The following is a 72,089-nucleotide window of genomic DNA, read 5'->3' on the forward strand; positions in this document are numbered from 1 at the left end:
GTGCTTGGATTTGGAAAATGAGTGTCATTGAGGTCAAATGACTTTCCCAGGATTAACGATTGAGGAAAGGAAATAAATGTTTGAGTCTTTCAATCAATCAACACACAATTATTAAATAACATATATCCTGGGTACTATACTAAGTATTAAGGATTAAAGGATAAAAGTATTTTTTCTTCAAGAACAGGCTTAAGATTTATATCCTAACATGGTGCCATCCTAACATATATGTATCATATACATATATGTTTATAACCACACAATCAATTTGTATGTAATATATATTATACATACATATATGTGTCTGGATATGATAAATACAAAATAGGTTTCAGGCAATTATTTTTGGGAAGGCACTAATAGTTGCGGAAACAGGGACCAGAAGATGCTAATTCTGATTTTATAATTCTGTGATCTTAAACAGTTTGTCTAACCGTTCTGTATCTCATTTTCCTCACTAATCAAATGAGATTATACATATAAGTCTGATCCCAGGCCAAAAATTTTGTTTTTAAAATTTTTAAAGGAAACCTTTTTTTTCCTTTAACTTAGAAAAAAAATTGTCCTAGTAATTGAAGTTACACAGAACAAGTCTAGTTTCTCCCCCCACCTAAAAAATCCATTGAATTTATGAAAACACTTCTCTTGTCTCCTGTAAAGTCTGCTGTCCTTAAATCTAAAAATCCTCAGATGTCCAACCAATATATTTAATACAGTATCACCAAACTATCATTCTAGTAGTTTTCCTCTGATCCATCTTTTCAATAGCCGCTATAGACCGGGACATTCAAAATGTAGACAACTAACCCCAGAAACAAAGATACAAATTGTAGATCTAAAACTGGAGAGAGTGGGAGACCTTAACCATCTTTCTTCAAAACACTCAGCCTCTATTAATGGAGCCTCAAAACATAATTTGTCATATTCATCTTCATGGGAGGCAAACAGATGAATGGGAAGATAGCTTTAATTTACATTTAGTCTTATATCATAATGTAAGATTCTGAAATGCTTACCTCTTTGCTATGCACAAAGTAAATTTCGTCATTACTGAGAATGTATTTACATAGAGATTCCTTCTCTGGTCCTCAGGGGTTTACAGGCAAAATAGTGGAGACTGAGTAACGCCATGTAACTGTAATTTTGCACAATGCTAACATACTATTGAAGAAAAATTTCCCAATTTCTCTGTGATGCTTCCATCTTTCAATAGTTAACAAATTAATCAATAACCACTTATTATGTGTGTACTATGTGCTTGATTACGTTCAAAGCTAGAGTTAGAATTAAAATGTGAAAACTGTCTATCTTCAAGGAATTTATCTTTTAATCCTGGAACTATGATGTCTATTAATGAGTATATAAAGGAAACATATCAAAAAGTTATAAGATGTGAAAGCCAAGAACTTTCTCTTCAAGAAACTTGTACTTGACCTCATTATTGAAAGCATCTAGGAATTTCAGGACATAGAAGTTCAAAAGCTTAGCATCCTACAGGCATGGTGTGGGCCAGGGGAGCCTATGTAAAGGCATAGAGATACTATTATTTATATATTTATTATGGCAAGGAGACCAAATGCTTAGTATTTACATGAAGGAATTATTCTTAATTATTCTGAAAAGATACACTAGAGACATGTGGTGAAGAGCGTCATTTTATCCTACAGACATTATGAAGGCAATGAAATTTCCTGAGGAGGGAAGTTCTAAGAATATCATTTTATTAATAGCCTGAAGAATGGACTAGAAAACGAAGAAAATAGATTCAGAGAAACCAGGTGGAGATATAAGTTAGAGTCCTATCAATAAGTAACTAGAAATGGAGTATGGTTAGTTTTGGTGTGTGGATGGAAAATGGAATGGATACAAGTGATGCTGAAAAGCAAAAATCTACAACCTTGGGCAACTGATTAGATCATGTGATGCGAGTGAGTGAAGAATTAAGGAATACTTTTGTGAGCCAAGATGACTGGAAAAAATGGTGACTGCTTTAGGAATAAATGGGGAACTGAGGAGGAGAGATGGGTTCAATGTAATAAAGATGATGAGTTTGAGATGCCTATGAAATTTCCAGGTGGAATTGTTTCAAAGACAGTTAGAGAAATTGGACTGGAAGTACAGGAGAGGAGTGGATAAATTTTAGAATTATTTGCATAAGTATACTAGTTGGGGCAAGAGATATTGATAAGATCCATCATAAAGTAAAACAAAAAAGCAAGGAGAGCATCTAGAAGAGAGCCCAGGCATATGAGGAATGATTTGGATAATAACCTCACAAATTAGATTGAGTAATATCGAGAAGAGAAACATTACAAAACAATGTCACAAAAAACTTGGGAATATTGTCAAAATAGTCAATATTGTTAAAATTTTCAGGGGATGCTTTTTTAACATAAGAATTAAAAATAAAGTAATTAAATTTAACACTAGAAATTATTGTCCCTTTTAGAGAGAGCTATTTTAGTTAAATGTTGATTTTGGACAATTGCTTATGAATAAGAGTTTTAAAGAGGGGAGGTAAAAGAAATCACAGATAGCTTTTTCAAGTATTTTAGCAATGAAAAGGAGGAAAGTGATTTGGGAAAATAGTTTGAGTGGCAGGTAAAATTAAAGGCAAGGAGAGATCTGGATTTATTTTGGAAGGCAGCCAAGAAAGAGCCAGAGGAAAAAGTGTGATTAACAGTTAGAGAAAGGCAGTAACAAAAATAGCACGCTACTTGATGAAATGGGAAGAGATATAATCAAAGATACAAATAGAAGGAATGCTATTTGAAAGGAGATTTACTTCTTTTCACAAGTCTGCAGCCAAAAAGATGATAGGGGATTCTGCTAAGGTTATTTATTGTTCATTTTAAATTTTGAGTTCCAAATTCTTTCCTTTTCTTTCACGCTTCCCAGAAACATCTAGAAAGCAATCAATATGATACTCATTATACATGAGGTCCTGCAAAACAGAGTTTCATATTTTCTGTGTTGCAAAAAATAAGCAAGAAAAATAAAATGAAAAATATGTTTTAATTTATAGTCAGAGTCCATCAATTCTTTTCTAAGAAGTGAATAGCATTTACATTTTTAATTAATTTTTTAATTATGAGCCCACTGGAATTGTGAACCTTTATAGCAATCAGATAGGTAAGTCTTTCACAGTTGATTATTGTTACAATGTTCTTACTCTGAACAACATTCTCCTGGTTCTGCTCACTTCACTTCACATGAATTCATAGGTCTTCCTACATTTTTATTACTCTAATCCCAGTGGTTCCCCAACTTTTTTGGTCTACCACCCCCTTTCCAGAAAAAAAAATATTACTTAATGCCCCTGGAAATTCATTTAAAATAATTTTAATAGCAATTAATAGAAAAGAAAAATGCACCTGTGGCCATCACCTCTATCCTGGATTGCTGCAGCACCCACCAGGGGGTGGTGGTGCCACTTTGGGAATCACTGCTCTATCCCTTTCTTATTTCTAATAGCATCACAATATTGCATAACAAATCTACACTACATCTTATCTAGTCATTCCCCAACTGATAAGTTTCCCCTTGTTTTCTAATTCTTTGCCACCACTAAAGAGCTTTTATTGATATTTTGGTAAATATAAGGTCTTTTCCATTTTCCTCTGATTTCTTCAGAATACAGACCTAGTAATAGTAATGCTGAATCAAAAGGTCTTCGCAGTTGTATCACATTTTGAGTATAATTCCAAATTGTTCTTCAAAATGATTGGACAAGTTCACCACTCCACCAACAATGCATCTGGATACCTATTTTTCCATTTCCCCTCCAACATCTCTTATTTTCTTTTTTATCATGTTAGTCAGTGTGATAGGCATAAAGTGGTGACTCAGAGATTTTCCATTTGTATTTCTCCATTTTTTAGTGAGTTAAGAACATTTAAATATAATTATTAATAACTTTGAGTGCTTCAGAAAACAGCTTCTTCAAATTTTTGACCATTTATCATTTGGGGAATGGCTTTCAGTTTTGTAAATTTTGTTCAGTTCACCATATATATTTAAAAAATGAGGCTTTTATCAGAGAAACTTCCTGAGAAAGTTTTACTTCCTCATTTTCTTTTAATGTTGGCTGCATTCTTTTGTACAACATCTTTTAATTTAATGTAATCAGAATAATTAACTTTACCTCTTAGGATCCTCTCTTTATCTTGTGTGGTGATGAACTTTTCCCTTATCCATCTGATAGTTAACTCTTTTTCCCCTTTACACTGATTTTCTCATGATATCAGTTTTTATCCACAAATCATATACCTATTTTGACTTTATCTTGAAATATAATATGATTGTTGGTCTAGGCCTTATTTCTACCAAAATTTTTTTCCAGTAGTTTTTGTCAAACACTTAGGTTTTACCCTGAAATTTGAATTTCTAGGTTCCTCAAACATTAGATTACTACAGTAATTTACTCTTGTATATCTTGTACTTGGTCTATTTCACTGGTCATGAAGCCTCAATTCTTATTCAAGTCTATATTGCTAAGATTAAAGTATAAAACTGAACATGAGAGAAATCATCAATATCATTACATAGCATATAAAGATGAATTGATACAGCATATAAATCCATGAATAAATATAATCTATACTGAGAAAAGATTTGTTTAATTTGAATAATTATATGAGACTTTAATGTTCCTCTCTCAGAGGAAAACAAACCTAATAGAAATATAAAGAAAAGGGAAGCAATAGAACATTACAAATTTAAAGTATTTATATCTGAAAAAATTACAGTTTCTTTTGAGTGTCAATATTATTGAATGATATGATTACAAAGTAGAACATGTGTCTGGTTAATGAAAGAAGGATAAATATGTGTAAAAAATCAGAAATATTAGACTCACTCTTTAATTTGAGATATTACTATCTTGACAGGATGACCTGCCATGAACATGGCCTTCGCTAACATTACTGTTATAAGCCACACGTATTTCTACCTTCTGGGCATTCCTGGCCTGGAGGATCAGCACATCTGGATCTCAATCCCTTTTTTTGCCTTCTATATTATTGCACTCCTTGGTAACAGCCTTCTCATTTTCATTGTTGTCACAGATCACAGCCTTCATGAACCCATGTATATTTTCTTATGCATGTTGGCTGTAGCTGACATTGGGCTTTCCACCACTGCAATTCCCAAAGCCTTGGCTATTTTTTGGTTTAATTCAGGAGGTATAACCCTAGATGGGTGTATTACTCAGTTATTCTTCATCCATGGCATCTTCATTGTTGAATCAGGAATTCTTCTGGCAATGGCATTTGACCGCTACATTGCAATTTGTTACCCACTGAGATACACAACAATCCTTAACTCCTCAGTGATTATAAAACTTGGTATTACTTCCTATATGAGAGGTGCTGTTACCATATTTCCCATAACATTCCTTGTAAAGAGGTTAACTTTCTGCAAAAATAACCTTCTCCCACACACATATTGTGAAAACATTGGTTTGGCCAAGTATGCTTGTGAAAGCATTCGAGTGAACATCTGGTATGGCATATTTGTCATTTTGATAACTGTGGTACTAGACATTTTTCTCATTGTGGCATCCTACTCTGTGATTCTCCGTGCCATTTTTCGCATGCCCTCTCAGGATGCTCGTCAGAAAGCACTCCAGACCTGTGGCTCCCACATCTGTGTCATCTTACTCTTCTACATCCCAGGAATCTTCACATTTTTGGTCCAAAGATTTGGCAAACAGATCCCACCTCATATCCATATCTTAATTGCTAATGTCTGCATGTTGGCTCCTCCCTTTATGAACCCCATCATATATGGGATCAAGACCAAACAGATAAAGAACAGTATATATAATTTGTTTTTTCAGAGGCAAAAATGAACTTGGTAGTGACAGCTGAGTGGACCTTTTCTTGAAGGCTTTAACCAGGAAAGACAATGGTTTTGGACAAAAGGAGTATAGAAGAGGCCATATATGAAAATGGAGAAAATGTTGGGTCATAATTGTTGATACATATATGAGATTTAGAGTCTGGTGAGCTAGGTATGAATTTTGCCTCTTCTTTTGTGTATACATGGGGACATGTGTCTTAACTTCTTTGTATTTCAGTATCTTCATGAGTTATCAGTCAAATGTGACCACCACCTCATTGAATCCTTTTATCATGAATCCCCTCAAATGCCATCTTCCACATGTATCCCGTCCTCTGATGCACCCAGTAATGCTACTCAACTGACTTTTATTTTAAGTATTTAAATCAATCTATATTTATTCTCATTTTGTTCCTTCTCTATATGTATTTATGGATTTTTTTTTGGTTTCCCTTTGGAATGTAAGGTCCTTGAGAGGAGAGATTGTTTTTTTTCCTAATTGTCTTCCCAGAGGATAATATCTGCCTCCTAATGGATACTTGTTGATTGTTTACTTCCTTGGTGGAACCAAGGTCTGTTCTAGTCATAAATTCTTTCATCTTTCTAGTTTTCCCAGAGTTATCATAGTGCATGAACTAGGAAGAAACTTGCAGAAGGAAAAAGAGGAAGTAATATGAGGCACTAGCACTGCTATATTCTATTCATGTGACCTTAGGCCATCCACTTCATTTCTCATATTCTTAAATTCCTAATATGTACAAGAAAGGGTTTAAAATATATGATCTTTTTAGATCATCTACTAAAGAAAGCGATGATGTTTTAAAGAAATTTTGATGGAAAGTATTCTAAGCATAATAAAAAATACTTATTTTATACATAAAAATAAGTCTCTCATATGTATCTTTAAATATATAACTTTAAACTTTATAAATATAATGATGGATTATTTATAGTACATTATAAATATTATATTGTCTATATTTTCTTTGTATGTATGTGTGTATATATGTGCATACACATATAGTTGTGCATATATGATTCTACATCTAGTTTATTTCTAGGTATCTATCTGCCTCTATCTATGTATCTATCTATTATCTATCTATGTATCTATCTATCTACTCTGTTAACACAATGCAAACTTTTGGATCACAATGGCTAACTTTTTTCCCCAAGCAAAAAAATTCTCAGGCACATATTGGAAATTCGGAATGCTTAAAATATTAACTAATATGGAATAATGTTTTGCATGATTGCACATGTAACATCAGCATCAGATACTTTATCATCTCAAGGACAGTAGAGGGTGGGGAGAGAAGGAGGGAGAGACTTTGAAACTCAGAATAAATAAAAATTAAAATTGTTTTTACACATAATTGGCAGGAAATAAAGTATTTTATTTAAAAGTGTTGGTTATGTCAATCAGGTCAAAAGTGGAGAAGAGACAGAGACATCATGACAGCTATTAGCAAGTATGTGAAAGTCTCATACATTAAGGAAGATTAGACTTTGCATTCAACAGAGAATAATTTTAGTATCTTAAGTGAATATTAGAGAAACAAATTTAGGTTTGATGTAAGGAGATCATTTCAAATTAGCACTTTCAAAAAGTGTAAAGGAATACTCAGGCAATAAGGATGTTAGTTATGATGGAAGGATTTATATGGATTTATTCACATTCTCCAATAATGTGCTATTAGTTATTAGGTGAAAATTCAAGAAGGGAGTTACACATTTAATCAAAGTTGATGGAGATAACATTTGCATGAATTTAGCATCCTCAGACTTCTAATCCATCACTTGTCACTTTTATTGAAATATGTGAAGATGAATAGGTACATAGAACTGGGAACTCTTTGTTTTACTTTTGATCTATTTCAGAGGCTATCTTGAGCACAACATTTCATCATTAAATGGTTAATCTTTCTTACATGAACCTTTCAATTTAATTATGATTTTCCTCAGACAGTTGAAACTTTCTGTTAGCAGTCTGTTCTTCCTTATCAATGCTTAAGATTTATTCATACAGCTTTCAAAAACAAAGGCTCTATAATATGATGAAGAATCAGTAGACTGTGGAAAATAATATCATGAGTAACTGGCTAAACTTCTAGTTGTTTCCCCTATTGATATTTTCATATAGTTTGAAGAAGTAACATTAAGATAACCCAATGAAGCAACAAAGTTTACCTATTATTAGTGGCATTGATAATAATACATTGTGGGAAACAGAATATTTACATCATATCATTAACATGAACATTCTGAATTCATTTTTCTTCAGTTGTATTTCTTTGCTATTATCAGATGAGTTTTTTAAACCCTCTACTGTAACACCCTTTTTTACCTTGGAAGGCTATCACATCTGTGAGAAATTTCATAAACCAAAATAAGTTTTTTTTCATAAATTACTCATGTCTTTAAAAAAACAAATATCTTTATTTTGTTGTAGCATGAATTACTTTAGAAAGTTATACTTTACTGTTTTGTGAATCTCTAGGATTTTCTTTTTCTGGAGAGCTTTGATAGTTAATAATACCTCTGTCACGAGTACCTACAATAAAAATAATAACAACATTCATGGAATTTTTATTTTTGGAAATAGGTTTCTATGATGGCGATTCAAAACAAAATGATTACTTCCAGATATCACAGAAGAATTACCCTTTAAAAAAAGTTTATTTTCAGTCCCAAGGTCTTTCCTTTACTCTTCTCTAATCCTTTGAAAAGTGAAAAAAAAAACAAAGCCCAGTTTAAATATGTATAATTATAGAAAAATTCCTGCATTAGACATGTTCATAAAGATAGAAAGAATGCAATGAAAAAATAAAATGATATATGCTTTGATCTTTACTTTGAGTCCATCATTTCATTATAGGAAGGCAACTAGTATGTTTTGCCATCAGTCTTTTTTTTTCTTCTAAAATTGCTTTCAGATTTTGAGTTTTATTCTCCTGACTAAAAATTTACAATGTGCCAGAGCGCATACCACAACTTTCTTCCACTCCTTCTTATGTAACCATTCCTCTTTGGAATATAAAATATTTAACATCAGGGACTATTTAATTTGCCTGTATTTGTATCCCTGAACTGAAAAAGTTCTGTTCACATAGTGCACATTTAATAAATATTTTGTCTGTCTTGAGTTCATAGATGCTGGATCTGGCTTAGTCTACTGTTTTTCATGGTGCTCTGGGTCTGAGATCTAATTACAATGTCCTTTTAGGCATTGCTGTCACAGCCAGATATATTGTCTTGATCCTGTTTACCTCTTTCTCTCCTATTCTCTCTTTGTCATACTCCCAGACATAAGACTGAATTTTCTAGGGATTTATATTCAAGGGAAAATTAGTGCACAAATCCATAATTTCTCAAGTAATGTAAGAAATTTAGAATCACAAAATAAAAACTATTTCCTGGCATGAGTTTGAGTAGTACTAATGGTTTTTTAAAAGCTTATCTTTATGAAATTGAGCATAGAATACTGAAAAATAAATTATTTTCAGACATGAGTTCTAACATTGGTAGAGTTGTATAACCATTGGCAAGTTGTTTGTTTTTCCTGTGTCTTAGCCCCCTCATTTACTAAATGAGAATAATAAATTGGTGAGAGGAATTGTTTTGGATACACTATAATTGCAATTAAAAAAAGGAATAATATCTCTATCTGAGAAACTGTTCATAACCCCTCCCCCAACTTAATGGCTTTTCTTCTAATCTTGGCTACAATTGTTTTATTTGTACCAAAACTTTTCAATTCAATGTATTCAAAATTATCCATTTTACATCAGACATTGTTTTCTATCTCCTGCTTTTCACAAATTCTTCTCCTATCCATAAATCTGATAGTAATGTGTTCCCTATTCTAAGTTGCTTATGAATACCTCTCTTTTTGACCAGGTCATGCATCCATTTTGATCTTATCTTGGTAAATGGTATAAGATATTGGTCTATATCTAGTTTCTGCCAAACTGCTTTCCAGTTTTCAAAACAATTTTTTGCCAATTAGTGAATTTATATTCCAAAAACTTTGATCTTTACTTTTGTCAAATGGGAGGTTACTATAATCTTTTACAACTGTATATTAACTGTCTGTTTTATTCCATTTATTTTTCTATTTTGTAACAACAACCAGATTGTTTTGATCATTACTATTTCATAATTTAAATCAAAAAGTGATATTACTAAACTTCCCATGTTTTCATTAATTATTTTAACATTTTCATTTTTTTTCCTCAAATTTGAATTTTGATATTTTTTGGTTCAATAAAATATTTTAGGTAAATTAAATAGGATGGCATCAAATAAGGAGAATAGTTTGGGTAGAAATTTCATTTTAGTTATATTTTCTCTGCTCACTTGGGAACAATGAATATTTCTTCAAGTATTTAAATTTGACTTTATTTATATGAAAAATGTTTTGTAATTATGTTCATGCAGTTTCTGGATTTGTTTTGACAGATGTACTCCTAAGTATTTTTATTTATTTCTGGATAGTGTTAATGGGTTATCTTTTACCGTATCTTTTTGCAGAATGTTATTAGTGATATATAGAAATGTTGATACTTTATATGTGTTTATTATATATCCTGCTACTTTGTTAAAATTATCAATAGTTTTGACTAAATTTTTAAAAATATTTTATTTTTTTAGAAAAATTTTCTATGGTTACATGATTCTTGTTTTTATTTTCTCCTTCACTTCCCTTCGTCCCCCCTCCCCCATCCAACGTGCATTTCCACTGGTTTTAATATGTGTGATCAATCAGGACTTATTTACATATTATTGATAGTTGCATTGGTGTGGTCTTTTAGTGTCTACATCCCCAACCATGCCCGCATCAACCCATGTGTTCAAACGATTGTTTTTCTTCTGTGTTTCCACTCCTGCAGTTCTTCCTCTGAATGTGGGTAGCGTTCTTTTCCATCAATCCCTCAGAATTGTCCTGGGACATTGCATTGCTGCCAGTACAGAAGTCCATTACATTCGATTTTACCACAGTATATCAGTCTCTGTGTACAATGTTTTTCTGGCTCTGCTACTTTCACTCTGCATCAGTTCCTGGAGGTCTTTCCAGTTCACATGGAATTCCTCCAGTTTATTATTCCTTTGAGCACAATAGTATTCCATCATCAGCATATACCACAATTTGTTTAGCCACTCCTTAATTGAAAGGCATACCCGCATTTTCCAGTTTTTTGCCACCACAAAAATAGCAGCTATAAATATTTTTGTACAATTCTGTTCATCTATGATCTTTGGGTTATAAACCCAGCAATGCTATGGCTGGATCAAAGGGCATGCAGTCTTTTAGAGCTCTTTGGGCATAGTTTCAAATTGCCATCCAAAATGGTTGGATCAGTTCACAACTCCACCAGCAATGCATTAATGTCCCAATTTTGCCACAACCCCTCCAACATTTGTTACTCTCCCCTTCTATCATTTTAGTCAATCTGCTAGGTGTGAGGTGGTACTTAAGAGTTGTTTTGATTTGCATTTCTCTAATTATTAGAGATTTAGAACACTTTCTCATGTGCTTATTGATAGTTTTGATTTCTTTATCTGAAAATTGCCTATTCATGTCCCTTGCCCATTTATCAATTGGGCAATGGCTTGATTTTTTATACAATTGATGTAACTGAATCTTAACCGAACCTTAAAATTTTTCTCAGTATATCATATCTTCTATGAAAAGAGATAGTTTTATAACCTCTTTGACCATTATGATTTCTTTAATTTATTTTTCTTTAATTTCTATTGCTAAAATTTCTAATAGAATATTAAACAATATTGGTCATAATGGACATCCTTTTTGTTAAACTTTTAACTTTGCAGGGAAGGCTTCTAATTTATTTCTATTACAAATAATTTTTGCTGAGGATTTTAAGTATAAACTTCTTATTATTCTTTGGAAAAATCAGTTTCTGCCTATACTTTCCACTCTTTTTAATAGGAATAAATGTTATATTTTTTCAAAAGCTTTTTCAAAAGTATTCCATCACCAGCATATACCACAGTTTGTTCAGCCATTCCCCAATTGAAGGACATACCCTCCTTTTCCAATTGTTTGCCACCACAAAAAGCGCAGCTATAAATATTTTCGTACAAGTCTATTTATGATCTCTTTGGGGTACAAACCCAACAATGGTATGGCTGGATCATCTATTCATATAATTATGTGATTTTGTTACTTTTTTCTCGATATAATCACTGATGTTGTAATTTCTTTATGTAGTTTTCCTGTATGCCTGGTAAAAATCCTGTTTCATATTGTGTGAGGAGGGTTCTCCCCTTCTGTATTACATAGTTGGAGTGTATCTCTGTGAGTCTGTATAAGTTTGCATCACTTAGTATGGGTCATGGGACTCTGGCCTATGTACTTGATCCCAGATATGATTCTAAAACTTGAAGTGGATGTGAAAGGAGAGGTTAAAAAGACTTTAAGGAGGAAGTGTGGACTCTCTACCTCTTGTGACAGTGCTGAGGTGGCCAGGCTGAGACCACCCATGTGACTAGCTGGAATAGGCTTTTTCTCTCTTTCTCTATGCCTTTAACTATCCAAGTGATACTAATAAAACTTTATGAAAAATAGGGACCAGAGTCCTAGATTTATTTCTTAGAGTATAATATATAATTTTTTATATTTTTTGTAATCTCCTGGATAATATTTTATTTAGGATTTTTGCATCTATATTCATTAATGAAACTGGCCTATAATTTTTTTTTCTCTCTTTTTGTTCTTCCTAGTTTAGGCATCAGCACCATATTTGTTTCAGAAATGGAATTTGGCAAAACTCCTTCTTTACTAGTTGTTCTGAATATTTTATTTAATATTTGCATTAGATGATCTAAACTGTTTGATAAAATTCATTTGTAAATCTCTCTGGTCCTGAGGCATTTTTCATAGGAATTTCCTTTATAACCTAGCCAATTTCTTTTTCTAAAGTAGGCTTATTTCAATATTTTATTTCCACTTCTGTTAGTCTAGGTAATTTATATTCTTGTAAGTATTTTTTCATTTGTAAGTGTTTTTTCCAACTTTTATAGACAGTTTCTTAGATAGAAGTCTTAAACATGATATATAGGGGGCTCTATTGACATATCCCCCCCCAAAATGATCAGATGATATTAACAGATAGTTTTGGTACAAAGTAATTAAAGCTACATATAACTACATAAAAATATTTCATGTCAATATTGATTAGATAAATGCAAATCATAACCACTCGGTGATATCTTGTGCCTGTAAGACTGGCTAAAATGATAAAAGGGCAAAATGGAAAATATTAGAGGTCTTGTGGAAAGATGAGGATACTAATTATTTTTGGATCTGTGGACTGATGCCACCATTTTTGAGAGCTATTTAGAATTATGCTTCAAGAATTATAAAACTGTCTATACCCTTTGACTCATAAATATTATTAAGTTTATTTTCTTATGTGATCAAGAAAAAAGGAGAACAACTTATTATGTTCAATAATATTTATGGTTGCTTTCTTTGTGGTGGCAAAGGAATAGAAATTGTGAGAATCTCTAATTTGGGAAGAACTAAACATGTTGTGACACATGATTGTGAAGGAATTCTATTGCTGCAAAGAAATGATAAAGCGGTAATTTGGAAAAAAATATGGAAAGATCTACATGAAATTATGAAGAATGACATGACAAGAACCAAGAGAACATTATATACAGTTACAGAAAATATTGTTTGAATAATGACTTGTGTATGCCTATCTTTAGGGCAAGTACTAATAAATAGAAATACATTAAACGTAGTTTTATATTTACACATAAATTTTTGTCAAGTGATACTTTCTCTGAGGACAGGGAAGGAGTCAAGGAGGGTTTTAATGCGTTTTTTAAAAGTATTAAATGAATATTTTTTTAAAGAAAGGAATGTATAAAGTTTAGAGACTTCAAACCTTATTTATCCTCACTTAGGCCAGAAGATGTTTGCCACTGAGTGCATTTTGAATTCTTTATAACTTTGATGATTATGTCACTTTCATTTGCAGAAGACATCCAATTCAATTTTTACATTTTACCACTTGGGATATCTGTATTAAGCATATACTTTGATATTTCTAATATTATACCCATATTTAAAAAATCATGAAACTTTCTGTTGGATGACGAGGCTATTGTCAAAAGCTCCACCAGTATTACTGTATAACACTTAACTTGCTGCTAACTCTTTTTCCAAGGAAAAACAAAGACAAACAAACAAACAAACAAAAAACAGAATTCCCATCATCCTCAAAATACAAGCCTAAACTGGACAAGTTGTGGCATATGATTATGATGGGATATTACTATTCCAGAAGAAAGGACAAATGGATTATTTTTTCTAAAATGGGAAGACTTATATGAAATTAAGAAAAGCAAAATGAGCAGAACCAAGAGACCATTATATACATCAATTAAAAATATTTTTGAAGAATAATTTGTGTATATCCACCTCCAGAGAATGAACTGATAATAGAAACAAGCAAGACATACTTTTATATATATATATGCATATATATAAATGTATATATATATTTATTAAATGATACTTTCTCTAGTATGAGAAGGGGAGAGGAAATTTATGATAATTTTAGTGTAATAACCAAAAAAAATTAAATATCTCTTTTCAACCTGGAATTCAGATCACTCCCAAGATTCTTAATGCTGAGAGCTGAGTCAAATGGCTTGAAGTACCCCATAAGGCATCACTTATCTATATTTGATGTATATGAATAAAAAAAAGGAATAAGGTTTGAGAGAGACAGAAGCACGCAGAAAAAAAAATAACATAGAAATGGCTTGCCAGTGACAAAGAGACAAAAGAGAGACAAAATGAGAAATACGGGGATAGGGGTAGTCAGAAATCTAAATTTATCCTCCCTTTTGGGAAATAACTGAGGTTCTAAAAACATAACCCCTTGGGATTTGTATAGAGAGAATAAACAACCTTGCTGCTCTTTTCCTCTTTACTTAAGTGTCACCACAGTTATTGAGCACTTTTTGGCTGGTGTAGTCACCACCCAAAGCTCGTAAGGAAACCTCCTGAAACAGGTAATTTAGTGACTCATTTACCTTGGATGGGAGACAGGACATGAGAAGAGGACATAGTAGGGATGGATGAGAGAAGAGGTTTTTCAGAAATGAGTAGCAAGGTATAAATATCAGGCTAGATCAGGAAATTTGGGGAATCCAGACTTTTTTTCCCATTTGGGTTATATCTTTGTACATTTTAGAGCTGGAAGAGAAAATTGGGGGCCAGTGAATAGAATCCCCTATTTTTATGAATGAGAGAAATAAAATTGGGTTCCCATTGTAAAGTAGGTTAGTCAAGAAAGCAGGATTTCAACCCAGTTCTAGTCCTGATTCCAAATCTAGTGTTGTTTCTACTATACCATTATGTCTTTTGTGTTCATAATAAATAAAGGAAACAAGAGACCAATGCACAGCAGTCTCCCAGAAGAAACTAAATATTTGTTCCTCAAGGTCACCGTAAGATATCTGCTTCTCTCTGGAATGCAATCAGAGAGAAAGGCATCCTTCTTTGCACCTAGTCATGGGAGCTTTCACCATCCAAGGAAAGAGAAGAGATTTCTTTCTTAACATGAGATGTGAGGCTACACACAACTTTCTCCCTCAATTATTTTTTTCCAGGACCCCTTTTAAGTGATCACCATATTTCAACAATTTTGACTGAAAATCTCCTTTCCTGCCATCTGAGACTTTATAGGACACAGACTGCATCAAGTGTGTATATTATACCAGCTCCAGGTGCCTCCCTTAGAAAGTATTTGGCACAGAAAACAGAATGTTCTTTGAAACCTGCTTCTTCTTTATGCCAGTCAGACTTTCTCCAAGTGCCCACCTTTTGAAAAAAAAAAGAATATTCTTGGATTTTTCCAGGGTTATTTTCAGATGCATGTACCTAGCATGACTAGATAAGCTCCTAGTTTATAGTTTTTCTGCCTCCATTCTATTATTGTCTTGATCCAGGCAATTAAGAGGCACAATTGAAATTGGAAACAGAAAGATTTGAATTAGAATCCTGCCATAAACATTTCCTCTGGACCAATCATTTAATCTTTCTGAGCCTCACTGTCTTCATATATAAAGTAGTGATGATAAAAACACATCTCTCAGGTAAAGTTTTATGGATCAAATTATGTTACAAATGTAAAGAGTTTTGAAAGCCTTAAATATAAATATACAAATGCTAGCTTCTACTATTACTGCCAGAAATCTAGTAATTCCCCTTCCATAGACTCATATCCAATAATAAACTTGCAGATATAAAGTATTTTAAGGTTTAGAAACCACTTTCCTAAAATTGCTTCATTTTATCTTCACTCTGTTGCAGTTATTTTCACTATTTTACACTTGAAGAAAATGAAATGACTCTCCCATGGTCACAGCTAGAAAGTATATTAGGCTGAATTTGAATTCAAGACTTGCTGATTCTAGGACCAATAGTCCATTCACTGCCATCTAATTATCTCTCTCTATAGTATTCATAAAGATCTTAAAGATTTACAAAATATATTCTATATTTTATTCATTTGATCCTCTCAACCATTCTGGGAGATAACACCCTATTTTATATATCAGCAAACTGAGCCTGGGAGTTTACTGATCTCAGTTTTATGTGTAGTTGTATGTAACCTCAAAGTCTCATTATTCATCTCAGTTCCCACAACTAGTGTGAGATATTATTTAACTCACGTCTTCCTGCTTTCAAGTTCATTGCTCTACACATTGCCCTAACCTGCTGCCTATGTAGAGTCATAAAACATCAGACCTGTAAAGGAACTTAATAATCATCTACTCAAACCTCATTTTTAAAAATTGATGAGAAGTTTTTTGGTAGCCTCTCAGCCAGCTCTGGCTCTTGATTAGTCTAAATCTCCTTTATTTCCTACTTTCTCAATAATTCTATTTTTCTACATTTTTTTAGTCGTTATTCCATAAGATCCTGAGGCAGTGTGGTATGTTGGCAAGAATGAGGGATATGCCATTTATAGACCAGGTTTCTGGGGATTTTTAGAGCATTGATTTAGAACTCAAATTGGGAACGTAATGAAGGCAATTCTGACCCTGCAAACTGATTGTTAAATTTTTGTTGCAAGGATTTTATACCTCAGAAATCAGCAATGTATAAATCAAGGTTTTGATTATTGTTTGAATAGTCTAGAATTGTGAATGGGTTTGTAATGAAGATAAACTCACATGTATGCATAATCACATATGCATATGCACATATACATGGATTTATACATATATATGTGAATCGATATATGTGTGTATTGTGGATAACCTGGCTGTTATACATTTGCCAGTGTTCTTCTGTATTAATATAAACATTACTTGATCTCTGCAGGAATGTACTAGAATCTACACAGAACAAATGAAATCATCATCACCAAATTGCAGATTCAATGATTTAGTATAATAATAATAATAATAATAATAATAATAATAATAATGGTGATGTTGATGATGCACCATTTTAGTTTTTCAGTGTGCTTTATATTCATAATTTCATTTGTGCATACCAACAATTTTGACTATAAGATACCTCACAAGGCCTGGCATTTACTGCCCAATTGTACTTGGGCAAATTTCTCAGCCTCTAAGTCTGGGAATGTGGGGGATCAAATCCTCCATTCATAAATGAAAAGGTTAGGATATAATAATACTAATAGTAAAATAATAAATAGCTTACATTCATGTAGCTTTAAGATTTGCAAGGTGCTTTACACAGATGGTCTCATTTGATCCTCCCAACATTTCAGTGAAATCTTTGCTGCTTAGATGTGGAATATGAGTTCCGTCGAGGTTAAATGATTTTCCCAGGATTAATGAGAAAAGGATATAAATTTTTGAGTCTATCAGTCATTCAGCACATAATGATTAAATATCTTATATATCCTGGGTACTATACTAAGTATTAAGGATTAAAAGTTAAAAGTATTTTTTTCTTCCAGAGCAGGTTTAAGATTTATATCTTAACATGTTCACATCATAACCTATGTATTATATAAATGTTTATATACACACAATGCATTTGTATGTAATATGCATTGCATATACATATATGTGTCTGTATATGATAACTCCAAAGTAGGATTAAGGCAATTATGTTTGGGAAGGCACTACTAATTGGGGAAAGTGGGACCAGAAGAGGCTAATTTTGATTTTATAATTCTGTGTACTTAAACAGTTTGTCTAACTGTTCTGGATCTCATTTCCCTCATGAATCAAATGAGATTATACATATAAGACTGATCCCAGGACAAAAATTTTGTTTTTAAAATTTTGAATGAAAATCTTTTTCTTCCTTTAACTTATAAAATAGTTGTCCTATCAACTGGGGTTACACAGAATAAGTCTAGTTTCTCCATCACCTAAAACTCCGTAGAATTTATGAAGATGCTTCTCATGTCTCCTATAAAACCTGCTCTCATTTAAGCTAAAAACCCTCAGATGTCCAGAAAATACATTTAATGTGGTATCACCAAACTATAATTCTAGTAGTTTTCCTCTGATTCATCTTTTCAATAGCCATTATAGATCATGACATTTAAAATGTAGACAGAAACAAAAGATACAAATTTTAGATGTAAAACTGGAGAGAGTAGAAGACCTTAACCATCTTTCTTCCTCAAAACACTCAGCCTCTATTAATGGAGCCTCAAAACATAATTCATCATATTCATCTGTGTGGGAGACAAACAGATGAATGTGAAGATGTTTTTAATTCAGATTTAGTCTTCTTATATCATAATGTAAGATTCTGAAATGTTTACCTCTTTGCTATGCACAAAGTAAATTTTGTCATTACTGAGAATGTATTTCCATGGAGATTCCTTCTATGGTCGTAAGGGCTTTACACACAAAATAGTAGAGATTGAGCAACACCATGTAACTGTAATTTTGTACAATGCTAACATACCATTGAAGAAAAATTTCCCAATTTCTCTGTGATGCTTCCATCTTTCAATAGTTAACAAACAAATTAATCAACGACCACTTATTATGTGTGTACTATGTGCTTGATTATGCTCAAAGCTAGAGTTAGAATTAAAATTTGAAAAGTGTCTATATTTGAGGAACTTAACGTTTAATCCAGGAGCTATCATGTCCATTAATGAGTATATAAAGGAAACATACCAAAAAGATATAAGATAATGTGAAAGCCAAGAAATTTCTCTACAAGAAGCTGGTACTTGACCTGATTATTGAAAGCATCTAGGAATTCCAGGACATAGAAGTTCAAATGCTTAGCATCCTACAGGTATGGTGTGGGTCTGGGAAGCCTATATAAAGACTTGGAGATCCTATTATTTATATATTCAGTATGGCAAGGAGACCAAATGATTAGAGTATATATGAAGGAATTACTCTTAAAAATAGACTAGAGACATATGGTGAAGTGACATTTTATCCTAGAGACAAAATGAAGACATTGAAATTTCCTGAGCAGAGAAGTTCTACATTTTATCAATTGTCTAAATGATGGTCTAGAAAAATAAGTAGATTCTGAGAAACCAGGTAGAGATATAAGTCAGAGTCCTGTCAATAGGTAATAGCACCGTTCAAATTCATGTAACCAGAATAATTCATTTTACCTCTTAGGATCATCTCTTTATCTTGTGTGGTGATGAACTCTTCCCTTATACATCTGAGAGGTAAATTTTTCCACCTTTACAGTAATTTTCTTATATCAGTTTTTATTTACAAATCATGCACCTATTTTGATTTTATCTGGAGATACTGTATGATTGTTGGTTTAGGCCTAGTTTCTGCTAAAGTTTTTTCCCAGTAGTTTTTGTCAAACACTTATGTTTTGCCCTGAAAGTTTGAATTTCAGGGTTGCTCAAACACTAGATTACTACAGTCATTACTCTTATGTATCTTGTGCTTCGTCTATTTCATTGGTCATGAGTTGATCTAATTATTATTCAAGTCCATATTGCTATGATTAAAGTATAAAACTGAACATGAGAGAAATCATCAATATCAATACATAACATATGAAGATGAATTGATACAGCATATAAATCCATGAATAAATATAATCTATACTGAGAAAAGATATGTTTAATTTGAATAATAATATGAGACTTTAATGTTTCTCTCTCAGAGGAAAACAAACCTAATAGAAAGATAAAGAAAAGGAAGCAATAGAATATTAAAAATTTGAAGTATTTTTATCTGAAAGAATTATGGGTTTTTTTGAGTGTCAATATAATCAAATGATAAGTTTACAATTTAGAATTTATGTCTGGTTAATGAAAGTAGAATATATATGTGTAAAAAATCAGATATATTAGACCCATCCTTTAATTTGAGATATTATTATCTTGACAGGGTGACCTGCCATGAACATGGCCATCGCTAACATTACTGTCGTAAGTCACACATATTTCTACCTTCTGGGCATTCCTGGCCTGGAGGACCAGCACATCTGGATCTCAATCCCATTTGTTGCCTTCTATATTATTGCACTCCTTGGTAACATCCTCCTCATCTTCGTTGTTGTCACAGATCACAGCCTTCATGAACCCATGTATATTTTCCTATGCATGTTGGCTGCAATTGACCTTGTGCTTTCCACCACTACAATTCCAAAAGCCATAACTATTTTTTGGTTTAATTCAGGAGGTATATCCCTGAATGGGTGTACTACTCAGTTATTCTTCATCCATGCCACTTTCGTTGCTGAATCAGGAATTCTTCTGGTAATGGCATTTGACCGCTACATTGCAATTTGTTACCCACTGAGATACACAATGATCCTTAACACTTCAGTGATTATAAAACTTGGTATTGCTGTCTATATGAGAGGTGCTGTTACCATATTTCCATTAATATTCCTTGTGAAGAGGTTAACTTTCTGCAAAAACAACCTTCTCCCACACACATATTGTGAACACATTGGTTTGGCCAAGTATGCTTGTGCCAGTATTCGAGTGAATATCTGGTATGGTATATTTGTCCTTTTGATAACTGTGGTACTAGACATTTTTCTCATTGTAGCATCCTACTCTATGATTCTCCATGCTATTTTTCGCATGCCCTCTCAGGATGCTCGTCACAAAGCACTCCAGACTTGTGGTTCCCACATCTGTGTCATCTTACTCTTTTACATCCCAGGAATCTTCACATTTTTGGTCCAAAGATTTGGCAAACAGATCCCACCTCATATCCATATCATAATTGCTAATATCTGCATGCTGGCTCCTCCCTTAATGAACCCCATCATATATGGGATCAAGACCAAACAGATAAAGAACAGTATATATAATTTGTTGTTTCAGAGACAAAAATGAATTTAGTAGTGACAACTAAGTGGATCTTTTCTTGAAGGCATTATCCAGGAATGACAATGGTTTTGGACAAAGGGAGTATATAAAAGACCATATATGAAAATGGAGAAAATGTTGGGTCATAATTGTTTGTTGAAAAATATATGAGATTTAGAGTCTGGTGAGCTAGGTATGAATTTTGCCTCTTCTTTTGTGTATACTTGGGGACATGTGTCTTAACTTCTTTGTATTTGAGTATCCTCATGAGTTCAAATGTGACCAGTCAAATTCATGGACTGTCTTAATTTTCCTACATTTATTGAAAGTCTACCATTCTTTTCACTGTTTTATCAATTTTTGAACATCCTCAATTCCTTTTTCTCTCTTCCCTCATATAGTTATCCATTTACCATATCTTGTCTCATGTTGAGAATACATATACTTCTTACCACCACCTCACTGTATCCTCTCTTCATGAATCCCCTCAAAGTCCATCTTCCACGTGTATCCCTTCCTCTAATGTACCCCTATAGTGCTACTGAACTGTCTTTTATTTAAATATTTTAAATTAATATATTTTATTCTCATTTTATTTCTCCTCTATATGTATTAATGGATTTTTGTTGGTTTCCCCTTAGAATGCAAGGTCCTTGAGAGGAGAGAGTGTTTTATTTCTTTCTAATTGTCTTCCCAGAGAATAATACCTGGAACCTCATGGATACTCTTTGATTGTTTGCTTCTTTGGTGGAACCAAGGTCCATTCTACACATAAATTCTTTCATCTCTTTGGTTTTCCCAGAGATATCATAGTGCATGAACTAGGAAGAACCTTGCATAGGGAAAAAGAGGAATTAGTTTGAGGTGCTAGCCCTGCTAAGATCACCTGTGTGATCTTAGGTGATCCACTTTATTTCTCATACTCTTAAATTCCTTATATGTACAATAAAGGGTTTAAAATAGATAATTTTAAAGATGATCTGCTAAAGAAAATTATGATGTTTTAAATAGAGTATGATGGAAAGTAATGTAAGCACAATAAAATACTTATTTTTTACATAAAAATATGTCTCTCATATGTATCTTTAAATATATAACTTTAAATTTTTATAAATATAATGATAGATTATTTGAAGTATATTACAAAATTGCCTTGTCTTTATTTTGTTTTTATGTATGTGTGTACATGTGTACACTCACATATAGTTGTGCATATATGATTCTATATCTAGTTTATATCTATCTATCTATCTATCTATCTATCTATCTATCTATCTATCTATCTATCTATCGGTCTATCTGTCTGTCTACCTACCTACCTACCTCTCTCTCTCTCTCTCTCTCTCTCTCTCTCTCTCTCTCTCTCTCTCTCTCTCTCTTTTTCTCTCTCTTTCTCTCTCTCTCTCTCTTCCCCCATTATCCTCTGATATTATGTAAACTTTTACAGCACAATGGCTAACTTTTTTGCCCAAGCACCTAACAAAGTCTTTGGCACATATTAGAAATTAGCAATGCTTAAAATATTAACTAATATAGAAAAATGTTTTGCATGATTGCATATGTAAAATCACTATCAGATATCTTATCATCTCAAGGATGATAAAGAGTGGGGAAAGAAGGAGGGAGAGACTTTGAAACAGAATGAATAAAAATTAAAATTGTTTTTACACATACTTGGGGGAAAATAAATCATTTTTTTAAAATGTTGGTCATGTCAATCAGGTCAAGGGTTGGAGAAGAGAGAGAGACATCATGACAGCTATTAGCAAATATGTGAAAGTCTATCATAAATTAAGGAAGATTAGGCTGTATTTTATAGGCAATAATATTAGTATCTTGAGTGAATATTACAGAGACAAATTTGGGTGTGATGTAAATAAATCATTTCAAATAATTAGTGCTTTCAAAAAGTGGAAGGGAATACTCAGGAAGATAGGCAGTAAGGATAGATTAATGTGTTAGTTAAGATGGAAGCATTTATATGGATTTAGTCATGTTCTCCAATAATGTGTTATTAGTTATTAGATGAAATTTCACAAGTGGAGTTACACGTTTAATCCTTGTGGTGGAGATAAGGATTGCATGAATTTAGCATCTTTAGATTTTCACTCTATCATTTGTCACTTTTATTCAAATATGTGAAGATGGATAGGTACACAGAACTGGGTACTCTTTGTTTTTCTTTTGGTCTACTTCAGAGGCTGTCTTGAGCACAATATTTCATCATTTAATGGTCAATATTTCCTACATGAGCCCTCCAATTTAGTTAGGATTTTCCTCAGACAGCTGAAACTTTCTGTTACCAGTCTGTGCGTCCTTATCAATACTTAAGATCTACTCTCATAACTTTTCAAAAACAAAGGCTTTATTACATGATGAAGAGTCAGTCGACAATGGAAAGCAATGTTATGAGTAGCTGGCTAAACTTCTAGTTGTTTCCCCTATTAATATTTGCACATAATTTGAAGAAGTAACATTAAGATAATCAAATCAATCAACAGAGGTTACCTATTATTAATGGCATTGATAATAACACATTGTGAGAAATAGAATATTTATACCATGTCATTAACATGAACAATCTGAATTCATTTTTCTTCAATTGTATTTCTTTGCTATTATAGAGATGAATTTTTAAAATCCTGTTCTACGACATCCTTTTTCACCTTGGGAGACTATAACATCTGTGAGAAATTTCATAAACCAAAGTACTTTTTTGGATGAATTACCCTTGTCTTTTAAAAAATAAATATATTTATTATGTTGTATTATGATTTATTTTAGAAAGTTATACTTTACTGTTTTGTGAATCTCTAGGATTTTCTTTCTCTGGAGAGCTTTGATAGTTAATACCACCTCCATCATGAATACCTACAATAAAAATAATAACAATAATTATGGATTTGTTTTTGGAAATAAGTTTTTCTGATAGCAAATCAGAATGAAATTATTACTACAAGATATCACAGAAGAATCAACCTTTTTTTTAAAATAAAGTTTATTTTTCAGTCCCAAGTTCTTTCCTTTACTCTTCTCTAATTCTTTGAAAAGTGAGGAAAAACAAAGCCCAGTACAAATATGTATAATTATAGAAAAATTCATGCATTAGACATGTTCATAAAGCTAGAAAAAAGGAAAAAGGAAAAGAATAATATATGTTTTGATTTTCACTCTGAGTCCATAATTTAATTATAGGAAGATGAGTAGTATGTTTCATCTTCAGTCTTTTGGAATTGTAGTAGTCATTTTGATGATTAGAGGTCATAAGTCTTTCAGAATTGATTGTCTTTACAATCCAACAGCTTATCAAGTGTTCACTTGGATCTGCTCATTTCACTTTGAAACAGTGCAAACTAGAAAGTCACGTCTTCCTGGATTTTCCTGAAATTAATCTCTTCATTAATTCTTACAACACAATAGTGCTCAATGCCATTCAGGTAATATAACATGATCAGTTTCTTAATAATTGATGAACATTCTCTCCATTTCCAATTCTTTGGCTCCACAAAAATAATTGCTTAAATATTTTTATGCTTATAGGGATTTTTCCTTTCTTTGATCTTTTTAGTATAGGTCTCATAGAGGTACCAGTGGTTCAAATGGTATATCTACCTTCATAGCTTTGAGTCATAGTTCCAAATTACTTTCCATAATGTCAGAACCAGTTCATAGCTCCATCAACAATGCATTAATCCATCTACTTTCCCACAACACTTGCTACTATTTCTTTCTTTTTTTGTTGTCATCAGACCCAATCTAATGAATGTGAAGTAGTACCTCTGATTTTTAAAATTTGGATTTCTCTAATCATTAATGATTTAAAGCATTTTTTTCACTTGGCTTTTCATAGCTTATATTTCTTCCTTTGAAAAAAAAGACTATTCATATCATTTGTCCATTTTTCAATGGGGCAATGGTTTGTTGATTGTCTATTCTATTCCACTGATTTACTTTTCTGTTTTGTAGCCAGTGGCATATAGTTTTGATTATTATTATTTTATAATTTTATTCAAAAAGTAGTATTGCTAACCCTCTTATTTTTTCATTAATTTCATTAATATTCTTGATTTTTTGTTTTTTTCCAAATGAATTTTGATATTATTCTTTGTAGTTTTCTACTCTCTAGTTGGCAATTTATTTGGGATCACATTAAATAAGTAGTTAGTTTAGGGAGGATTTTCATTTTGATATTATTTTCTCAGTTTCCCTGTGAACAATTAATATTTTTCAGTTATTTAAATTTGACATTATTTTTATATAAAGTGTTTTATATATATCTAGATTATATATATGTATATATATCTCAATTTGTTTTGGCAGGTATTTTAATCTATCTATGGATAGTTAAATTTTTACCACATCTTTTTACAGAACATTTTTGGTGATGAAATGCTGATGTTTTATGTGTGTTTTTTATATTTTGATACTTTGTTAAAATTATTGATAGCTTAAACTAAATTTTTATCTGAATTTTAAAGATTTTCTCAATATATCATCATATGTTCTATGAAAAGAGATTATTTTATTAACTCTTTGCCCATTATGATTTCTATCATTTTTCTTCTCTGATTGCTATTGCTAAAATTTCTAACATAAAACTAAATAATATTGGTTATAATGGACTTCCTTTTTTTACTCTTCACTTTGTAGAGAAGACTTCTAACTTATCCCCATTACAAATAATGTTTGCTGAGGATTTTAAGTATAAACTTTTCATTTTTATTTAGAAAAATCAATTTATATCTGTGCTTTCCCATGTTTTTTATAGGAATGAATGTCGTATTTTTTCAAAAGCTTTTTTTCCTACATATATTGGTATAATCATATGATTTTTTTGTTACTTTTTGTTGATTTAATCACTGATGCTATAGTTTCCCTAGTATGTATGCCTGGTATAAATCCTGTTTGGTATAATGTATATCTTTGTGACATATTTTTTGGTCTCCTGGCTATTATTTAATTTAGGATTTTTGTTTTTGTATTTATTAATGAAATTGAACTATAATTTTTTTCTCTGTTTTTGCTCTTCCTAATTTAGGCATGAGCACCATATTTGTTTCATAAAAGAAGTTTTGCAAAACTCCTTCACCAATTGTTCTAAATATTTTATTTAATATTGGAATTAGATGACCATAAATGTTTGGTAAAATTTACTAAGAAATCTATTCAGTCATGAGGCTTTTAAAAATACTTTATGACGTATTCAATTTCTTTTCTAAATCATGTTTATTTAGATATTTTATTTCCTCCTTTGTAAATCTAGGCAATTTATATTTTAAGTATTTTTTACTTTTAAATATTTTCCAGTTTTTATAAACCGTTTTTCAGATAGAAGTTTAAAGTCTAAAATATATGGAGGCCCCTGTTAAATATATTAGAATATGTATCATTCCACAGTTGAAAAAAAAATCAAAAGACAATTTTAGGATAAAGAAATCAAAGATATATATAACTACATGAAAAAGTATTTTATATAAGTACTTATTAGAGAAATGAAAATCAAAGCAACTCTGATATATCAAATACCTATCACATTGGTTAAAATGATAAAAGGGGAAAATGACAAAAATTCAAGGGGATATGGAAAGATGGGGATACTAATACACTGTGGTGAATCTGTATTCTCATTCAACCACATTGGAGAGCAATCTAGAATTATGCTTAAAAAGTTATAAAACTATGTAAACTTTTTGGCTCAGCAATATCCTAAAAGGTTTATTTTCTATGATGATCAGGGAAAGGAGAGGATTTACATGTTCTAAAGTATTTATATCAGCTCTCTTGGTGGTAACAAAGAACTGGAAATTGCAAGAATGTCTAATTGGTGAATGACTAAAGTTGTGGCACATGACTATGATGGAACCCTCTCATGGCATAAGAAATGGTGAAGAGTTTAATTTTTGAGAAAACACGGAAAGATTTACATGCAATTATGAAGTGTGACATGACAAGAACCATGAAAACATTATATAAAGCTACAGAAATATTGTTTGAAGAATGACCTATGTAAGTCCTCCTTTAGGAAAAAGATTGATAAATAGAAATATATTAAACATAGCTTTATACAAAATGTAATTTTTTGTCAAATGATGTCTTCTCTAATGAGGACAGGGAGGGAGGATTGGAGTTGCTGTTTTTTATTTTTTATTTTTTATTTAATTTTTATAATTTTTTTATATTTTGGAAAAATTGTTTTCATGGTTACATGATTCATGTTCTTACTCTCTCTCCCCACCCATAATCCCTCCCCCTTCATAGCCAATGTGCATTTCTACTGGTTTCTTCATGTGTAATTGATCAAGACCTATTCCCAGGGGGCAGCTGGGTAGCTCAGTGGATTGAGAGTCAGGCCTAGAGACGGGAGGCCCTAGGTTCAAATCCGGCCTCAGACACTTCCCAGCTGTGTGACCCTGGGCAAGTCACTTGACCCCCATTGCCCACCCTTACCACTCTTCCACCTAGGAGCCAATAAACAGAAGTTAAGGGTCAAAAAAAAAGATCTATTTCCATATTATTGATAGTTGTTATAGGGTGGTTGTTTAGAGTTTATATGCCAAATCATGTCCGCATAAACCCATATGTTCAAGCAGTTGTTTTTCTTCTGTGTTTCCACTGCTGTATTCTTCCTTTGAATGTGGATAGTGTTCTTTTCCATAAATATCTCAGAATTGTCCTGGGTCATTGCATTGCTGCTAGTACAGAAGTCCATCACATTCAATTTTACTGCAGTGTATCAGTCTCTGTGTACAATGTTCTTCTGGCTCTGCTCCTTTCACTCTGCATCAATTCCTGGAGGTTATTCCACTTCACATGGAATTCCTCCAGCTTATTATTCCTTTGAGCACAATAGCATTCCATCACCAACAGATATCACAATTTGTTCAGCCACTCCCCAATTGACAGGCATACCCTTGTTTTTCAGTTTTTTTGCCACCACAAAAAGCGTGGCTATAAATATTTTTTATAAGTCTTTTCCCCTATTATCTCTTTGGGGTACAAACCCAGTAATGGTATGGCTAGATCAAAGGGCAGACAGTCTTTTAGCTCTCTTTGGGCATAGTTCCAAATTGCCACCCAAAATGATTGGATCAATTCACAACTCCACCAGTAGTGCATTAGTGTCCCAATTTTGCCACATCCCCTCCAATATTTATTACTCTCCCCTGCTGTCATTTTAACCAGTCTGCTAGGTGTGAGGTGATACCTCAGAGTTGTTTTGATTTGCATTTCTCTGGTGTTAGCAAACAATGAGGCATTTATGACTCATTAAAATATAATAAAAATGATTATACTGGAGAAAAATATTAAAAGGATATAATTACTAAAATTAATAAGTTAGTAATCCAAATCCAAAATTCAAATGGTTACTCTCTTCTGCATACACAATATGCCACAGAAACAAGGTCAGGAAGACCTTCTCTATATTATTCTTGTTAGGTATCAGCTAGGTTGCTCAAGGGCTAGAGCACTCAGTTTGACTACAGTCAGAAAAACTTGAGTTAAAATCTGTGCCTTAGATATTTCCTAGCTATGTGACACCAGAAAATTCAAGTATTTTCTACCTGTCTCAGTTTCTTCTTCTTTAAAATGGAGATAATGATAGTACCTACCTCTCAGTGTAGTAACCATAAAATGCTATATAGTTTATAAAAGGGAAGGAAATAAGCATTTATATAACATCAATTTTGTGCCAGGAACTCTACTATCCATTTTTACAAATATTATCTCACTTGATTCTTAAGAAGGTAGGTAGGTGCTATCATTATATCCATTTTTAAACTGAGTAAACTGAGGTAAAGAGAGAATAAGTAAAGTGTCTAAGTTCACATAATTATTAAGTGCCTGGAGCAGGTTTTAAACTCAGGTGTTCCTAACTTCAGGTCCAGTACTCTGGCCAGCACACAGAGGAGTGGGGGCTGAGCACCACACACACACATATACCTACTATGTCAGGTTCTGAGCCTGGGAATAGAAGAACTTCTGGATCCAAGGATCCTGGCTATACCAATAACAGAGTACCCCACAGTCAACATCCACCCACTAAAGTCGCAAATCCTGGCACCAGCCCTCAGTGGGGTTTGAAAGTCCCTATAGCTTCACTCTTTTAAGCCTGAGCTATGATGAAGACCTAGCCCTGGGAAAAATAGCTCAAAGTGGTGAGTCTTGTAAGCTATCAGAAGAGGAGGCAAAATCATCAACTTTCATAACTCCAAATTCACAGGCAAAAAAAAATAGACCAGGAAAATAAGCAAACCAAAAACCTAGCCATAGAAAATGTTGTTGGAGACAAAGAGCAAGACATAGAGTCAATAGCAGATTGAAGTAACTGAATGCAAAACTTCAAAGAGAAATGGGAATTGGTATTATGTTTAGAAGAGCTCAAAAAGAAATTCAAAAATCAAATAAGAGAGGTAAAAGAAAAAATGGTAAAAAACAAATGAAAGTAATGTAAAAAGAAAATAATAGCTTAAAAAAGCAATATTGGTCAAATGGAAAAGGAGGCAAAAATTCCAATGAAGAAAAGAATTCAACAAAAGGAAGAATGGACCAAATGGAAAAGGAAGATCAAAAGGTCATGGAAAAAATTCATTCTTTAAAAATTAGAATTGGGCAAACAGAAGTTAATGACCTCATGAGACATTAAGAAACAATAGAACTGTGTGAAGTAAATTACCTAAAGGACATATCTCAAGTACTCCAATGGAGCAACATAGGTGTAACAGAGTAATGTTTCATATGCTGGCATTCACTGGCATTCACTGGCATCATTGTGGACATCAGCATGACTGTCAATCTAAAACATCACCACAGAGGAAGGAGCTAGTGGAGTTTAGAAGATAAGTATGGGAAGGAGAATGTCCTTTTTACTTCTGCTCTTGAATAAATGGACTTACTGGGCTGGCATTTTGCAAGAGGCAGAGCAACATAGAGGGGACCACCCTCAACTAAAATCTTGGATCTGATCTTACCTTGAATTATTAAGGCTGAAATTTGTCCCTTTCTCCTCTCTCTCTGTCTCTCTCTCTGTCTCTCTCTCTGTCTCTCTCTGTCTCTCTGTCTCTCTCTGTCTCTCTCTCTCTCTTTTTCTCTCTTTCTCTCTCTCTCCACTCTTTATTAATATGCTTATAAATCTAGTGATGAGCCTCCAGATCATTTTTTATTTAAAAGGAAACAAAATAAAAAGAATGAAAAAAAGAAGAAAATATAAAATATCTCATTGAAAAACAATTGACCTAAAAAAAGATCCAGAAGAGATAATTTGAGAATTATTAGACCAACTGAAAGTCATGACCAAAAAAAAAAAAAGCAAGACATCATATTACAAGAAATTATCAAAGAAAACTCCTCTGATGTTCTTGAACAAAAGGTTAAACAGAAAGTGAAAGAATGCATAGAATACTTCCTGCAATAAATGCCCAAATGACAACTCCCAAGAATGTTATAACCAAGTTCAGTAGCTCTCAGGCCAAAGAGAAAAAAATTTGCAAGCAGCCGGATACAAAACAAGTCAAATATCTTGGAGCCCCATTCAGGATTACATAGGATCTGGGATCTTCTACACTGAAGGATCAAAAGACTTGGAATATGATATTCAAGAAGGCAAGGACACTGGGTTTACAACCAAGAATTACTTATCCATCAAAACTGACTGTATTCTTTCAAGGGAAAAGTATAATCATTTAATAAATTAGAAGATTTCCAAGCATTCCTGACTTAAAGATAAGATTTAAAGACCTGACTTAAAGACCAGACTTAAACAGAAAATTTGATGTCCAAATACAAAATTCAAAAGGACCATGAAAAAAGGTAAGACAGAGAAAAAAATAAGGACTTCTTCAAGGTCAAATTGTTTATATTCCTATATGGAAAGAATATTTATAACTATCAGAAATTTTTATCATTACTATAGAAGTTAGAAGAAGTATGCATGAACAGAGGATGTGGTAGTAAGCCATTTAGGGTAATATGTACAATTAAAAAAAATCTATGGGTGAAAAAGAGGATTGCATTAAAAATAGGAAGAAAAAAGTAAGATGTGGTCAATTATATCACATAAAGAGGCATGGGGCAGGAGTGGGGGAACTATTACAGTGGAGGGGAAGATGAGGGTGATGATGTGTAATACTTAAAACTTACTCTCATTGGAATTGGCTCAGAGAGGGAAAAACAGCCAGACTCATTGGGGTATAGAATCCTATCTTACTCTATAAAGGAGTAGAGGAGGAATAAGAAAAGGAATAGTGGGGATGGGAGTAATATAAGGCAAGAGGTACTTGAAAAAGATGATTAAAAGTCCCTCTAGAGAAGTAGGAGGGAAATAAGAAGGGTGGTGGTGGGAAGAGGAATAATATAAGAGAGGGAGAAGTGGGAGAGTGATTAAGGGGCATCTTTTTGCTTTCTAGGTTATCAGGTAAAATTGAATATTCCTTTCAAAAAGGGAGGGAATTAACTTTAAAAGAAAAAAAGAAAAAGAATATTGCAGGAAAAAGTTATATCTGCAAAGGTCCCTGCCATGTAGTCTAGCTAGATTTTGTTTATTTGTTTGCTTTTTTCCCAAAGTCTTATCCTCTGTAGGCTAGTTTAACTTTTCCTTAAAAGATATTAAAACTATCCTTCAGACTTAATTGTCTCAGTCACTACACTGGATTCCATTGTAGCTTCCTGGTTGCTTAAGCATGTGATAAGATTTGTTTTCATCATTTCAACTTGGCAACTATTTGCAGAATGGTTAGGAGAGAGGAGAGAGTGGAGGCAGAGACACCAATTAGGAGTCTATTGTAGTACAACTGTGTAAGTATAAAGTAAACAAATTAAATATTTTGAAGAGTGGGGATTAACAAAAACTATTAAAGGGTAAATCATGAAGGCATAGCTTTAATTTTTATTCGGCATGAGAGTAATAGTGAAGTCAGAGATGGCAGTGATAAAATGATGATAGCAATATTGATAGTAATGATAATTGTGGCAATTATGGTGACAATATGGTGGTCATCAAGGTGGTGAAACTGATTTTGAAGACAGAAATGGAGATTATTTATGGTGAAGTTGGATAATGGGAGCTATTTTTCTTATGAAGGCCAATATTGGGTTTTGAGATGTAAACTTGCTGCATTATTTCCTATTCACTTCTCTTTATTACCAGTTAATGAGACTGATTATTTAAAAAATTAATCTAAAAACTTGAATAGCCACAAAGACGTATAAAGAAGTCTTCTGAAGTTCATATGAGATGATAGAGATGAAGTGCTTTTCAAAACTTTGTGTTATATAAATGCTTCTTTTTATTTTATTTATTTTTTTATAGGCAATGGGGGTCAAGTGACTTGCCCAGGGTCACACAGTTTGGAAGTGTCTAAGGTCAGATTTGAAACTAGGACCTTCTATCTCTAGGCCTGGCTCTCAATCCACTGAGCTACTCAGCTGCCCCCAAATGCTTCTTTTTATTTCTATTACTGTTATTATATTAGCCTATAGACAAAATCTCGTTTGGTGATAATTTGATTCTTAAAATCTTTTACTGTATTCCTTCTGAGCTTGAGCAACATTTTCAGGGTAATATAGACTGTGCTTGTAAATTAGAATCTTGGAAAATACATACATATATAAGTTTTAAGGTTAATCTGCATTACTAACACTTTCTAAAGTCTAGACACTTAAGATAATTAATCAAGTCCTGATTTGTAGTGATTGCTGATTTCTAAAGTTAAATGCTCTAATTGATAACTCTAGCACACCCCTAATGGAGAGACTGCACTGATCCAAATGTGGTTAACTTGAGACAAAACGTTGATCAACTCAATGAATTGTGATTTAAAATTAAAGTAAAAATTCTCTTTGGAGTTGCCTTGAATCTGTGAAACATTTATTGCAGTCTGCTCAGTGTAGTCATAGCTTCCTCCTTTTTGGAGGGATTTTGAAATTGAAAAGGAAGACAGCTAGTTGACAAAGTGCCAAGATCAGGAATACTTGAGTTCAAATCCTGTCTTAGACACTTTTAATCTGTGTAACTTTAGAAAGCCACTTAGTTCCTTTATATTTCAGTTTCTTCATTTGTAAAATGGTGACAAAATGACTATCTGCTAGGGTTATTGTGAGAATATGAGATAATGTAAAGGACCATGAAAACCTCAAAGTGTGATATAAATTATTGGAAATAGCCAAAAATCATTAGAATTCAATAATCAGAACAGCAAGGGAAATGTATAATGCTGCTGCTTATGGAAGAAAAATTGACATTTGCTAATAAATGTGATGCCCTTGTTTCTCACACAATCTGCCTCTGAAGGTCATTTCTGTGAGGAAAGAGACCATAATTTTGTCCATTGGGATTTCATTTGGAAAAAAAGCTGTGTGTGGGTCCTGAAGGACAAGACAGCTCCAATTGAGAAGCACGAGTCCTGCTATGCTTGGTAAACACACAATCTCAAGATTTTCTATTCAAACCTCCTAATTCCCATACATAAACAGCTCTAGAGGTCACCAGGGGATCCCAAACGGAGAAACCCAGTGAGAGTTAAATGGAAGACTCTCAAGCACTATTCTCCAAAGTTTGTTAAATTGAGTTGAATTAAATTGTCTCTGGGGAATTTGCAACTAGGGAAGACAGCTGCAGACCCTAAGCATCCTAAGCTCTACTTTAGGCTTCTGGAAAGGATAAATAGTTCTTCAGTGACTCCCAACAGATCTGAGGTCTCTGTGTCTCTGTGGCTGCCTCTTACATTCACTTGTGTTGTTAGAAAAGCCATGGAGGGAGGTGAGTTACAGGGGCTGGTGGATAGAGACAGCTTCAAGAATCCAAGGAAAACCAATGTTTCTTAGTTTCTGTAACAGTAAAAGGCAGTGGCTTCTGACAAAATCTACTTTTAGGTATGATCTTCATTATTAACTTTTTCTCTATGACTTTCTTATGTATACAATTATCAGAACAATAAATAAAGCCCTGATTTGTTGGTTTGCTAATTTCTGAAGTGCTAATGCTGACACTGAAAATTTAACAGCTAACCCTTTCCTGGGTTCAAGTTCTGCCTCTGTCTGATATATGTATATACTGCCTATGTGACCCTGGGAAAGTCATTTCAATTCTCTGAGCATTAGCTTACTCTGTAAGCCAGAAATTGCAGAGACGTTTCTAATATGCCAGAGCAGAGTCAGTTTCCTCCCCTAGGACTTCTCTAAACCAAAGAAATCATAGGTCTAGTTTTTATCCCCATGCTTAGCCCATAAGAACAGAACTATGAACAACGATATGTTTTAAGCAGGCAAATTGAGACTATAGACAAGTACTTACAAGACTACAGACAAGTATTAATGATTTAGAGATATCCAAAAGCGTATTGGGATGCAGGTAAGTGTTATACCTGATGATCACTGAGGTCCCTTCCCACTCTCAAGTTCCATGATTCTGGGAGGCAGTGAAGATTCTCTCTCCTTAAAGGGATTCAGGTAAAGGATGAACCACTTATTGGTTGTATCATAAAGGGAATTTTTATTCACATACCAAGTTAATTAAATCACCCCTTGGATCCCCTGAAAAGATAAGATTCTCAGTTTTCAAAGTAAATTAATATATTCTAATATAGAGAAAAACTCTTTACAATGGAGTACAGAATTTAGAGTCAGAAGAGCTGGGTTTGATGGCAGAGTTTGGCACTCACTAATTAACAATTTGACCTTTGATATCACATTTCTTTAGGTCTAAGTTTCTTCATCTAGAAAATGAAAGTTTAGGATTAGATGAACTCTAGAGTCTTTCTTCCCTCTATGTTGATAGTATATGATGTGCTAGTAGATAAGTATTGTATCGAATAAAGAAATGAAACAAGGAAGGAAGAAAAAGGGAAAAAGAAAGAGAGAAGGGAAACCAAGACATGAAGGAAGGAAGGAAAGAAGTGATCAAATGGACAGATGGATGGACAGACAGATGGAGAGATGGACAGATGGATAAACAGAGAAAACTCAACTAAAAAAAGAGAAGAAAGAATCTTCCTTTGATAATTTCTCTTTGTTCAATTTAGACTGCAATACTTTAAGTATCTTTGATTTTAACTTTGTATGGATTCTCCCTCTGATAATGCAGATCCTAATTCTCTACAATTTAGTAGATGACCATCTTTTTTTTTAAATTTAAATACTTATTAATATTCATTTTTTTCTTAACATTTATTAATAATCATTTTTAACATGGTTACATGATTCATGCTCCTACTTTCCCCTTCACCCCCCGCACTCCCCCCACCCATGGCCGATGCATATTTCCACTGGTTTTGTCATGTGTCCTTGATCAAGACCTATTTCCAAGGTGTTGGTAGTTGCATTGGTGTGGTAGTTTCGAGTCCACATCCTCAATCATGTCCACCCTGACCCATGCGTTCAAGCAGTTGTTTTTCTTATATGTTTCCTCTCCTGCAGTCCTTCCTCTGAATGTGGGTAGCGTTCTTTACCGTAAATCCCTCAAAATTGTCCTGTGTCATTGTATTGCTGCTGGTACAGAAGTCCATTACATTCAATTTTTACCACAGTATATCAGTCTCTGTGTACAATGTTCTTCTGGCTCTGCTCCTTTTGCTCTGTAGAAGGCCATCTTAAGGAGTTACCATGACTTAAAGCTTTATCTCCCCTCACAGCCAATTCAATAGTAATCATCACCAAATTTGGTTAGACTGGACTTTCAGACTCATATATGACATATCCACAAGTCTATACTCAAAATCTCTCTGATCTGTGAGAATCTTTTATTGCTTGTGCTCCATTAGCCTTTTAGAGTCTTTGAGATGAGGTGCCAGAGAATATTTGTGGAGGAGAAGCCTAAAGTGTTGGAGAAGTGAGAATTAACACTATTACTCCTGATTCTGTCTTCTGTGGTTACACAGAACATATCCAATCTCTCTTCAATATAAATTTTCAAATACTTCCAGATAGCAATTATATCCTTCTTGCAACCCTCACTCTCTGTGCTAAGTATATACCTGTGATGGGAAAAATTCACTAATAGTTATTCTTTAGTTGTATGAGTCAGTTTTCCTATACCTTAAACATTTCTGAGAGATAAAATGATTTGCTTGCATAGTATTGTTGGACATATTGCTTGAATTTAATGTCTTGTTCATTTATATTTCATTCTATAAATAAAATGATAGATTTGACCAGTGGAATGCCAAGTAAGAATCAGTTAGGGATGATAACATTGTTAGTCATATTCATTTATAAATTTTTCAGAAATATTATCTATATAAATTAGGTTGTTTCGAAAATCACAGCTCACATTTATATTTTAATTTACATTTTGCTCTAATAATAAAAAAATTACACAGTACCTACTATGTACCAGGCACAGAGAAAGAGTTGGAAATTTTAAAAGTTACAAAAAAAGGAAGCACCTAGGTGACTCAGTGGATTGACAGCCAGGCCTAGAGATGGGATCTCCTGGGTTCAAATTTGACTGCAGATATTTCCAAGCTGGGTGACTCTGGGCAAGTCACTTAATCCCAGTTTCCAAGCCCTTATTACCCTTTTGCCTTAGAATTGATAATTAGTATTGATTCTAAGAGAGAATTTTTTTTTGTTTTTGTTTGTAACAACAATCATGGGTTGTTGTTACTGGATTCTGGTAAACTTTTAAAAAAGCATAAGGATGGGCACATAGAAGAGGCTTGAAAATTTTAAATAATCACTTCATTGGATTATTCTGCTTTCTAGCCCTGTGACTTCATCTCCTTGGCTGCAGAGCAGGCAAGAAGGTCATTGGGTGAAACTGACAGTTTTCATGGTATGTCTACTCCCAACATCTCCATCAACTATGACATGTTTGTGTTGACTGGCATCCCTGGCCTGAAAGAGATGCATGTGTGGATCTCCATCCCCTTCTGCCTGATGTACCTGGTTGCTGTATCAGGAAATTTCATTCTCATCTTTGTGGTGGCTATTGAGCACAGTTTCCATGAACCCATGTACCTCTTCCTGTCCATGCTAGCATTTTGGGACCTGATCTTGTCCACTTCTACTGTGCCCAAGGCCCTGGCCATCTTCTGGTTGGAAGACACAGACATCTCCTTTGGGGGCTGTGTCACTCAGCTCTTCTTCATGCACTTTGCCTTTGTGGTGGAATCAGGGATCCTCTTGGCCATGGCCTTTGACCGCTACGTGGCCATCTGCTATCCACTGCAGTACACCACCATCCTCAACCACAGTGCCATTGGCAAAATTGGGGGAATTGTAGTGTTCAGAAGCTTTGCTACTATTTTCCCCATTGTCTTCCTGCTGAAACGCCTGCCTTTCTGCCGAACCAACATCATTTCCCACACATTCTGTGAGCACATGGGCCTGGCCAAGCTGGCCTGTGCAGATATCACCATCAATATCTGGTATGGAATCTCTGTACCCTTGCTCAGTGTCATGCTTGACATGGTGGTCATTGTCATTTCCTATATTCTCATCCTCCAGGCAGTCTTCAGGTTACCTTCTCGAGATGCCCGACTCAAGACCCTTAGCACCTGTGGCTCCCATGTCTGTGTCATCCTCATGTTCTATCTGCCAGGTATTTTCACTGTCATCGCTGAGCGCTTTGGCCGGAAAATCCCAAGGCATGTCCATATCCTGCTGGCCAATCTCTATGTGCTTGTGCCCCCCATGATGAATCCAGTTATTTATGGGGTGAAAACCAAGCAGATCAGGGAGCGAGTGAGCCTCTTGTTTTCACCAAAGGGGAAATGCTGTTGAAGGAGACTGCAATAATGGTGGGTAGAGTTTTGGTCTTGTCTTGAATAATGGTAGATGTTGAACAAGATTTTGTTTGATTTTTGAAATTTTGATTTTTTCTTAAGATGAATATCTTATTGGAAAATAGAATGAAACCAAATTTTGGGCTTTCTTTTTTTCCTTATGAGATTATTGTCCTAAACCACTGTATGATATTGTTTTTCTTTTTCATAAATATCCATGTAACTCACTATTTTAAATGAATCCTGTCATGTATCCATTGGTGAAGCAATGAATTCTTTTAAAAATGCACAATATTCTACCACTTTTTGTGTTCAGATATACTCTGCCATTTCTTGTTGTCTTTTCTCATGCTGTTGCCTATTACCTTGATGTCTTGGAATGTCTACTCTTTAGCCGTTGCATTCTTACCTATCATTTAAAGATAAACTCAAACATAACCTCTTCACGCAAGTCTGTCCTGATATCACTTCTTGGTAAAAACCTTGGTTTTCCCATTCCTTTGATCCTCAAATAGCCCATTGGGGGATAGAATTAATGAAATTCATCAGAATTATTTTATATTACAGTTATTTATATGTCTGTGTTATATCACTTAACAGAAGATAACTTCTATGCGGGGACTAGCACAATGTTTTCTGACTATTGTAAACACTTAATAAAGGTTGAATTTTTGAATGCTGTGCAATGTTGGATAAAGACTTGGTCTCTTCCTTCTATGATGTTCTTAGTGTACAGATTATCCTCCTATTTCTGCCCAATTCATATTGCATCAATTCATAGAGGTCTTTCCAATTTCCTCTGAAACTGTCTATTTTGTAACATCTTATGGTATAATAATATTTCATTATAAACATTTAGCACAATTTGTTTAATCAATAGGTTGAAAGCCAATTTTTGTTCACTATAAAAAGATTTTTAAATATTTTTTCATATATAAATCTCTTTCCTTTTGAATTTCTTTGGGGATGGAGGCCTAATAATGATATAATGAGATCAAAGAGTCTGTGCATAAGGGCGTTCTGGGAAGATGGTGCTTAGATGGAGCCAATCTTAAAGCCTCTGCACCCTTCCACACCGAGATAGAAAACAATATGCTTCAAGAAGAAACAGGAACAAATCTACCAGTGGGACAGAGCAAGGGGAATCCTTCTGCTGGACATCTCAAGAGGTATGCCTAGAAAAAGGCTTGAATTCTTGAACTGTCAGGTCTGAGGGTATATAAGGGGAATCCCAGGACACCTCCCCCATGTACTGTGTGGAGTCTCAGTGGCCCCTGAAATCTCAGGGTGGGCGGAGGCACTGGCATGGAAGAGAGGGCCTTCCTGGCATCGACTTGGGGAATTGAACACAGGCACTGGGGAGGTGACTGGAGGAGAAAGCCAGAGAAACACAGCAAAAATGCCCAGAAGATGGAGGCTTAGAAAGAGCCAAACCTCAGACCTCAGACAACTTGGCTTCATCACACCGAGATAGAGAACAAAGGGCTTCAAGAAGAAAGAAAACCAGATCAAACACAAGGACAGAGCAGGGGGACCCTACTGTTGGACAGCTCAGCTCAGCAAAAACACTCCTTGTTCCCCCACTTTTTCCCTCTAGAGGTTTTAGCCTCAGGGCAGATTAAGCAGTACAGACTAATCCAATCAATACAGGCTTAATCTCATCAATTGGACAGACAAGAAGTCTTCAGAGGACAGAGAAAGTAGCTACAAAACTCCATTGCCATCTGAGGGAAGATCTCTCATCAAAGATCATTAAATCCATCTGCTCAAACTAGCAAAAGAGAAAAGGAAAAAAATATGATTAAACAACAGAAAAAGAGAAAAGAAATGAAAATTGACAGCTTCTTTCAAAGAAGTGAAAAGAAAGCAAATGAAATAGAAAAAGAAGAAGAGGAAGAAGTTCCAGCGAATTGGACACAGATTTTGGAAGATCTCAAAATTCAATTAACTCAAGTATTTCAGGAACTCAAAAATCAATCAAGAGAGGCTGAAAACAATTTGAAAAACGAAATACATGAACTAAAACAACAAAACAAAGTCTTAAAAGACATAATATGCCAGCTTGAAAATGAAGCAAAGAAGGCAAAAGATGATCTACAAAGAAAATCAGACTAGAAGGAGAAGGATGACCAAAAAGCCAGGGATGAAATTCAGTCTTTAAAAAACAGAACTCAACAACTAGAAACAAATGACTTAACAAGGCAGTAAGAATATATTAAACAAAAAAAATGAAAAATTTGTGGAGAATATGAAACACCTCATTGATTCAACCAAAGATCTGGAGAACAGAGCTAGAAGAGACAATTTAATAACTATTGGTTTACCAGAACACCATGATAAAAGAAAAAGTTTATACAGCATCCTACAAGAAATTATCAGTCAATTGCCCTGAAATTCTCAAACAAGAGGGAAACGTGGAAATTGAAAGAATCCACAGATCACCTCCTACATTTAATCCACAACTGACAACTTCCAGGAATATTATAGCAAAATTCAAAAACGACCACACCAAGGAAAAAATATTACAAGCTTCTAAAAAGAAGTTATTCAGATATCAGGGATCCACAGTTAGGATAACATAGGATCTGGCTGCATCTACATTGAAGGACTGGAAGACATGGAACATAATATTCCAGATAGCAAGAGAACTGGGTCTACAACCAAGAATCAACTATCCAGCAAAACTGACTATGCTTTTTGCAGGGGAAAGTATGGTCATTCAATATAACTGAGGACTTCTAAGCATTCATCAAGAAAAAAATGTACTTAAACAGAGAGTTTGCTGCCCAAACACAGAACTCAAGAGAATCACCATAAGGTAATTAAGAGAGTAGGGGGGACGGAAAAATATTTTCTTTAAGGGACCAATAAGTTCAATCGATTTTTATCCCTAGAAGAAAAGAAGGTATTGGCAAATATTAAAAATATTTATTACCAACAGGGTACCTAGAAGATGTATACGTAGAGGGAACAGTGACAAACTGTATATATTGAAATGTCAAGAGATATATATGTATATATGTATGTATGTACTGTAAAGATTGAAATTAATATTCAATGCCTCCAAAGTATGATATTATAAGGATTTTTATTTAAATGCCCTGGGGAAGAACCTAACTCACCCTTCACCATGGTGCCTTCTCTCCAAAAAGCCCTGACACCACGCCCACCATGACCATATCCCAAAAAATAGCCCGAGAAAACCACAACCAATAGGAAAAGGCTAAAGGAATTCTGGGTATGGTGAAAAGGAGTTTGGGTAATGTAGTTTTAACTCACAACCAATAGGAAAAGGCTTAAGGAATTATGGGTAATGTAGTTTTAAAGGGAGTACAAGGTATTTTCAACTTTACATTATGTATGTATGTATAAATATATACATGGGGGCAGCTAGGTAGGTCCTAGGTTCAAATCCGGCCTCAGACACTTCCCAGCTGTGTGACCCTGGGCAAGTCACTTGACCCCCATTGCCCACCCTTACCACTTTTTCACCTATGATCCAATACACAGAAGTTAAGGTTTAAAAAAAATAAAAAAATAATAAATATATACAAAACTAGAGAGGGAAAAAAGAAGGTAATATTAAGAAAAAAAGGGAAAACAAACAAAATGGAGTAAATTTATATTCCATAAAGAAGTGCATAGGGACAACAGGGAAGAATTACAATACCTTGTAAAGGTAAAGAGGTTAGAGAGAGTAAATATTTAATACTCAAGTGCATTGAATTCAACTTAAAAAGGGAAGAACAAGCAGATCCATTGGGGCAGCCAATTGATTCACGCCCTATATAGAAGTAGAAGGGTAACAAAAGGACTGATGGAAAGGAAAGTGACACTAGGAAGGGAGAGGGTGGGGAGGGGGGAATCTTAAAAAGATCCTAAAGAAGAATAAGAGGGGAATAAGAAGGGAGAAGGGAGAAAGGGAAGTACAATAAGGGAGGGGATTAGGGGAACCAATTAAAAACAAAACACTGGTATAGAAGGAAATAGTGAAAGAAGAAAGCACAGGACAAGGCGAGAGAATCAAAATGTCCAGGAATACACAGTTGATAATTATAACTCTGAATGTGAATGGGATGAACTCACCCATAAAATGGAAGCAAATAGCAGAGTGGATTAGAAACCAAAATACACATGTTGTGTACAAGAAACACACATGAAACAGGCAGACATACATAGAGTAAAAATGAAAGGATGGAGCAAAATCTATTGGGCTTCAAATGAGAAAAAGAAGGCAAGAGTTGTCATCATATCAACCCTGACACTTAAAATGGAAATGAGTCAAAGAAACAAACAAATCGGTGATGTTTTAAAACCAGGGCAGAGTAGTAGTACTTGGGATAAAAAGGATAACTCTTTTCTTCTCCTAAATACTCAGCTTCTGTTCATGGAACCTGAAAACATAACCACTTCTATGGTTGTCATATTCAATTTTGTGAGAGTCAAACAGCTGACTGTGAATATGAGTTTGAATTCAGATTTAGTTTTCTTGTACCATAATGTAAAATTCTGAAAAATTTAACTCTTTGGTATGTACAAAGCAAATATTACCAGTGTTGAGAATGTATTTCCATTGATCTAGTCCTAAGGGTTTTAAATTGAAAACTATGGAAGGTTGAAAATGGCATAAGTTTGTAATCATGCACTCTGGTAATATTCTATCAAAACAGAAATATCCAAGTTTCTCAACTTGTACTTGTCATATGCTTACTACATGTTTGGCAGTGTGCTAAAGGCTCAAGAGAGAAAGAAATTCAAAATTGTCTCTATGCTCAGGGAATTTACATTTTAATTTGTACAAAATAGATACATGAATGAAATACTCAGAATAGAAATAAAATAACCTTAAAGTCCAGAACTGCCACTTAGAGGAGCTAGAATTTGACCTGAGTGTTGAAGGGATCTAGAAATTCCAGGACATAGAAGTGAAAAAAATGTAGCATTACAAAGACAGAAATGGGTGTGTGGAACCTGTGCAAAAGGTATAGAGATGCTATTCCTCATACATGAGGAATGGTAAGATTAGGTTGGTGAGACATATGAAGACATTATTTTTAATTAATCTTAAAAGAAAGACTTGAAAGGTATTATGAAGAGCTTCATTTTACACAGGAGGTAATATGAAGGCACTGAAGTTTTTAAGGGAGGGGAGTTCTATGTTCAGAGTTTTACTTAAGGTATATCACTTTGTCAGTTGTATGGAGGATGTTTGTGAAAGTGAATTGATTTAGAGAAACCAGGTAGGCTTCTAAGTAGTAGTTTAGGTAATAGATAATGAGGGCTTAATCTTAGGTCGTTTTTTTTTTTATTTTAAACCCTTAACTTCTGTGTATTGACTTATAGGTAGAAGAGTGGTAAGGGTGGGCAATGGGGGTCAAGTGACTTGCCCAGGGTCACACAGCTGGGAAGTGTCTGAGGCCGAATTTGAACCTAGGACCTCCTATCTCTAGGCCTGGCTCTCAATCTACTGAGCTACCCAGCTGCCCCTTAGGTAGTTTTGATATGGATTTGGAAAAGAGAAGAGATTTAAATGATGCCAATGGGAAATGCATGATTAAAGATTAGAGAAAGATGATAACCAAAATAGTAAGCTGTTTGATAAGATAGGAGGGAAAGGGATCAAGGACACATATGCAAATAATGTACTTGAAAGGAGAAGAGTTAGTTCTCCTAAGCCTGCTGACAAAGAAGAAAGAATAGGGAATCTTGTTGAGATGATTTATCATTAATTTTTTATTTTGAACTCCAAATTTTGTCCCTCTCTCCCACCCCTCCCTGAACCATTGAGAAGGCAATATATCTATTATATATGTGAAGTCATATAGAACATATTTCCATATTTGTCATGTTTTCAAAAGATAAACAAGAAAAATAAAGTGGAAAAAGTATGCTTCACTTTTACCCACAGTTCACGAATTCTTTCTCCAGAGGTGGATAGCATTTTTAATCATGAGTCCTTTGAAATTGTCATGGATCATTGAATTGTTTAGAATAAGTAAGCCTTTCATAGTTGTTTATCGTTATAATGTTACTAATATACTATTATACAATATATACTATTATACAGCATTCTTCTCATTCTGCTCACAATATTTTGCATCTGTTCATATAAATCTTCCCTGTTTCATCTGATATGACCTTCATCGTCAATTCTTAAAGCACAACATTATTCCATCAAAATTATACATCACCTCTTTTTTCAACCATTCCCCCATTGATGAGCATCCCATCAATTTCCAGTTCTTTTTCACTTTAAAAAGACTTTCTATAAATATTTTTGTACATATAGAGCCTCCACTTTTCTTCAATCTCTTTGTGATATAGACCTTAGCAATAGTATAACTGGGTCAAAGAGTATGTAGTTTTATCACACTCACGGCAGGGTTCCAAATGTTTTCTCCAGAATGGTTGGACTAGATCACCACTTTAGCAATAGTGTATTAGTTTGGCTATTTTTCTATGTCCTCTCCAACACTTCTCATTTTCCTTTTCTGTCATGTTAGTCTGATCAATGTGAGTTGTTACCTCATTTAATTTGTATTTCTCTAATTATTAGTGATTTAGAGCATTTATATATGTATTGATAGTTTAAAATTATTTGGAAGACTGCTTCTTCATATCATTTGACCATTTATCAATTGGGACATGGTTTTCCTTTTAATAATTTTGACTGTTCTCCATATATCTGAGATAAAGCTTTTTTTTTTTTTTTCCTAGAGAAACCTGCTATAATGAAAAATTTCTCCGGTTTCCTGCTTTTCTTTTACTATTGGAAGCATTTGTTTTATTTGTGCAATACATTTTAATTTCATTTAATCAAATTATCCTATTTATCTCCCAGGATCATTTCTCTTTTGTTCGGTGATAAACTCTTCCCTTATCCAAAGTCATGAGAGGTATTTTTTCCTTGTGACCCTAATTTGCTTATGATATCAATGTTACTTGACAAATTATGTGCTTATTTTTACCTTATCTTGATATACAATGTAAGTTGTTGATCTGTACCTAGTTTCTGTCAGATTTCTTCCCAATTTTCCAGTAGTTTTTGTCAAATAGTGAGTTCTGGACCTAAAAGCTTGAATCTGTCTTTATCAAACACTAGCTTACTATGGTCATTTAGTTCTCTATACTGTGTACTTAATCTATTCCATTGATCATCAATTATTTTAATTCTTATCCAGTTCCACATTGTCAAAATGATTTAAAGTATGAAATTTGAGAATGAAACAATATCAATACCAAGAATAAGAACATCAAATGACATAGAATCTAAATTCACAAATAAATATAATTTGACAGGAGAAAAGATGTAGAAAGTAAGAATAATCATAGGAGTTTTTAATGTTCCTGTCTTAAAGGATGCAAAATCTAAAAGAATAATGAAAAGGGAAGCAAAAGAATTTTTAAAATGTTGAAAAATTGAGAGTTTAAAAATGTTATCTTTTGAGTGGCAATATTGTCAAATTATATATTTACAAAAATAGATCACATTTTGGGTAAAGAATTAGAATCAATATATGTAGAAAAGGAAGTATTGAACCCATCCATTAATTTAAGAAATTATTATCTTAACAGTGACCTGCCATGAACATAGCCATCACTGACATCACTGTCATAAGCCACAAGTTTTTCTACCTTCTACCTTCTACCTAACAGCCTCCTTATCTTTATCATTGTCACTGATCACTGCCTTCATGAACCGATGTACATCTTCCTGTGCATGTTGGCTATACTTGACCTTGGCCTCCCCACCATTATAATTCCCAAAGACTTGACCATTTTTTGATTTAATTCTGGAGGGATATCACTGTATGCTAATATTATTCAGATATTCTTTGTTCACTCCACCTTTATTGTGGAATCAGGAATTCTTCTGATAATGGCATTTGACCACTATATTGCAATTTGTTACCCACTGAGATACACAATGATTCTTAAATCCTCAGTGATTATAAAAATCAGTATGGCGGCTTATATGAGAGGTGTTATTACTGTATTTCCCCTAACATTCTTTTTGAAGAGGCTAACTTTCTGCAAAAATAACTTTCTCTCACACACATTTCGTGAACACATTGGTTTGGCCAAGTATGCTTGTGTTAGCATTCAAGTGAGTCTCTGGTATGGTTTATTTGTCTTCTTGATAACTATTGTACTAGATGTTATCTTTTTAATTTATTTTTTATTTTTAACATTTATTAATATTTATTTTTTAGAAAAGTTAACATGGTTACATAATTCATGCTCTTACTTTCCTCTTCACCCCACAAGCTCCCCTCCCTTGGCTGATGCATATTTCCACTGGTTTTAATATGAGTCATTGATCAAGACCTATTTCCAAATTGTTGATAGTTGCATTGGTGTGGTAGTTTTGAGTCTACATCCCCAATCATGTCTGCCTCAACCCATGTGTTCAAGCAGTTGTTTTTCTTCTGTTTCCACTCCTGTAGTTCTTCCCCTGAATGTGGGTAGCGTTCTTTTCCATAAGTCCCTCAGAATTGTCCTGGATCCTTGCATCGCTGCTAGTACAGAAGTTCATTACATTCTATTTTACCACAGTGTATCAGTCTCTGTGTATGTAAATGTTATCCTTATTGTGGCATCCTATTGTATGATTCTCCATGCCATATTTCATATCTTCTCTCAGGAAGCTCATTTAAAGACTCTCCATATCTGTGGTTCCCATATATGTGTGATCTTGTTTTTCTATGTCCCAGCAATCTTCACAACTCTGGTCCAGAGGTATGGCAAATGGATCCCACCTCATGTCCACATACTAATAGATAATTTTGCCATTCTGATTCCTCCTATGATGAACCCCATCATATATAGGATCAAGACCAAACAGATCAAGAACCAGATCATTGCTTCAGAGGCAAAAATGACCTTAGAAGTGACAGCTGCTGACAGTGCTGAAGGCAAAACTGAGCAAAGACAATGATTTTGAACAAATAGCAAACAGAATGTAGGAGGGACTAGCTATAACATTAGAAAGAATGTTGAGTCAGTCATATGTTGGTTTACATATGAGATTTTGACTCTGATGAGCTAGGAATGAATTTGGCTTTTCTGTTTAAACTTGGGTGCATGTGCTTTAACTTTTTTGGTTTCTAGTGTCCTTGTTTGTCACTCAGATGTGACCTTCAAATCCATCATTCATCCAAACTTTCCTATTTTACTTGAAAACACCACATTTCTTTTCTTAAGTATACCATTTTCATGTCATATTCAATTCCTTATTCTTTCTCCCCTCACATAATTATCCATTTGCCACAGCATATTGTCCACCATGCCTAGAAAATAATACCCTTTTCTCCTCCACCTCATCAAATTCCTATCTTCAAGAAATCTTTTAAACTCTACCTTCTACATGAAGCCTCATCTGTTATGCATAACTTGAATGTCCTTCCTCTTTAACTGATTTGTATTTAATTGACTTCGATGAGTATTTTTTCCATTATGTTTCTTCTCTCATTCTGTATATCTATACACACACACACACACTCACACACACACACACACACACACACACACACACACACACACACACACGGTTTTCTCAGAGTTGTTATGGTGTATGTATGAGGAAGAACACTGGACCTGGAGTTAGAGGAACCAGGTTCAGGTTCCAGTTCTACTTCATGCTATTTATGTGACATTGGGCATACCACTCTATTTTTTAGGGTTTTATGCTCCTTATGTGTATAATAAAGATTTTGAAATAGATAATATTTCAAATTCCTTTATGCATGGAATAAAAATGCTTGCTTTTAAATCTTATGTGAGGTAGAGCAAAGAGGTCAGTGTTGCTTGGTGACAAAATATATTAGAATGAATGGTGTGTCAGAAGACTAGAAAAACAGAGGGATGTGAAGGGATTTGAATACCAAATTGAGGATTTTATTATTAATATGTGAAGTGATAAAGAGCCACTGGAGTTTATTGAATGGGTAATATAGTCAGATTTTTTTATTTTATGAAGATCAATTTAATTGATCAGTTTCAGCAGAGGATTGATTAGTTTGGGGATGGAGGCAGGGAGACTAAGAGGCTTTAATAGTCCAAATCTGAGATAATTGACATCTGTAAAAGGGCAGTGGAGGTGTTAAAGAGAAAAGTAGATATATGTGAGAGCTGTTACAGAGGGCAAATTGACAGTACTTGGCAACATATAGGAACTTAGAAGTTCAGGATGACAATTCACATGGAGATTACATAGTTATGGAATTTCAGAATATCACATTCTCAGGAGTCATGCATTCCAAAAACTTCTTCATTTTCATTCTTCATTGGCCTTGGATCTTATGAAAATGATTACTTTCTGCAGATTCTAATTGATCCATACCTCTTTTGTTAATAAACCCATACCATTTGCTCCTATGAATAATCCACATTGAGTCTCCAATATACTTGAGGACTTGTTCCAGATCTCTTGCCATTGAATAGCTACTAATAAAATATGTAGACTATTATTTCATTACCTTTTCTCTCAGCACATGACTTGGCTGCTTGCATTTTGATTTACACATTGTCAGATGACATTCTTTACACATAATTTGTCTATTCAGTGCTGTGTTGGCTGCTGTCTATTCATGTCTGAAATATTTCTTTATATTGCTTTTGGGGTAATTGCCATATTAAATTCTCCAGAGACTGTGGTTACTCATGATTCAGAAGCATATAGTGCCATCAGAAGAATTTCATTGTTTTTTAACCCCTACTTTATGCCTTAGAATCAATATTGTGTATTGGTTCCAAGGCAGAAGAGCAGTAAGGGCTAGGCAATGGGAGTCAAGCAACTTGTCCCGGGGTCACACAGCTAGGAAGAGAATTTTATTGTTTTTTTTAAAGCCTTTTTTTCTGGTAAAAGTTTGAATCCAAAATACATAGAGAATTTATACCCATATGTGTATATATGATTCAGAGTCATTACTTATAGAGAGGTAGTGAAAGGAGAAAGGAATATAGACTCAACTTATGTTCAACAAAGATATCATTGATTATCAGTGACAATATGAAAAAGGATCCAAATATGTAACAATGAATGAAATTCAAATTTAAACAAAGGATATTTACCTTAAAGCCAAAAAATTGGCTCAAATGAAAAAGAACAATCAAATTTAGGAGGGGAAATAGGAATATTGTCTCAAATGAAGTTGGAGGTAATTAACATAATTTTTGTTAGAAATGCACAGTTATAAAAAGGGCATATATACCTTCATATATGCATTTACATATGGGTATTTATGTATTTTTACACACATACATACACACATGCTATACATGTATAAAATATATGTATATGTGTATACACATGCTTTGAGTCAATGATTCTCCTTCTGGGAATTTAATTTAAAGAGGTTTAAGAGAGGAAGTTCCCATATTACTAATATTTTTGAAGCAATATGTTTTATGTAAGACACAATCAAATACATAACATATGCCTATTTATTGGGAGCAAACCATGTTTTATGTATGTTCTAGACAATTACTGAACCATCGGAAATGATAAATATGAAGAATTCAGAGTGTAAATGAGATTTGTGTCATTTGATGCAAGGCAAAGTACATAGAATGAGAAGTTCATTATACATAATGACTAAAGTAAATGAGAACTGCCAAAGGCCATTGAGTTCATATGAACCCTGAAATCTGCAAGGCAAGATTTACAGGAGCATGAATTTCCACCTAGACCTCCTTGTGTGACTCTTTTCTTATTAACACTCCATAATTGGTGATCAATATCCCCACTAAGCCCCAGAAAAATGCAGAATAACATTATAGGCAATTATTAGAACCCTTACAACCCCCTACAAACTCCTAGGAAAAGCCCCACCTTTATATATAATGATACAGAAATTCCCTGAGTCTCCCTATAACAAACCAGCAAATAGTGAGTTAATGTTAAAGATTTCAAAACCTTAACTTAGATACACAGGTGCCTGCAAAAGCAGGCCAAGTTTCCCCCTCCCTGATCCCTGATTCAATAGTTAACAATGTATGATAAATGGAGAAATTACCCTCAAAGGTTGGTACGTCCCATTCCACTGACTGGACTGCTTTCTCTACCCCATAGCCAAGGATAAATGTAAACACACCCTGAAAAGTTGTTAGTAACAAGGTTGTTGGTAACAAGGTTGGTGTATGACTTGTTTACTATCTCCAAGAAAAAAGTTAGGTTGATTATGGAATATCCATGCCAACCCTGTATGTAACCTTAAGAAAGAAAAGATATAAATAAAAGGAGTCAGCAGATGACACTAGGACAGCTTCTGTGAATACCACCTGAAACTCTGGCTGTGCTCATTTAACCGCACCAATGCCACCATACCCCCAAATTCCTGTCCTACCAAAGTGGGTCTTTTCATAGGCCCAACATTGAAAGACAACAGAATCCATAATAATTGTAGGGAAAAATACTGGTCTTATAAGAGATGCTAAAATACTCTACCCCTTCCCATATATAATTAAAAGTCTTTTCATATATCACATGCTAATTGGTCATTTAAAAGATCAAAGTTATTTTGGAGGTGAGGTAGAAGACCACTTATCAGGCATCCCTTTGCATTCATTCCTTGTCTACATAACCTCAATAATCTAGTGTTATCTGCGATAAAATAAATTCTCTCAGAAGGTTATGACTACTGGTCAAGAACATTATTAATATGTTCCCAAGAACATAATTAAAAGCTTCAGAGGAGCCTATCAGATAGCGCCACACCTCTAATGAGCTGCAATTAAAAAACTATAATGTTCTATTATTCCATCATAGAGGAGAAATTCCGATGTAGAAGTGAAACATCTTTTAAAATGGTGATTCACAGAATCTCTGATTTTGAAGGCACCTCATTTTGTCCAACTAATTCATACCTTATTGATTATGCCCTACAAAGATCAAGCAAATTATTCAGCCTCTGCTTGAATACCTCTAAGTAGGGAAAATGCAATAAATCCTAAGATATCCCATCTTATTTTTGATTGGTTTTCATTGCTGGAAATCATGAGTTTTAATCAAGTCAAAATTTACCTCTGACTTTTCCGTACAGCACTCTGAGTTCTGTGCCCTAGAACCAACCTGAAGAAATCCTTGTTTCCCATCATAATCTTTTAGATAATTGAGTCTTCTGTCATTCAAACTCAACATTTCTAGTTTCTTCAAGTGATTCTTCTATGACCTGATTTTGAGTTGCTGAACCATTTGACTATTACTTTCTTCATGCTCTTTTTTCTCCAAATTCCTCAGTGTCCTTCCCAAAGCTTTTTTGAAACCAAATGTAATATTCTAGACAAAAACAGAGCACAATGGAACACACTAAGTATTTTGCTCAGGCCCTGGTTCAACCTAGGCAGGGCTAATTAGTCTTTAAGGGGCCTCAACCTTGAGCCAAGGGCCTAGTGATGAATAAAGTCAGGGCTTTAGCCATAAAGTCTCTCCCCAGAGGGGAGAGCTCTCATGAGGATAGTCCCTCAGAAAATCCAGGAAGGAGTCAGTCTTTTTTACTCATCCATGTGGTAGTTCTAAGGAGAAATAGAAAGAAGTCCAAGGCCTCCAGCCAGAGCTGCTCTAGGATGCTGTCCAAGGTGAAAGAGAGCATCCCAGGTGGTTTTGGTAACTTTTAAAGACCATTCCTTCCTTCACTTCTTGTGCTTTCCTTCAGTTTCAATGTGTACCAATTACAGCTAAAGTTTTGGTTAGGACTGCCCAGGGGGCAGTCAGTCAATTCTGATTCATCATCCACTTTCATACATGTGGGTTACAAACCTCCCCCACTCAAGTGTAAGTGGGGTGTTTACATTTTTGATGATCAAATCTAAAAATGGGCAGGGTAGAGTTAATCCCATTCTCCAAGCCTCCTTCTCCCAAATATTGTTCCTTGGGCTCATAACCCTATTCCTCTTGTCCCCAACATACAGTTTCTTCTGGGAAGTTCTAGTATATAATTTATTCATAACTGGAACTACATAGTTGGAAATAAAAATTCCTCCTTTACCATTTAAGCACTTAAAGTATAAGTGATCATGAACAATTTTTAACACAAAATGCATAAAAACTGAGATTTAAAATTAAGTTTGACTAAATATGAAAAAGTAAGATTGTGGTTGCCGTTTATAAAATATTAACCCTTAAGTCAGAAAAAAAACTGTTAGAAGCTTCTATTTACAACTGGATAGAGATATGAAATATAGGAAAGAGGTAGGAAAAAAATCACCTAGCTGAAAAGAGTGTCCCAATGAAGCACCAACCTAGAGAGGGTCTCCTCAAGGAAGAACCAAGTAAACAAAGAGTGAATCTTGTCCTTCCAACTCATCTTTTATAGTCCCTTTTCCACATCACTTCTTGTCTCTCTCCCACTTCATGGGAACCAATCACAGCCTCCCAATTTGCCTAGCACTGCCAGAAGGGGACAGTGGGCAGTACTTGTGGCCTTTGGGGGTGTGAACTAGTAAGTGACTTGTGAGCTCTCTTACTTAATGGTTAGCTAGGTACTAAGTAGGCATACTATACTTTAAGTTCTTGATTTGATTAAATTAAAGTTTGTTGATTGATTACACATTAAAAATAAACTAAGAGAGTCTAATTCTCTCTTCACAAATACATAGATGATGCACAGTAGCCTATAAAAAATAAATGCAACCTTAGTCTCCACTAATTTTCATCTTCCCATCTTTTGGGAAATGTGTGATACCACACATTCATAGCTTCTCCACATGGTTTGTTATGGTCAGTAAACTGATAGTATTATAGAGGGGAAGCTTATTTACATGTACATTGTGCTTGATGGTTTTTGGTTTGTTTGCTTCTGTGATTAATTAAATGATGAGATGTATCTGTCAATCATACGACTGTATTTCTGGTTTTGAAGTCAACAGGTCATTAGAGGAAGATTAACTCAGGCAGTAACCTCAACTGGAAACCTTTGTCCTATTAACTTATATGCTTTGGCTTCCACACTAATGGCCAATGGCCCAATCTTCATGCCATCTCTACTTTTGCTGATTAGGATTCCATGTGCAAAGGCTATGCACTACTCGATTGTAATTCCATTCTGTGCCTTTTATGTAATTGCTATGGCTGGGAATTACCTGATCCTGTTTATCATCTGATCTTAGAACAGCCTCCACAAGCTCATGCACCTCTTCCTGGATATTCTTGGAGGGGGTTACTGATATTGCCCTCAGCACATGCATCCTGCCCATAATGCTACACATCTTCTGGTTTTATCCATGGAAGAGCCACTTTGAGGATAGTATGTTGCAAATTTGGCTAATCCACACATTCCAGTCTACAGAGTCAGGCATCTTAGCAATCATGTCCATGAACTGATACTTGACCATATCTAAGATTCTAAGACACACCAACATTTTGACACTACAACTCCTTACCCAGACTTAGGTTGATATGACATTAAAGACTGCTATTCTGATGGTCCAAAAACCTAGTATTTATCAAATGTCATATGAAATATTGCTGAAGCACAGTTATCCACCATATCCACTATGATCACATTGCCATTGTAAAGTTGACTGCTGATGACATATAGGTCAAGGCCTATAGTCTGTTTGTGGCTCTTACCATCCTTACCCACTATATTTACATCCTTTCTAATGCTCTTAATGAATATAGATGCAAAAATTTTAAATAAGATATTAGCAAGGAGACTATAGAAATATATCATAAAGATCATTCACTATGACCTAGTGGGATTTACACCAGGAATGCAGGGCTAGTTTATCATTAGGAAAATTATCAGCATAATTGACCTCATTAACAATCAGAATGACAGAAATCACAGAAGGAAAGGATTTTAAAAAATCCATTTAAAATCACCCTAGATAATATAAAACATCTAGGAACCTATTTGTCAAGACAAACACAGGAATTACAGGAACACAACCACAAAACACTTTCTGCACAATTATAACTAGACCTAAATAATTGGAAAAATATTAATTGCTCATGGGTAGGATGAGCTAATATAATAAAAATGAGAATCCTAACCAAATTAATTTACTTTTTCAGTGCCATACTTATCAAATTACCAAGTAACTTTTTTATTGAATTAAAAAAATATAACAAAATTCATTTGGAAGAACAAAAGATCAAGAATATAAAGGGAAATAATGAAAAAAATTTGGATAGGGACCTAGCAGTACCAGAACTTAAACTGTACTATAAACAGTGGTTATCAAAACAATATGGTACTGGCTAAGAGACAAAAGGTAGGATCAATGGAATAGACTTGGGGTAAATGATGTCAGCAAAACAGTGTATGATAAACCCAAAGATCCCAGCTTTTGGGACAAGAACCCAGTAACAAAATGCTGGAAAATTGGAAAAGAGTGGGAGAAAGATTAGGTTTAGATCAACATCTCACACCCTATACTAAGATAAATTCAGAATGGGTAAACAACTTAAATATAAAGAAGGAAAGTATAAGTAAATTAGGTGAACATAGAATAGTATCCCTGTCACATCTACGGGAAAGGTAAGATTTTAAGACCAAGCAAGAGACAGAAAATATTACAAAATGTAAAATGAATAATTTTGATTACATTCAATTAAAAAGGTTTTGTACAAACAAAACCAATGTAACCAAAATTAAAATGGAAGCAACACGTTGGGAAGAAATCTTTATAACAAAAACCTCTGACAAAGGTTTAATTTCTCAAATTTATAAAGAGCTAAACCAATTGTACAAAAAAATCAAGCTATTTCCCAACTTATAAATGGCTAAGCGACATGAATTGGCATTTTTCAAATAAAGAAATCATAATCACATGGAAAAGTGTCCTAAATCTCTTATAATTAGAGAAATGCAAATCAAAACAACTCTGAGGTGCCACCTCACAGCTAGTAAGTTGGCTAATATGACAAGAAAGGAAAGTAATAAATGTTGGAGGGGATGTGGCAAAATTGGGACCCTAATATATTGCTGGTGGAGTTGTGAATTGATCCAACCATTTTAGAAAGCAATTTGGAATTATGTCCAAAGGGCTTTAAAAGACTGCCTGCCCTTTGATCTAGCCATACCACTGCTGAGTTTATACCCCAAAGAGTTAATAATGGAAAAGACTTGTACAAAAATGTTTATAGCTGTGCTCTTTGTGATTGTAAAAAATTGAAAAATGAGGGTATGTCCTTCCATTGGGGAATGACTGAACAAATTGTGGTATCTGTTGGTGATGGAATACTTTTGTGTTGAAAGCAATTATGAACTAGAGGAATTCCATGTGAACTGGAACAACCTCCAGGAATTGATGCAGAGAGAAAGGAGCAGAACCAGGAGAACATTGTACACTGAGACAGATACACTGTGACACAATTGAATGTAATGGACTTCTCTACTAATTGCAATGCAATGATCCAGGACAGTTTTGAGAGACTTATGAGAAAGAACACTATCTATATCCAGAGAAAGAACTGTGGGAGTAGAAACACAGAAAAAATACAACTGCTTGGTTACACTTTTTGATGGGGATATGATTGGGAATGTAGACTTTAAATGGTCACTCTATTGCAAATATTAATAATATGTATATAGGTCTTGATCAATGATACATGTAAAACCCAGTGGAATTGCTCATTAACTATGGGAATGGGGAGGTAAGAGGGGAGGAAAAGAACATAATGCATGTAATCATGGAAAAATAGTCTAAATTAAATTAATCAATTAATTAATTTAAAAAATATAAGAAACCAGAGATTCTGAGGGGCAGAGGTAATTCAGCAAGTCTAGGGCACAAATGTAATTTTTACCTCTTATCTTCTGGCACAGTTATAGAATAGCCTCTAAAATTTAAATATAAAAAATCCATATTCCAAAAAAAGCTCATCTTCAAAGACATTAATTCAAACAGTAGTACAGTGCTTTAGAACCTGTGTAACTTTAAGGCAGTTATTTGCTCTCCCTCTGCTTCAGCTCCCTCATCTGCAAAATGAGAATAATACTTATACTGTCTACTTGACAGTTGTTGGGAGGAAATGTTTTGTATTCAGTATAATTGAAACTAGTGAAAGGAATATATGACATTTATGAGGTCTCCCATTATATGACCCTCCTTAAGCCAGAGGATGTCTGCTAGTGCATTTTACTTTATGGCATTTGATGATTGTGTTAACTTCTTTTTCTGAACACTTTCAACTCAAGTGTTTATGTTTTCTCAACTAGCATCTTTGTATTAAGTACATATTTTGATTTTTTCAATATCTTACTCATGTTTAGAAAATCATGAAACTTTCATTATAACATTAGCTGGGAGAAGATTGGTGTTGAATATTCTTAGCTACCTGCTCACTCTTCTTTCAAAGGAAAATAAAGGACATAAAAACAGTGTTCCCATCACTCTCAAAGTACCAGGCTTCAATCTGGAATGCAGATCTCCCCAATAATCCTAAATCTGTGACCTGAGACAAATAATTTGAAACCTCCCAAAAGATTTTATCCCTTATTTATTAAGATGTACACAAATAAGTAAAGTAATGAGGATGGAGAGAGATACACATACACAGAGAGAAACAGATATAAATGGCTGGCCAGTGACAGTAAAAGGAGGGAAACAGAGACAGAAATAGAGACAGAAAGGGAAATACAAATTTACAAATAGAAATTTAAGTTAAGCCTCCCTAATGGGAGATAGCTAAGGTTCTATAAACATGATCTCCTGGGGCTGGTAAAGAGGAGAATAAATAACTCTGCTTCTCCTATCCTCTTTATTTAAATGCCACCACATTTATTTGGCACTTTTTGTCTTGTGCAGCCAACACCTGAGACTGGTAAGGAAACCTCCTAAAACTGGTAATTTAAATAGTAAAGTTCCTTTGATGGGAGAAAAGGCATGAGAAAAGGATGTGGCAGTGATAGATAAGAGATGGATTTGTTTCAGAATAAATAGCAAAGTAAAATTATAAGAACGGAGGAGGAAATTTGGAATATCTAGGTTTTTTCCCCCTAGCATCACATCATCATGCATTTTAGAGCTGGAAGGGAACTTAAGGATTATCGAGTAGGACCTACTCATTTTGCAAATGATGAAATTGAGACTGAGAAATTAAATTACTTGTCCTTTGTTGCAAAGCAGGTAAATGCAGAAGGCAGGCTTTGAATCAATTTCTTTTTTATTTTAGAAAAAATTTTTCCCATGGTTACATGATTCATGTTTTTGCTCTATCTCCCCCCAGTAGCCGATGCATATTTCCACTGGTTTCTTCCTATGTCATCGATCAAGACCTATTTCCACATTATTGATAATTGTTCTAGAGTGGTCTAGACATGATTCCAAGTTTAATGGCAGATCCACTATACCACAATACGTTTTATTTTTATAGTGAGTAATAGAAACAAGAGACCAAATGCACTGGGATCTCAGAGCAGAGGTTGAGGATTTATTCTTTTAGTTCAACATAAGGAGGCTGCCTCTCTCTGAATGTCCTCATAGAGAAAGGCATTCTTCCTTGCATCTGGTCTTGAGTGCTGCCACCATCTAAGGAATTAGAATAGATCTTTTTCTTAACATGGTATTTTGAGGCCACATGTAGTTTTACCCTTCATTTCTTTTTTTTTCCAGGAGCCATTTTAAATGATTAGCATAAAAGTCAGCAATTTAGACTGAAAATTTCCTTTCTTGCCACTTAAAACCTCACAGGACACAAGCTGTGTTAACTTTATATGTTATACCTCCCACATGTGCCTACCTAAGATTGTTTGGCATAAGAAGCATATTATGCTTTCAACTCTTCTTCACCTCCATTCCAACCAGACTAACTCTCCATGTACCTTTTCTGAGAGAAAATATATTTTGGCTACTCTAAGGAATAACTCTCATATGCAAGCAGCCACTATATGATTAGATAAAGCTTTAGTTGCTATAATAGTTCCTTGCTTTATCTTCTCATAGACTGACAAAGGTAGAGTATTGAATTTAGAATTGCATAGATTTGAGTTGAAATTACGCCTCACAAAAATTGGAAAATGAGGGTATGCCCTTCAATTGGGGAATGGCTGAACAAATTGTGGTATCTGTTGGTGATGGAATACTATTGTCCTAAAAGGAATAATGAACTGTAGGAATTCCATGTGAACTGGAACAACCTCCTGGAATTGATGTAGAGTGAAAGGAGCAGAACGAGGAGAACATTATACACAGGACTGTGGCACAATCGAACATAATGGACTTCTCTACTAGCAGCAATGCAATGATCCAGGACAATTCTGAGAGACTTATGAGAAAGAACACTATCCACATCCAGAGAAAGAACGATGGGAGTAGAAATACAGAAGAAAGGCATTTCCTTGGTCACATGGTTTGATGGGGATATGATTGGGGATGTAGACTCTAAATGATCACTCTATTGCAAATATTAATAATATGAAAAAAGGTCTTGATCAATGATACTAGTAAAACGTAGTTGAATTATGCACTGGCTATGGGAGGGGGGAAGGGAGGAGAGGAGGGAAAGGGTGTAAATCATGTAACTATGGGGAAATAGTCTAAATTAATTTATTAAATAAAAATAAATAAATTTTAAGAAAAGGAATAGGATTAAAAAGGTCAAGTCAATAGTGAGAATGAATGCCAGACATGGGGGAAAAATGAATACCTGAGGAGCTAGATGGGGTTGATTTTCATGCCTTTCTTTTAGAATTATATAATTTTGTGCTTATAATAAAAAGATTATCCGAAAGAAAAAAAGAAATCATGCCTCAGACACTTTCTGGAGAGTCATTTAATTTAATCTCTCTTACTTTGAGGCTGTTTTCTCACTTGTAAAATGGGCACAGTATGAACATTTGCTTCATAGTGTGGTTTTGTGGATCAGATGGCATGACATACTTAAAGTTTTTTGCAAGCCTTAAGGTACTTTATGAATGCTAGCTACTTCTATTGCTATATCATAACTAGTAATATTTAAGGACTGCAAAACACTTTTAAAATATTTTTTTCATTTTATCCTCATTATGGTTCAATTTTTATACCCATTTTACACATGAGGAAATTGAGACAAAGATGAAATAACTTCCTTGGGTGCCATCCTAGTTTGAGGTCATGTATTTTTAACTCAGTTTTTCCTGATTCAAAGTCCAGTACTCTACCCAATACCCTCTCCTTCTGCCTTATGTAGAATTGCAAACATATTTTCAATGGACCTAAATTATTATCTACTCAAACTTCTTGTTTTTATTGAAGAGAAGACTCTGTGTAGGCTTTAAGACTCTTAAAGATTCTTCTTCAGTGAGCAAGAACTGTTGACGATTATAAATAAATCCTTTATTGCTAGGTTTTCAACAACTTCTACTATGATACAGTCCTCTTATTTATTATCTCTTAAGGTTCAGAGGCAGTATGGTGTGCTGAAAAGAATGCTGGATTGACTCCTGCAGACCTGATTTCTGGGGATACCAGGAGCAGCTCTTCAGAGCTGAAAGTAGTGGTATGTTGAAGGCAGCTTTAACCCTGCAAAAAATATGGTTTTCAGTGTGAATATTTACACCTCAGAAATCAGCAATCTATACATCATGGTTTAAATTATTGCTTTGCTAATTGTCTAGAATTTTGAAAGAGTTATAATTAAGATAAACTTAAATTTGTGTACATCTGTATTATTAGAATAACCCCTGTATTATTATAAACATTACTTGCTCTCAGCAGTTGTGCAATAGAATCCTTAGGGAATTAAATTATCATCAGATCTTGGGCTCAGTGATTATAAGCTAATAATAATAATAATAATAATAATAACTGTCCTTCCATATTTATATGGCATTTTAGGGTTTACAAAGTGATGTATATTCACAGTCTCATTAGAGCATAACAACAACCCTGTCTATAATGTATCCCACCAATCCTGATGCTTACTGCTACAACTAATCAACTGGAACAAATCTCTCACCCTCTCAACCTAGGAAGGTGTGAGGATCAAATCCTTCACCATAAAGCAAAAGACTATGATATAATTATAATAACAAAAATAAAAGCTTACATTTATAGAGCTTTGAGATTTGCAAAATACCTTACACAAGATGGTCTTGCTTGATTCTTCCAGTAAGACAGGCAGGTATTGTTACTTCCTCCATTTTGCAAACACAGAAAATGAGTGCTATAAAGGTTAAGTGAGTTGCCCAGGATTTATTGGTTGAAATAATTAGTAAATAATCATCTGAATCTAAAAGTCAATCAACATTCATTTATTAAAAAAACATTAATCCTAGGCACTATATTAAATATTATAGACTAAAGTGAAACTGTTTTCCTTGATGGGCAGACTTTAGATTCACATCCTAGCAGGGAGACAGCATCTTAATATGTGTTAAACATCACATATACACACACAGATCATATATATATGATAAAGTTATATAATATATTACATATGTATACACTTACAAATGTGTACATATGTATATATACACATGTATTTATGTGCAAGTGCTATGTATAGATAATGTATATTACACATATGTGTATATAGTTATATATGCATACACATGTATACATATATAATATACATACCATATGTACACAAATATAAAGGATAAATACAAAGCAGGTCCAAGGCAACCATTGATGGAAAATTGCTTATAGTTGCAGAGAGATGTAGAAGAATCACGTAACTTTGGTTTTGTAATTCTCTGAACAGTCATTTTGGATAGTAGAGTATAAATAGGGGGTTTAAAAAGTGATGGTGACAGCAATCTTTTTTTCATCACTTAGGCTATGAATAAGAGGAGGGAGACATTGGAAGGGTTGGTAGGATCAATGTCAAAAGAGAAATAGGCATATTGTGAGGTGGTAGGGAAAGATCCAACGGAAAATGTTTGATTAAAAATTAGAGAAAGATGATAACCAAAGTAATAAACTGCCTCATGAGACAGGAGGGAATGAGATTCAAGGACACAAATAGAAAAAAAATGGTACTTAAAAAGAAGAGTGCTACTTTTTCTCCAAACTTAAAGTCAAAGCAGAGAGATGATTTCCAGGTGAATTAGTACTCATTTTTTTATTAATTTTTTTTAAACTCTTGTACTTCGGTGTATTGTCTCATAGGTGGAAGATTGGTAAGGGTGGGCAACGGGGGCCAAGTGACTTGCCCAGGGTCACACAGCTGGGAAGTGGGTGAGGCCGGTTTGAACCTAGGACCTCCTGTCTCTAGGCCTGACTCTCACTCCACTGAGCTACCCAGCTGCCCCCAATTAGTACTCATTTTTTAAAATTTGGGCTCCATATTCTGTTCTTCCCTCCTAACCTCCTCAGCTCATTGGGAAGGCAAGCAATAGAATACTCACTATACATGTGAAGTGATAGAAAACAAATTTCCATATTAGCTATGCTGTGGGAAAAAATAAGCAAGAAAAATAAATTGTTTAAAAAAAGTATACTTCATTCTGACATCTGAGTTCAATTATTTCTCTAGAAGTAGGTAACATCTTTTTCATCATGAGTCCTTTAACATTGTGGATCACTGAATTGATCAGAGTGACTAAGTCTTTCACAGTTGATTATTGTTAGAAATATTGCTGCTGCTATATAAAATGTTCTTCTGGTTCTGCTTATTTCAGTTTATACTAGTTTATATAAATATTCCCAGGAGTTTCTAACACTATCCCTTTTGTCCAATAATTATAGCACAATTATATTCCATCACAATCATATATCAAAAACTGTTCAGCCATTCCCAAATTGATAGGTATCCTCTCAGTTTTTAATTTTTCACCACCACAAAAAAGGTTTGTAAGTGTGGAATTGGGGTAAATGAAGGATCACTAAGCACTCATCTTGGAAGGGATCTGGAAGCTAACCCCATGGAACCCTGAGAGAATTCTGTTTGAGGGGCCAGCAGCAAGAGGAGTTTGGAGGAGTTTTTCTCAACTGTCACTTCACTCCTGACTGGAGTCGGACCCTGTGGGGGGGGGTTGGTTCTTTGGTTGGGAGGTTTTGATTTTGGGGTGGATTCTGAGTGAATTGTGTTCCTCTGTATTTTTATTGGTGACTATTGAGAGATCACAAATACCAACAAAGAAGACATTGAACAGCAATTCTCCAATTTGGCTTTAGAGTCCAAACTCCTGGGGGAGCAGGCTTGAATGAAGGGAGTCCTTTCCATGATTCTGCTTGAATCAATTGATCCTGTTACTTCCCTTTTATATTAGTTTAGAAATATTTGATAAGAGACTGTAGGGGGAAGAGAGAGTTAGCTACTATGACCAAGCCACAGAAGTCCAGAGCTGCTCTCTTGGGGAGAAGACATAGCTGATAGTGAAGTTCAACCTTTCCCTCCTTCCTTGATTCCCCTCTTTGGAATATGCATTTAGTAGTGGTATTGCTGAGTTTTATAGTTATAATGATCCTATAAATTAGGCTTTCACATTCTTTTATAAATTTGTCCCATTTTCCTATGTATTTAAGAAATAAGGCCTTTATCACAGGAACTTGTTTTAAAAAATACTTACCACCTTTTGGCTTTACTTCTAATTTTAATCGCATTAGTTTTGTTCATGCTAAAAAAAACCAAAATTATTAAATTTTATGTGATACAAATTATCCATTTTATTTCCCATGGTCCTCTGTACTTTGGTGATAAATTCTTCTCTTATCTATATTTCTGACAGGAAATTTTTTTCCATGTTATCCCAATCTACTTTTGAGTTCACGTTATCCTGTCATGTGAGGTAAGCTGCTTGCCTATACCTAGTTTCTTCCCAATTTCTTTTAAGTTTTCCCAGTAGTTTTTGTCAAAAAGTTATTTCTTGCTTCAAAAACTTGAAGTTCTGAGTTTATCAAACACTACATTACTATAGTCATTACCACTAAATATTGTGTAACTAATTTATTCTGTTGATCAATCTATTTCTTATTCAGTTCTAAAGTGTCAAGATGATTTTAAGTATGAAATTAGTACTAAAATAATGATTCCATATTGATTCTAAGCATATGTAAGCCAATTGACATAGCATGAAATTCATAAGCAAACAATTTGAATTGCAAAAAGATATAATGAATAACAATAATTACAGGGGTCTTTAACATTCCTCTTTCAGGGACTGGTGAACTCAATACAAAGATAAAGAAAAGGAAATCTGTTCAACTATAAAAGGTTGGAGAATTTACAACTGAAAGAATTGTGGCATTTTTTGAGTAGCACTGACTACTCAAATGTTAATGGTTACATGTATTTATCAGTAACAAATGATACATTTACAAAAATAAAATATGTGATTGGGTAAATAAAGAGGATAAATAGGTGTTAAAAATCAGAAATAATAAAACATCCCTTTAATTAAGGTACTACTATCTTGACAGGGTGACCATCCATGACCATGGCCATCACTAACATCAATGCCACAAGCCACACGTTTTTCTATCTTCTGGGCATTCCTGGCTTGGAGGATCAACACATCTGGATCTCAATCCCCTTTTTTGCCTCCTATATTATTGCACTTCTTGGTAACAGCCTCCTCATCTTTATCATTGTCACTGATCACAGCCTTCATGAACCGATGTATATCTTCCTGTGCATGTTGGCTGTACTTGACCTTGGTCTCTCCACCATTACAGTTCCCAAAGCCTTAACCATTTTTTGGTTTAATTATGGAGGGATATCTCTAGATGGATGTATTACTCAGTTATTCTTCGTCCACTTAACCTACATTGCTGAATCAGGAATCCTTCTGGTAATGGCATTTGATCGCTATGTTGCAATTTGTTACCCACTGAGATACACAATGATCCTTACCCCTTCAGTGATCATAAAACTCAGTATGGCTGTCTACTTGAGAAGTTTTTCTGCTGTATTCCCCTTAATATTCCTTTTGAAAAGGCTTTCTTTTTGCAAAAATAACCTTCTCCCACATACATATTGTGAGCACATTGGTTTGGCCAAGTATGCTTGTTCCAGCATTAGAGTGAATATCTGGTATGGTGTATTTGTTGGTTTGCTCTCTGTGATACTAGACTTTATCCTTGTTGTGGTATCCTATTGTGTGATTCTCTATACAATCTTTCGTATTCCCTCTCGGGATGCACGTCACAAGGCTCTCCAGACCTGTGGTTCCCATATCTGTGTTACCTTCCTCTTCTTCATTCCTGGAATCTTCACAGTTATGGTCCAAAGGTTTGGCAAACAGATCCCACCTCATATACACATTCTAATGGCTAATGTCTGCATGCTGGTTCCTCCTGTGATGAACCCCATCATATACGGGATAAAGACTAAACAGATTAAGAACCGTGCGTTACATTTGTTGTTTCAGAGACAAAGATGACCTTGCTGGTGACAGTTAGGTAAAACTTTTTTGAAGGCACCAACAAAAAAAATAGTTTGTTATAATTAAAATTAATCTGGAGGGTGTTACATTTATAAGCATTTATTAGTAAAGAAAGAGAAATAGATAAAGGAAGAGAGATAGATCTCAGCCTTTCTAACTTTTTTAGATATACCAGACATCAGGACTTAAGGGAAAGCTCAGAGAGAAAAACCAGTACACAAACAGGTACAGAAGCCAAAAGACCAACTCTACTTCCTACCCTTGCTTTTCAGACTCTCACTCTTCCTCCCTTTCCTTGGCCAGTGGCTTTCAAATGTCATGCTCTCTGCCTTTCTGCGGTGATGTTACGGCAGTCCATCAGGTTGTCAGAAACAACATGTGACTCTGTGACTCCTATGTCTCACCACTGGAGTGCTGTGGGATGGAGTCATTTTACTTCACACAATCCCCCCTCTGATTCTTTGGGAGCATGTTAAGTCTCTCCACTCTTGGTTCTCCAGGTGATTAACATGTTAGTCTCTCCAATGAATCACTCCACATATAGAGTCTATACATTTACTATTTTTTCACTAGGGGATATAAAAGCATAAAATATATCGTACATTTCATGGAGTCAGTTACTACAATTTTGGGAATAAAAGAAAAAGGAGAAAAAGAAAACTAATTGATAGTTGCATTGACAAAGAGCCTCTTAGAGTCATTCCCTTTTGGCAAAATTGTTTACCATTAGGATAAATAGAGGGCTTAAAGGCCCTCAGTTCAGTTCATTATTTCCAAAAGTTCACTCTGAATCTCATGATGTAGTGTTTGATTTATGTAAATATCATTACAACATCCTCTCCAAAAGATCTATTTTCTTGTTCTAGGTTACTGGGGGATATCTTTCCTAAAATTACTTTTAAAATATCTTAGACTGAAATTTTAGGATAATTATACGATCCTTTGAACAAGAGGAATGGAGAATAGTTAGATATAATATTTGAAAAATGCTGAGGTATAGCTATATCATTGTATGTACATGAGATCTGAGTATGATTACCTAAATATGAATTTTGCCTCTTCTGTGTGAACTTAGGGGGAAGTTTTTTAATTTCTTTGAATCTCAGTCTTTTCATGTGTCATTCAAAACTATTGTTGTGAGGGTTATTTAGTTATTAATTTATTATTAGTGTTGGACCTAGGAGGAAGGGCTGGATGATTCCAAGATAGAATGAAGGAGCAGGAAGTGGGGCTTGTGCTCTGAGAGAGACTCCATTAGTGGTTGGGACATACCTGTTGCTAACCCTGGGAGATCTCAGAGTTAGGGAAAAACTGCATCCAGATTCCCTGGGATCCTGAGAGGTGAAGGCTTTTCAACAGTGGACATCAGACCTGCAGAGCTGCACCAAGTGGGGAAGTGGTTTGTGATCTGGTGGACAGCGTTGCAAACTCACTCTCCCTACCTGGGTACCTTGGATCACCTGGTGGAGTTGGCTCTTGGTATCCTGTGACCATCCTTGGATTTACCGTGAGACCCTAAAGCCACCCTCAGGCCCTTTAGCTGAGCTGACCAAACCTGGATGGAACCAGGTTTGGAGGAACTTTCCCTGTGACTTCAGTACTGCTTCCTTTGGGCCCTGCCTGGCTTAGGTCAATAGAACAGTGTAGTTAAGTCCTTCCCTTGCCGCTGTGGTTTGTCCTTAGGTCATAAGTATATAATCCCTTATTACCATTCTTCATTATTATTTCCCTCAATTAAACTGTTATAAACTTTTACCTTTGCCTGCTGGTTCCATAGGCCCTGGCCTAGGTGAGCTGAGTGACTGTTGGGCCAACTGCCATTCCTGTGTGAGTTAAAAGCTTGGCAGTGAATCCTGGTCTCCCTATCCTGGTTGGTCCTGTCTCTCCTTCAACTCAGTGTGAACCCACAACCATTTAGTTACATTAAATAATAATAGTTAATATCCCTGGTGCCCCACCATAACACTGTCTGACCAAACCCATCACTCTTCTAAACTTTCATACTTTCATTGAAAATCACCTTTTTTCCCTCTCCTGTTTGCCATTTTCTGGTCATCCTCCGTTTCTTATTCTTTCTTCCCTCACATATTCATTTATTTACCAAATTTTGCTCCATGCCTACGTACACTTCTCACCACCACATCATAGAATTTCTCTCTTTCTTCCTAATCCCCTGAATTACCAACTTCTACATAAATCCTTTTCATTTATGCCCACCATGAGTGCCTTCCACCTTTAACTATCTTATATTTAACTACCTTAAATAAATATAAATATTTATTCTAGTAATACTTCTTTATATGTACAATATATTATCATATATTACATGTACACTAATAGGTATTTATTTGTATTAATGTATACATTAATATGTACTTATATCAATATGTATTATAATATTTATATATTAGTTATCTAATGTGTACATTATTACATTATCATATATTATGTATAATATATATCATGAATTTTTGTACATTGACATACCTAATGTCTATTTTAATTGATATTTATACATTAATAATTATGTATATATTATCTTTTATACCACATGTATATGTGTATATTAATATAAATTTATGTATATCAATATTTTGTGTCAATTGGTTTATGTATATATACAATAATTATAAATATTAATATGTATTTTCCTAATTATATTTCTTCTCTATGTGTAGGTTAATCAGGTCAAAAGCCTGGCGAAGAGAAAGATGTGATGGTAGCTATTACAAAAAATATCAAATTCTATCATATTTTAAGGGGGATTAGATTTTTTTACATTCTACAAATAATACTATTAGGAGCATGAGTGGATGCTAGAGCGAGAAATGAATGTTTTATATAAGGAAATCATTCTAAACAATTGGAGTTATCCAAAAATGGAAGGAGCTATTTGAGCAGATAGGTAATATGGACTGGGTTAATATGATAGATAAGATGGAAGAGTTATTATGGATGAAGTCAGATTCTCTAGTAGGTATCTATTTGCTCTTTATTAGATAAAATTTCTGAGGGTCCCACAATTAGTGTGAGGTCCAGTTTTAGCTCAAGTCTTTCTGACTCCAGGTTCTGTGCTTTACCCATTGCCCTACTGTGCTGTCTTATTTAAAGTCAAAAAGCATCAGATTTGTAAGAATCTGAATGATCATCTACTCAAACCTCTTGCTTTTATTGAAGAGAAGCCTCTGTGTAGGTTTCGAGGTTCAGCCTTCTCTGGATCTTGATTAGTCCAAACCTCTTTTATTTGCTAGTTTCTCAACAACTTCTATTCTTTCATATTGCCCTTTTAATAATTATTCCATAATGTTCTGAGGTAGTGTGAAAATTGGAAAGAACCCTGTATGTAATATTTGCACAATAGAAGCATTGATATAGAGTTGAAAGTGGTGAGGGGGTGTTGATGAAGGCTGTAACTTCAGCAAGTAGACAGTTAAATTTTTGGTGTGAGCATTTACACCTCAGAAATTAGCAATCTATAAATCAGGGTTCAAATTATTACTTTTCTGATTGTCCAGAATTTTGAAAGACAATAATGAACATAAATATAGGCAAACGTACATATATACACATATATCTATGTGAAAGTGTGTTTATAATTATTTATATTGTGGAGAGCCTAGCTATTAAAAACTTGTCAGTATACTATATTATATATACTATAACATAAACATTTGAGTTCAGCAGGAAGGCAATAGAAACTTCAGGCAATTAAGTTATAATTAGATTCTATGTCCAGTGATTATAAGCTAATAATAATAACAATAATATAGTGCTTTAAAGTTTACAAAGTACTTTACATTCTCATCCCAACATTCCTAGTTATAAGACATTTCACAAATCTTCGTGCTTACTGCTTTGTCTTGTGAAGTGAGGTAAATCTTTCAAACTTTCAGCCAGATGATGTGGGAAGATCCTAGCCTTCATTCATAAAGGAAAAGCTTATGATATTTTAATGATACTATTAATAATAAATAGCTTACCTTTTTATAGCTTAAGGTTTAGTAATTCTTTTCTATAGACGGTCTCATTTGAATCCTCCCAACAGTTCAATGAAATAGGCAAATATTGTTATTTTCTTCAGTGGACAGAGGTGAGAAAGAATTTAAGCACAGAACAATTTAAGCCATAGAATTTAAGCAACTTGACCAGGATTAGTTGTTTAAAATAGTAAATAAATAGCTGATTCTATCAGTGAATCAACTCACAATTATTGAACACAGACATCTGTATCTACATACTGGTCACTTTACAAAGTGTTGGTAATATATAGAAAAAAGTGAAACAATTTTTTCTCTCAAAAATAGCTCTTAGATTCACATAATCTATTTTATATACATAAATGTATATGCATGAATAAACACGTGTATTATATGTATATATTATGCATACATATACATGTGTGTCTATATATGTTATGTAACCATGTTTAGGTAGGTAATACTAGTTGGAATAAGGGAGACTAGAATAGGATAGCTCTGATTTGATAATTTTGTGACTTTAATTAAATCATCTAAATTTTCTAGGCCTTATTTTCATCATTAATCAAATGAGGATATTTAGACTCAATTATGTATAAGATCCATCCTAGGACAAATATTTTTATTCTAAATTTGAATGAAAATCTCTTTTCCTTTAAGTTCTAATAAAATGATTGTCCTACCAATTGGGAATATACAGAAAAATCCTAGTTTTTCTCCCACCAAAAAATCCTTCAAATTTATAAAAACTCTTCTTATGCTTCTTCTAAAGTCTATTCTTCTTTAATCCTCAGTTGTCTAATCAAATCATATGAGGCATTATTACTAATTCCCTTCTTGTTCTTGTAGCTCTTCTCTGTTTGCTTTTTCCAATAGCCATTATAAACTCTGACATTTAAAATGGAAACAACCAGTCAAAGATACAAACAGCAAATGTCATAAGACTAGGACAGGGTAGAAGGACTTTATCATCTTCCTTGCTCTAGATACTCAACCTCTCTTAAAAAAAAGTTTATTAATTTAATTAAATAATTTAGAATATTTTTCCATGGTTATAAGATTCATGTTCTTTCTCTCCCCTCTTCCCACTTCCCTTCTGTAGCCAATGAACAATTCTTCTGGTTTTTACGTGTCTTTGATCAAGAACTATTTCCATATTATTAATATTTGCATTAGGGTGACCATTTAAAGTCTAAATACTTAATCATATCCCCATCAAACTGTGTGACCAAGCAGTTGCTTTTCTTCTGTGTTTCTATTCCCACAGTTCTTTCTCTGAATATGGATAGTGTTCTTTCTCATAAGTTTCCCCAAATTGCCCTGGATCATTGCATTGCTGCTGGTAAAGAAGTCCGTTACAATTGATTGTGCCACAGTATATCTGTCTCTGTGTATAATGTTCTCCTAGTTCTGTTCATTTTACTCTGCATCAATTCCTAGAGGTCATTCCAGTTCACATGGAATTACTCCAGTTCTTTATTCCTTTGAGCACAATAGTATTCCATCACCAACAGATACCACAATTTGTTCAGTCATTCCCCAATCAAAGGTTATCCCCTCATTTTCCAATTTTTACCACCACAAATAGCGTGGCTATAAATATTTTTGTACAAGTCTTTTCCCTTATTATCTTTTTGGGGTATAAACCCAGCAGTAGTATGGCTGGATCAAAGGGCAGACAGTGTTTTAAAGCCTTTTGAGCATAGTTGCAAATTGCTATTTAGAATGGTTGGATCAATTGACAACTCCTCCAGCAATGCCCTAATTTTGCCACATCCCCTCCAACACTTATTACTTTCTTTTGCTGTCATATTAGCCAATTTGTTAGGTGTGAAGTGGAACCTCAGAATTTTAATTAGCATTTCTCTAATTATGAGAGATTTAGAACACTTTTCATGTAATTATTTATAATTTTGATTGCTTTATCTGAAAATTGTCTATTCATGGCCCTTGCTCATTTATCAATTGGGGAATGGCTTGATTTTTTTGCACAATTGATTTAGCTCCTTATGAATTTGAGTAATTAGAACTCTGTCAAAGGTTTTTGTTATAAAGATTTTTTTAGCAATTTGTTGGTTCCATTCAATTTTGGTTGTATTGGTTTTGTTTGTACAAAAACTTTTTAATTAATGTAATCAAAATTATTCATTTTACATTTCATAATATTGTCTATCTCTTGCTTGGTCTTAAAATATTTCCTTTCCCATAGATCTGAAAGGTATACTATTCTAGGTTCACCTAATTTACTTATAGTTTCCTTCTTTACATTTAAATCATTCACCCATTCTGAATTTATCTTGCTGTAGGATGTGAGATGTTGATCTAAACCTAATCTCTCCCATACTCTTTTCCAATTTTCCCAGCAGTTTTTGTCAAACAGTGGGTTCTTGATCCAAAATCTGGGATCTTTTGGTTTATCGTACACTGTCTTGCTGAGGTCATTTACCCCAAGTCTATTCCATTGATCCTACTTTCTGTCTATTAGCTAGAGACACTGCTTTATAATACAGTTTAAGTTCTGGTACTGCTAGGTCCCCATCCTTCACATTTTTTTTCATTATTTCCCTTTATATTCTTGATCTTTTTTCTTCCAAATAAATTTTGTTATGTTTTTTAATTCAATAAAAAAGTTATTTGGTAATTTGATAGGTATGGCACTGAAAAGTCAATTAATTTGGATAGGATTCTCATTTTTATTATATTAGCTCATCTTACCCATGAGCAATTAATGTTTTTCAAATTATTTATATCTAGTTATAATAGTGTGGAAAGTGTTTTGTAGTTGTGTTCCTGTAATTCCTGTGTTTGTCTTGACAAATTGATTCCTAGATATTTTGTATTGTCTAGGGTGATTTCTCTTCCTGGATCTTGCTGCTGAGATATGTTGGAAATATATAGAAATGCTGATGATTTATGTGGGTTTACTTTGTATCCTACAACTTTGCTAAAGTTACTGATTATTTCCACTAGCTTTTTAGTTGATTCTCTAGGATTCTTTAAGTAGACCATCATATCGTCTGCAAAGAGTGATAGTTTAGTCTTCTCTGCCTATTTTAATCTGATAGTTTAGTCTCCTCTGCCCATTTTAATCCTTTCAATTTCTTTTTTTTTAATTTCTACTGCTGGTGTTTCTAATTGGGAAGGCTTCTAATTTGTCCCCATTGCATACAATGCTTGTTGATGGTTTTAAATATATACTGTTTATTATTTTTAGGAAAAGCCCTTCTATTCCTATACTTTCTGGTGTTTTCAATAGGAATTAGTGTTGTATTTTGTCCAATGTTTTTCTGCATCTATTGAGATAATCATGTGATATTTTTTATTGGTTTGCTTGTTGATATGGTCAATTATGTGGATGGTTTTGCTAATATTAAACCATTCTTGCACTCCTGATATAAGTATCACCTGATCATAGTGAATAAACCTTGTGATTACTTGCTGTAGTTTTTTTTGCATGTATTCTATTTAAAATTTTTACATCTATGTGCATTAAGAAGTTGGACTGTAGTTTTCTTTTTCTGTTTTTTATCTGCCTGTCTTTGGGATAAGTACCATATTTTTGTCATAAAAGGAATTTGGCAGAACTCCTTCTTTGATTATTTTGTCAAATACTTTGTAGAGTATTGGGATTAGTTTTTTTAATTAGATTTAATTAGAATTCAATTGTGAATCCATCTAGCCTAGAGGATTTTTTCTTAGGGAGTTCTTTGATGGCTTGTTCAATTTCTTTTTTCTGAGATGGGATTATTTAAGTATTCTATTTCTTCTTTTGTTAATCTAGGCAAATTATAATTTTGTAAATATTCATCCATATCACCTAGATTGCTATATTTATTGCCATATAATTGGGTAAAGTAGTTCCTTATAATTACCTTAATTTCCTCTTCATCAGAGGTCAGGTTGCCCTTTTCATCTTCTATACTGTTAATTTGGTTTTCTTCTTTCATTTTTTGTTAGATTAACTAGTACTTTATCTATTTTATCTATTTT

General features: G+C 34.1%; 4 protein-coding genes and 1 pseudogene across 4 annotated transcripts; all 5 read left to right on the forward strand.

The window, feature by feature from the left end:
• The first annotated feature begins 4,900 nt into the window (after positions 1-4,900).
• LOC123238664 (olfactory receptor 52B4-like) lies at positions 4,901-5,851 on the forward strand. The gene has a single exon (XM_044665870.1). The coding sequence runs from the start codon at positions 4,901-4,903 to the stop codon at positions 5,849-5,851; it is 951 nt and encodes a 316-aa protein (XP_044521805.1).
• A 14,371-nt stretch (positions 5,852-20,222) lies between these two features.
• On the forward strand, positions 20,223-21,173 carry LOC123238665 (olfactory receptor 52B4-like). Its single transcript, XM_044665871.1, has one exon. It carries the CDS (start codon positions 20,223-20,225, stop codon positions 21,171-21,173), a length of 951 nt encoding a protein of 316 aa, XP_044521806.1.
• A 15,741-nt stretch (positions 21,174-36,914) lies between these two features.
• Positions 36,915-37,862, forward strand: LOC123241108 (olfactory receptor 52B2-like). Its single transcript, XM_044668811.1, has one exon. The coding sequence runs from the start codon at positions 36,915-36,917 to the stop codon at positions 37,860-37,862; it is 948 nt and encodes a 315-aa protein (XP_044524746.1).
• A 1,094-nt stretch (positions 37,863-38,956) lies between these two features.
• On the forward strand, positions 38,957-46,802 carry LOC123241109 (annotated as a pseudogene).
• Positions 46,803-63,174: 16,372 nt separating this feature from the next.
• On the forward strand, positions 63,175-64,119 carry LOC123238666 (olfactory receptor 52B4-like). The gene has a single exon (XM_044665872.1). It carries the CDS (start codon positions 63,175-63,177, stop codon positions 64,117-64,119), a length of 945 nt encoding a protein of 314 aa, XP_044521807.1.
• Positions 64,120-72,089: the final 7,970 nt, after the last annotated feature.

This window comes from Gracilinanus agilis, chromosome 3 (genome assembly GCF_016433145.1).
Source record: "Gracilinanus agilis isolate LMUSP501 chromosome 3, AgileGrace, whole genome shotgun sequence".
Taxonomy (NCBI): domain Eukaryota; kingdom Metazoa; phylum Chordata; class Mammalia; order Didelphimorphia; family Didelphidae; genus Gracilinanus; species Gracilinanus agilis.

What these genes read in the sequence shown, in the direction of transcription:
- LOC123241108 (XM_044668811.1), top strand. Translation starts at nt 36,915, where the DNA reads ATGTCTACTCCCAACATCTCCATCAACTATGACATGTTTGTGTTGACT.
- LOC123238666 (XM_044665872.1), top strand. Translation starts at nt 63,175, where the DNA reads ATGGCCATCACTAACATCAATGCCACAAGCCACACGTTTTTCTATCTT.
- LOC123238664 (XM_044665870.1), top strand. Translation starts at nt 4,901, where the DNA reads ATGAACATGGCCTTCGCTAACATTACTGTTATAAGCCACACGTATTTC.
- LOC123238665 (XM_044665871.1), top strand. Translation starts at nt 20,223, where the DNA reads ATGAACATGGCCATCGCTAACATTACTGTCGTAAGTCACACATATTTC.